At 39.5% G+C, this 72,089-nt stretch overlaps 1 long non-coding RNA gene across 1 annotated transcript; it reads right to left on the bottom strand.

The window, feature by feature from the left end:
* Nucleotides 1-39,923: 39,923 nt before the first annotated feature.
* On the bottom strand, nucleotides 39,924-45,164 carry LOC118501144. The gene is made up of 3 exons (XR_004903748.1): nucleotides 45,031-45,164; nucleotides 40,389-40,630; nucleotides 39,924-39,950 (listed from the first exon to the last, which is right to left on the bottom strand). It is a non-coding gene; the product is annotated as an uncharacterized LOC118501144 (long non-coding RNA).
* Nucleotides 45,165-72,089: the final 26,925 nt, after the last annotated feature.

The raw sequence follows: 72,089 nt of genomic DNA, 5'->3' as shown, positions 1-72,089 counted from the left end.
TAAGAGTTCGTATATATTTAGTGCCTCTGTGTATTTATTATCTCATAAGTCTTCTGCATGTCAATTGTATAGCAATTTAGTATCCAGGCACCTCATGCCTATTAGGTTTCTTTTTCTCCTTCTATCTCTTCCTATCTCTGTTTATTTAGCACATGGATATAACTTACTAACCAGTTATCTGTGATTAACATAACTTAAAATATTTCTATTATCAAATATGAGAAAGTCTCACAAAAATACATCTTCAATAATAGAAATAAATACTCTCTAAAAGCAAATGCATTTTTTACAGTTTCAACTTGATTGCCTATTTACCTAGAAGATAAATTCTAAACCACAAATTAATGAAATAGCTTTGACTGTGAAGTTTAAGCTTTCCTTTTTTGCTTTTCTTTTTCCTTTTTCTGCCACCATTGGGAATGAGCAGTTGAGAGCAAGAAGAAAAGATTCACAGACAAAGAAAAGCTATCTTATTTTCCACGTCTGAGCTGTAGTTCACAGAATGTCATGGAACACTTTGCAGAGCAGAACGGCATTTGGTGAATTCATTACCGCGCTCCACAGCCTCCTCGTCCACCCCTTTCCTTTCCTGGGGACCATTGTTTCTGCTCACTTGGGCTTCCATTTGTGCTCAGTTCATTGCCTCTGCCCACTTTCCCCATGGTGGTGGTGACTGTCAGTCCCAACTCCAGGACATCGGCAGTTCTGGCTTTGCCTCTGACTCTCCCCAAGTTGGATGGCAGACTGAGGCTGTCTGACTCACACACACAGGCAGCTGCTACCCATGCTGTTTGCATATTGGGATGCCTGCTTCCAGAAGAGGGAAATAGAAACATCTTGTAAAGGGAGAAGTGAGGAGCTCCTGGGCTGTTTTCTGTTATTGTTTTGGAGGTGATGAGCCAAGAACTGCTGAGAGCCTGTCTGTTCTGAAAGGCATTCCAGCTGGCTTCCTATGGAGAAGCGGTGCCAGGTCTGAAGAGAAATAGCACAAAAAGCAGGGAACGAGAGTCTTGAGGCTTCCGTGACAAACATTACCTACACAACTGAGACACAGGTCAAACTGGAGCACCTGTGAATGGGAGCACGATGTCATCAAATTTCAGGTAACATCATTTCTCATCTTCAGGGCACATCAGTGACTCCTCGCTTAAGTGAGGAAGTCTAGACCCCTTATGAAAACATCACTGGGCCTCTGTACTCTGACCCCACACTGGCTTTGCAGAGACTCTGTCTGGCATAACCCTTCCAACAACCCCACAGGACTCTGCCCACCCCTCAAATACCTCAAACAGTTGTCCCCTCTGAGATTCTGGTCTTGCTGTTTCCTCCGCCTAGGATGCCCATTCACCTCTCCTCTGTCTCTTTTCTGGAGAATTCTTTGCTCTCTACAGCTGCTTGCTTAAGCCAGTATCACAGCTCTTGGCAGGGGCTGCCTTAGTAAGCTGAAAAGCGTTTCTCTAATGTAAATTGTCTCTGAAGGCAGGAACTGTATCTCAACTCATCTCTGACCCTCAGAAACTACACCAAGTTCCCTGCACATGGTAATTGAATTAATTAATTCCCTTGATTTATTAATTAATACAGAGCTGTTCCTGCAAGAGGTTGTATCTCATAACCCTGGCAATGGCCACTGCATCCCGAGACACATTTCTCACTGACAGATTCTGATTTATGAGGCCTGAACTGATGACCAATTTTGCTTCCTTGAGTAGAAAGTAAAAATGCTGAACTCTTGACAGTTCCTTGGATGCTGATGTGGTAGTAGAACATTATGTCAAAGACCAAGAAATTGAATCGCACAATTAAAGATGTTGATAATTAGCGTTTGTGAACACAATTTAAGATTAAATGGTTATTAAAGGGATACTCATGAAGCTTAAGGTTTCCCTTTTCTGGCTAATACTCTTTTTTTCATGTTGGAAATCAATTAAGTGTGAGGAGCAAAGTGGGAAAATTATACATTTTCATGGCGTCTTTCTTTTAATGAAGACAAAGTGAGAATGGAAGAGAAAAAGGCAAAGCTCATTTGACTCATGACTTGGTTGTTCTTGCAAAGAGGTAGTTACTTGCAATCAAATAGACAATTGATTTTTTTAAATTCGAGGACTGGAGAGAAATTGCCTCAGTCCAGTGAATAATGGGATTTCAAAATGAAAACAAGGGAGTTCTTCACTGATATATTTTCCTGTGAAACTTGACTTTAGGAAGAGGCTCCTTTTATATTATAGAAAAACTTTGATGGTAAAGGAGTTCAAAGCTCAGGGTGGGAGATATTGTGTCAACCAGGAGGAGTTTGGTGATTTCAATTTGGTGAATTATTTTAGGATCCTGAACCTTTGCCTGCCCCTGTCCCTTCAAATGACGATGTCCAGAAAAGGTGCAGTCTCAGCACTGCCGGACAGTTGGCCATTGCCTCTGCAGCCCTGCCCGTGAGGCTTCATCGGGCACCAAATAGAAAACAAACTCTTCTAAAGGTGGGCCACCTCTGTGAAATTTACATTTCATTGTGAATTTCTAAAGTTAAACCCCAAGTAAAATGGTGATTTTAATAGTTGGTGAGGATTTGGTGAGGACTAAAGCATACATTATATTGGTTGGCCAAAAAGACCTTTTATTTTCCATAAAATAAAAGATACATTTTTCATTTTCACCAATAACTTTATTGACTAGGATATTCTGAGTATGTTGACTACCTCCCATGTGGTATAACATTCATTGTTTTAAATTAATGCCTCAACTTGATTGCTATCAATTTCAACAGGCCTACCTGACTGTGGGGCATAGTCCAGCGAGAAATCTCCAGCGTGAAACTATGCAAACCACTTTTGACACATTCAATCCATCACAGCTCCTTCTCTACACACTGCACAAATCTTTTTTTTTTTTTTTTTCATTTCAGTTGCATTTTTACCTTTCTTGCAATAATAAAGCATAATATGCAGAGAATGTCATTTATTTTCTTCCATCTTCAGTATTGAAATGGCTACACAAAAATTCACTATGTTTTCCCTGGCTGGTGTGGCTCAGGGGATTGAGTGCTAGCCTGAGAACCAAAGAGTTGTTGGTTCAATTCCCAGTCAGGGAACATGACTGGATTGCAGGCAAGGTCCCTGGTTGGGGGTGCAAGAGACGCAACAACACATTGATGTTTCTCTCCCTCTCTTTCTCCCTCCCTTCCTCTCTCTAAAAATAAATAAATACAATATTTTTAAAAAACTTCACCAATTTTAGCCCTGGCTGGCATAGCTCAGTGGATTGAGTTCGGGCTGCAAACCAAAGTGTCGCAGGTTCAATTCCCAGCCAGGGTACATGCCTGGGTTGCAGGCCACGACCCCCAGCAACTGCACATTGATGTTTCTCTCTCTCTCTATCTCCCTCCCTTCCCCTCTAAAAATAAATAAATAAAATTAAAAAAAAACTTCACCAATTTTCATGTTCTTTTAAATGTACACTGACATGACAGCTGTCACAATACAATTTAACAGAATTATTTTGAATGAACTTAACAAAAACTATACACTACTAGAACCATCTGATGGAAAAAAAACAAATGAACTTTTCCACCAACCTAATTATACTTGTGACATGGACACCAGCCCCCAGTGTCCTTGGCATTATGGATGAGAAGAGATCAATTCACATGGACTATCGAGTCCAGTGGAGGAAAAGGAACCAAACAGCTACTCTCTCGAGGGGAGAGCACCCCTACCCTTGCCTTGACAAGCTTTTATTGGCTTTCTAATAGCATACATCAAAGAAGGTTTTCATTCATTATATTTAGGTTTGCTTTAGGTAATTACTTTTTACAGATAGCAACGGAAAGGATGTTACAGATTACTTCTTACAGATTAACAAGGAAAAAATATTGCAAATGCAAGGGAACCATAACAGTAACAGGTCTGGTTACACTTCAGTCCTTGGGAGAATTAGCACAGACTTCAGGAAGTTACTTTAAAGATATAAAGCAAGCGTTCACTGCCTGAACTCAGGGTGAGGGAGTTTTAGAAACAGCATGTCACAAAGCAGCCTAGGTATAATGCAGGCTTGATTTCCCACAGGAGAACTTCTTCACAGGTGTGTCCTGCGTACCAACTCACTCCCCACTGGTTTTCCATGTGGGTGCTGAGCTATATTTCCATGTCTCTCGAAGCAGTTCCCTACATACTTGTCTATGTATCTATGTATCTATGATAGGTCATAGATTCATCTAGTGATCTAGTGAACAGGTAAATCTGTGTGTGTGTGTGTGTGTGTGTGTGTGTGTGCATGCATGTATTGGAGTTTCAAACTGGTTTAGCCCTTTGTTGCATAAATGAGAGACAATATGTCATATTGTTTAAAAACACAGACTCTGCAATCTCTCAGGCTGATGTTTGCATACTGGTTCTGTCTTTTAGTATCTAAGGGGAATTTTACCTATTGCACAGACTGAACATTATCTTCAATAGCATGATATTTTGGTAGACTGCCTGGTTCATCATAAACTTCAATACATGCTTCTTGTTGTTGCTATAGCAAAAAATGCCTTCATCTCTTTGGCTTTCTTCAAAGGTCATGCTTCACATAGCAGGACTGAATGATTAGTATTTCTGCTGTTTTAGTCACAATGTCTCCAACTGGACACAATGTTGGAGTGAGAACTGGCCTCTAGCTCCAGTCCTTTGCTGTCTGATGACTCCCTCTGCCTTCCTCAGTGGATGCTAGGGGCTGCCAATCCACAGGGCTGTCCCCTGCAAAATATTCTGGGTGTGTTTTCTGAGAAAATCAGAAATTGTTTCCAAGAGTGTGTAGTCTTTAAAAGCAATCTTGGTTTTTGTGATGACTGATTGCTTGCTCCTTGATTGCATAAGCAATAAGTACTCATTACACATCACTGGAAAATACAATAGAAGACACAAGAAGCTGAATGGAAGATCTGCTGGACCTTGCTTTTTAGTAGGTCACAGACTTGGCCATCTCAGGGGCAGAGGATGCCGGGCCTGCAGAGACTGACAAGAGTAAAGCAGGTGCCATGGCAGTGAGGGCACCTCACAGTCTGGGTTGCTGGGTACGGTGCTGCAGCTCTGCCACTTCCACTTCTGAGAGCTGTGCATGAGCTGCTGTAGTAGGGAGGTGGTACCTCCCTGTGGAAGATGCCTCAGGTTCCTACTTTGCAGACCAGAACAGTGGAGAGTACTGGAAACTGCAGGATGCAGTGGTTTTGTCTTAAGCCTGTGGAGACCTGTACCCTGAACCTGAACACAGATGGAATCCCTGCTCCAGGGTCAGGCCTGGGCTTAGGCAACAACCTAGCTGCTTGTATGGGGTGTGCTCAGTGCCCAGAGAGATGGCTAAGAGCCAGTCTTCTTTGCGAAAATTTCTGGCTCATAAGCCAGACACTGAAGACTGGTTAGAATGAGATGGTCTGGCTTCACTGCCAGCAAGGTGTAACCTCAGAGCCCTGAAACAGAAGTAGTCAGATGATTTAAATCTGGGATAATATGTTTTCTAATGACCAAGAGAAATCGAGTTTTCTTTTTTGGTTTTGAGCAGTGGGGACAGCTTTCCCAGGGGCAGGGTCATGCTTAGGGTCTGCCCCAATGTTTAGGGTAGAGATATTTCTGTGCTACCATTATACCAGCCCGCGGGTGTATTGCAGCTGTCACGGAGCTATCATCTGAAAGACCCTGACATGCACTGGCCAGGTAGCTCAGTTGGTTGGATTGTCATCCCAGTGTGCCACAGTTGCGGGTGCCCTGGTCAGGGCACACACAAGAGTCAACCAATGTGTGCATGGATAAGTGGAGCAACGAATCAATGTTTTTTCTCTCTCTGTCTCTGGAAATCAATAAATACAACAATAGAAAGGGACCCAAAGATTTCTCAGTACCTAAACTGTGTCAGGAGCTGAGCTTGCTGACAGTGACTGAAAAAGACTCTGACTGGGAAGACCGAGATGCTGAGCACGAAGACAGATGGTGTCAGGGCATCATGTGCAAAAGGGCCAAGTGCAACAGAAGAATAACCTACGTGCCTGAAAGAACATGACTTCTCAACACCACTGCCCATAAATACAGAAAGCTCCTTCCCTGTTGGGGAGGAGACACCATTAAAGCATGAGCTCATCCTTCTGCATTCCTTCATCAAAGGGTTAATCTTCTGCTTTGCTTTACTGAACTCACTCTCATTCTATTGGCATCAATATCACTGAGCAGAGGATCTTGGTTTAGGTCCCTGACCTGAGAGGGTCAGTAACACAGCTACACCAGCACCACCACCACCACCACCGCCACCACCACCACCACCACCAACAACAACAACAAATGCCTCTGTCTCCCACTGCCTTCCATTTGCTTTCCTTCTCCATTTTGCATTAGCTTGGTCTCTCACCCTCACGACTTTGCTTTTCTCTTTCAGCCACATTGCTATCCCTCAGAGCTGGCCTTCAAAAGTGGCTCTTAACACTTGGCTGCTTAGGACAGTACCTGCCTGGTTCTGCTATGTCATGAGATCTACCCTTAGGTGTCTATGCTGCCACAATGTCACTCTCAGGGGACCAGGCAGGATGGGCAAATGGATGGGCATAAATTCAGTGCCAGTGGGATGAAGAGAAAGCAGGATTAGGGGAGCATGTGCATTTAAGATTGGTATGGGACAGGATGATGACATGGATGCTCGAGCTGAGGGCAGCTAAGGAGGCTGGGGATCACTCACAGTTTTGCATGTTTGTTTCAGAGTCTACCACGGACCTGGTCCTGGGTTAGGCTCTGGTGAAGAGAGGACAGAAAAAGGGGAGCAGCCAGTCTATTTTATTTGAACTCGACTTTATTTGAAGAAGAAATGACAACCAGCTGAAATACAGCATCGAGTGTGCTATGGTCTGAATGCTTGTGTTCCCCACCCCCAAATTCACATATTGAAATCTGAACGCTCAACATGATGGTACTTGCAGGTGGGGACTTTGAGGTGCTCATTGCATGAGGGTGAAACTCGCGGATGGTATCAGTGCCTTACAAAAAGAGGCTTGAGAGAGATCCTTAGCCATTTCCACCCCATGAAGACATAGCGAGAAAGCACCACCTATGGACCAGGAAGAGGTCTCCTTCACCAGAAAATGGCATGCTGGCACCTTGATCTTGAAGTTCTGGCTCCCATAACTACAAGAAAATAATCTTTGTTATTATGAACTACTCAGTCTGTGCTATTTTGTTACAGCAGCACAAACAGACTCAGGATGTAACCATATGCAGAGTATGTTGGCACCAATTTTATTTGCTTTTGAGAAAAGAATAGCACAAGAAGAACAGGACTTGAGTTGGTTTAGTAGCTCTGGCCCCAGAATCAGGTGCTAGAAGTTCTGTGTAACCTTGGGCAAGACACCCTCTCTCTAGTTTTATTTTCTTATTGTTACAACAGAGATTAAACTGGATGGTATTGAAACTTGCTTTCTGTGTGGAAAGGCTGTGGATTTTGTTGCACTTAATCTTCCTAACAATCTCCATGAAGGTGCTCTTGTCACATTTTACAGACATGAAAATTGACCACAGGAAGTTTCAATGACCACCACCGGTGGTTGGGTCAAAACCTGCATCTAGGTCTGTCTGGTCCAAAACACAGGCTTTCTTCTACAATTCATCCCAGGGGATTTCTGTCAACACCAAATGAAATGAGTGAGTGGTCTCTGCCCTCAAGATGCTCACAGACTACCAGAGAGACAAATAACTACAGAAAATGCATGTCTTGTAAACAGCTACTCAGATAGTTATGAACCCACAGAGGAGAAGAGTATGTATGTGTGGTGGAACAGAGGTTACAGGAGAGTAAGTGATGATCAGGGGAAGTCAGAGGGAAGAGATAACTTTTGAACCTGGCTTTGAGGGGACATACCCAGCCAGCCTAATCTGTGTAAGAAGAGATGCAGAAGTACAGATATGCACATGTAGTTTTGGCAGAGAAGCAGAGAGCGGCTGTACCACAGGCAGCCGGGGAGAGGGCCCGGGGACGAGGTTCCATGGGTTAGGTCCTGTGGGTTGGGTGTGGACTACTCAGCTTTCAATGGTGGCATTTCTGCTCCTGAATCCCCACCCTGTTCTTCAGCTGCACAGAACTCAAAGTCTAGCCCCTCCTGCCCTGACCACCTGCAACCTAGCTACCCAGCACAGGTGGGAAAAGTAGGTGGGCCAAGAGGCAGGAGTCTACCTGGCAGCAGTTTTGGCTCAGCCCTTTTTCCAATGTTGGCTTCCTACTTTATGGCTTTCCATCCACCCCCATGAAATGAGTGACCTGCCAGCTCTGGTGATGGCCTGTGCCCTGGAGGGGTGGGAGCTGTGGGGGCTGGTGCTCCACTGGAAAAAATCCTGAGAAGTAACAAATAAGAAATTACCAGTATGAATCCCAGGGCAGCCAGGAGCCCCCATTCCTGTCTACTCATGGTGGGTCACATGTTGGCTTTCTGATCGCAGGAAAAGCCCTTGGCCTCCACTGTTTCCCCGCAGGGTCAACACCTGCAGGGCCTCCTTCAGATGGACATTTTGAAGAAAAAATTGGATGATATGTAGATTTGAGAATATTGGATTTAGATGTGGTGTTAAAAATTTCTTCCTCTTTTCACAATTTATCTGGGGGATAGACAATGCAATTTAAATGATTTTTATGAATGGGAATGCAAAATATCTGAAAACATTGCTCATTTTTGACAGAAACCTGCATTTCTCATAAGTAAGCACAAGAGGGCAGAATAAACCCAGCTAAGGATCTGTGAGGCCCTAGGGATTTCCCTTCTGGTTATAATGCCTGTTTAGATTTCCCTGCACTCTGCTTCTCCGACTTCTCACTGGAGTTAGCATGGGGCAGCTTCTCGGGGGTGTGTTAGCTTGACTCTTGGCCCAGTTCTGACCTCGTGCAATAATTCTAATAAGTGAGCTTTTGCCTGGTTTAACAACCTCTTCTTTCTCTCTTGCTCTGTAATCAAAATCTCTATCTTCATTCTTTTACCTGAATCTCAATCCAGATAACTGACACATTTTAAGATTTGGCTGACAAATTTCTGGTGATCTGTTGGGGCAGACGCAGGGTGCGAGATAGAAGCACCACACTACCGAGGGGTGTCTGGTTTGGCAACCGGAGCTGATGCTGTGGAGTATAGTGCAGGACTTCCTCCCACATGGAGGGGCCAAGGCACTGCAGCTGGTGGTCCTGGCCACCCTGAATGGTCAGAGCAAGGTGAAGCAGTATTCACGGTGGAGCTGGCTCTGGGGTGAACAGAGTGTGTTGGTAAAATACTAATTCTATTTGCTGATGGGATTAGGAATATATGTGGTAATATCAGTGATTAACAGCACCCCTGCCTCCAGTGGGGCAGAGAGCCCACCAGGAGAAGGGCAACATCCCATTCTTGGTATGACTCTGAGTCTATACAGGTTGTCAGAGCAGGAAGTGGAGAGGCAGGGGGAAGCTCTCAGAACAGGAGACCCACAAGTCTGTTGGGTTCAGTTAATTTGAAGCCTTAGCTGCAAACGCTGACCTGAGCTAAGAGATGTCTGGTGCAGGGCCTGGCAAACTCTGGAAAGACTGGAAACCCAACCTCCCTCATCGTGTTACATATTTCCTATGGCTGCTCTCCGTGCTCCTAAATCAGAAGCTAGTAGTTGCAACAGAAATGTATGCCCTGCAAAGTCTAAAATATTAATATCAGGCTTTTTACAGAAAAACATTGCCAATCCTAGTGTAACCCTCATGCAGACACCAGCCCTCAGGGTCCGTGGCATTATGGATGAGACACGAGACAAATTCACACAGACTACCAATTCTTGTGGAGGAAAAGGGATGGCTCGGTTACTCTCTCAAAGGAAGAGAGCCCTGACCCTTGCCTTGACAGGCTTTTATTGGGTTTGTTTTGCACAGGAATACAGGTAAAGCTCATTAATCATTATCAGACAGTAAGAATCAAACATACAAAGAACTTTGAGGGCCTATTTTGAGTCAGGGTCAGATAGCTAAAGAGCCATAAAACTTTGAGGAACAAACTCACTTCTTGCTTGGACCCTTATCATTTAATTGAGAGCATTCTAAACAAAGCAGGTTTCATAAGATTTTACATATTCTTTCTTAGGTCTGAGTGCTCTAGGGAATCTGTCCTTTCCAGCCCAGGGTGGCACCCACCACTGGCATTTTTTCAGGCTTAAGTCAGGCAGGGGAAGTAAGACAGCCAAGAGATTAGGAGACTTCTTGCAGACAGAATGAGAACTCAGGCTATGTCAAAGCTGAGGGGTGAGGGCCCATCACCCCCTTTTGTTGTAGCCCCCCCAAGTCCTTCCCTGGGGCCTCCACATGATCATGCCTGTCTTAGGTCTTTCCCCCCTTGGGGAATCTTACTCGTCATTGGCTAACCGATCAAGTATTGGGGGCCACACAGGGGGAAGTAAAAGGAGCAAGAAACAGCGCCCCTGACGGGGAATAAGCTTTGTCTCCTTAGTGGCTTATGGTCTGAAGGTCGCTCACTCGGCCTTAGCCATGAGGGAGGTTACATCTTCTGAAACCAGGCATGGGAGTTCCCAACAACCCCTCCATTTTAGGATAAGGAAACTGATTCTCAGAGAGGGTCAGGGCCCGAACCAGAAGTAAGCAGAGATGAGACTAAAGTAATAGTCACCCGGTAGTTTCCATGTTCTTGTTCCCGCACTGCCTCACTTTTGCCTGCTGAGTATATTTTCTCTCTCACATATATTTGAAGGCTATGTATCATGATTGTCCAAGAGGAAGTTGTCTCTCACTCAGAAGACCTTTGGGACTTTGGCGAGCGAGCGAGGTGTGTATGCATGTGTGTGTGTGTGGGGGGGGGGGGGGGTGTCTGCACATGTGCATGTGCATGCCTGTATGTACTCTTCTTCCCTCTGCAGACCCCTTCCTGCATCCTAGACAGTGTTGCTCCTCCTAATGCAAAGGTGGCTCTGTCTGGCAAGTATTATCCTCAGGCACCTCAAGGCTGGAAAATAAGAGGTAATTTCCTCTTGAACTAGAGCATGTGAAACTGCCTTCTCCTAGGGAGAAGTTGGAGGTGAAGGTGCAGCGGGGAGAGAAGGGACTTTGCACACGGTTTCCCAGGAAGTCCCATCACTCAGATTTACCAGGACACCAGCCTCAGCTCCCACCCCTTGTCTGCTGTCTCTTTCATTATCTGAGAAAAGAGCAGCAGGCCAAAGACCTGCAATTCAGACATCTGCTCACTTCACTTGAGACAGGATTCCGGTAATACTTGGAATACACAGCTGAAGATAACAACATAATTGCTGTCCAAAAGAAGGACTAGGAGGCCAGGGGTGAAGGAGATGGTTTTATTGACTTTATAGACTTGTCTCCTTGGGCCTTTCATGTATGTAATAATAAATCTTTGTCCTACATTTACTAGTGGTTTCATTGATTTACCAGAGACAGTTCAGTGAGAATTAGGGTTTGCGTCTGGCTCAGTGTGAGGTGGCTATCAGGTGAAGTACTCCTATGTTTCCTCTGCGAGGCTGTGGCAGGTGTCTGGAGTGACTCCCTGACACTGTGTCCTCAGAGTTTGGATAGCCACTTGAGGAGATTCTTAACTGGGGCTCTTACACCCGCCTTGGATGTGCAAGTGAATTCACATGCCTGCTTTGTAGAGCCTTCCCAAATTTCAGGCATTGTGATTCTTCTGTTTCTTAGAAAGATAATGTAGCTCTCCCCTCGGTGCCCAAATTAATGTAGCACATAGATGTAAGACCCCGATGTTTGCAAAGCACTAAACTTTGAACCTCAGCAGTTCCTGGACAAGGAGGCAGCACTCCCTTCAATCAGCTCAGAACCGACATTCACCGAGTGCCTTCGTGTGGTGGGCAGAGGCAATTCACCTGGTCAGTGGGCTCAGATACAACACATCAAAGCTACTTGTTTCTTTTACCTCTTTATTGAAGGGCCTTTTTGGAGTCTCTATTAATGTATTTAAAGGAGAGTTGAATTTGTCTCTATTCCAACTCCGTACGATTTGTAGCTGAAGACTAAGGGATGGAGAGAAGAGAGAAATTAATTTATAAAAACATTTTCAACTATGAATAACTATAATTAAAAGAACTTATATTAAAAAAGTTTTAATACTGAGGGAGAAATGCACACTCTTGTCCACTGGCGTGCAAGTGGCACAGAACTGCTAGATGCTGAGGGAAGTCCTGCGGTTGGGATTGTTTGACCCTAACCTTTTACATCCTCCATGTCTGGGTTCAGCTTTGCTCTTCTATTACTGTTATCATTGGCATTATTATTGACTATCTTCGAGGCTCCACTGATCAAACCCTACCAATATCCAGCTTTTACATCTCATGGAATAGAAAAGAATATGGGATCAGAAGCCAAACAAACCTGGTTTCAAACTGGGAGTGGAGTGGGAAGAGATGGGGATGGAACTTTAGGGGACAGCATAGGGTGTGATGTTTGGGACGATGCGATGTTATGCTGGGCTGGGTCAGAGGAGATGGTGAGCAGGAAATGGAGTGGGTACCACAGTGCCCGAGCAGGAGAAGAGGGTGCTTCCTGCAGGGAGAAAGGAGCCCCTGGGACAGGCTGTGGCTGATCTCTGCAGTGATCTAGAGTCCCCTCTTCTGGAGGCCCTGATCTGCACAGTCTTTAAAAATTAAAAATATATATTTATAAACATTTTAATTTATTGATTTGAAAGAAAAAGAGGAAACTCGGCAGGGAGGAAGAGGCAGAGGTGTTGGGGATTGCCCTGCCTGGTCTCAGGAAGCTGTAACCCTCCGTGACTTAGGCTTGAGTGAGAGACCTCTGGACCAGGAGCCACTAAAAAGACAAAATTTATTTCCCTGGCGTGAACGCTGCCTGTTCTGTGCCTGACCTCCTAAGCTTGATCAGTTAGCCAATGATGGGTAAGATTTCCCATGGAGGGAAACGCCTAAGACAGACATGATCACAAGGAGACCTCTGGGAATAGACTTGAGGCTGTGGAAATGAAGGGGGTGATGGACATCAACCTCTGCCCCCCTAGCCTTTGTCAAAGCCTGAGTCCTCATTCTTAGATGTGAGAAATCCAGTGTCCTGGCTATGCCTTTGTCTTCTCTGTTAACTCAGGCCTGCAGAAAGAGCAGGGGCGGTGCAGCCCAGACCGAGAATGGCGGACCCTGGGGTAATCAGGCCTAGGACATAAGAATATGGAAGATTCTGTGAGATCTGTTTGCTGGAGGATGTTATCAGATTAGAATTTGAAGGCACAGACAGGAAACCAAAACTAGCCCTTTAAGCAATATGTTAAAATTCCAATGTCTGCCCAGAATCACAGCAGGGGTTCTTTCTGCACCTTTGTAAGTCACCTACTTCTTTTGATCTTTTCTGCCAGTCTGTGAATCCACAAACTAAGTTTGTATTCTCAATAAAAATCGCCTGGGAATGGAGAGGAGGTGCTCACCACTAAGAGAGAGTGGCCCTGGATGCTCACCACTAGAGAGAGTGGCCATTCTGTTTTTACTTCCCCACAGAAACTGCTTGTCTCTGTGTATCTCTTTCTCATGTTTTGATGAGCCACCTGCAGCATTCTGAGCTCACTGCTGGCCGGTGAGCACGAGTCACAGAGGGAGAAGGTAAGGGAGGCAAGGGGTGGAGGGGGGAGAGAGGGGAGAAAGAGGAAGAATGGAGCTTATTGTTTTTTTCCAGCCATCCATGTATCCATTGGTTGCTTCTTGTATGTGTCTGACCTGGGACTGAACCTGCAACTTCGGTGTATCCAGTTGACACTCTAATGGAGCCCTGGTCCACACCGTCTTTTGAGGACTAAAGCTGGGTGATTAGAGTGGAAGGAGAGTAGAAAGAGAGCAGGCTTCTTCTAAGGATCCTCCCAGGGGCCAGGAGGCAGGGCTGCCTTGGGGAAGGTTAGGCTGGAGTGTGGGTTATGTGGAAGTCTCTGTGGGGTTGGGTGGGACACAGAGCACCTGTGCAGCCACTGACCTTACTTCAGTGGCCAGGGGAGTAGCCCACAGGGCTTTGTTGGGGATCCTTTAGAGGTAGCTTTGCTGAAGGGAAGGCTTGGACCTATGAAGAAGCACATGCGCATAGTCTCCCTTAAGAGTCAGCCAAGTAGGACCTCCTCTTAGATTGAATCACAATCTTGGTTTCTCTTCCATAAAAGGGGAAAAGGGGAGCATTACCATTCTGGTAATGGCCTCATAGGTTCTGCTAAAGGGTGTATTTAAAACAGGTAAAATCATGACTACAGGCATAAAATGAAATGTGTCAAATATTGTATTTAACTCCTAAGTGAGGGAACCAAGCAGATATTACAAGAGGCTTAAATAATCCAAAAGGGCTGTTTATGAAATGAATTTTCAAATGGTTACAAAACCAGTGTATTTACAAATGATTTAGGGGAGATGTTTGTCCCAACAGATTTTTTTGTTTTTTTCTTGGTGGCATGTCTATAGACGAGAATTGTCTACAGTGCATTACTATCAGCTACAGCTGTAAAATAGCTCCAAAGACAATGGAGGGGTGGGCCCCTCTTAGAATAGGATTGATAATGAAAACCAGAGGGTGTGTTCCAGTTTTCCTTGAAGCTCCTAAATCTTCCCTGGAACGTGCTCTGAATATTAAGAGTTCTTACAGGTGGGTACGTAGGATTTTGTAAGCAAAGGGAGACTTCGACCAAGAGCTGGTGTCCTTGGAGAGAATGGGAAGTGGGTGCTGGGTGCTGCCTGGTGCTGGAGGGAGAGATACCATTCACTGCGTGAGACACTGAAGTAAGCTATGCAAATGACTCCCATTTAATCTTCCTAATCACCTTGTTAGTCATTACTATATCACTTTAAAGGTGAGAAAACTGATTTCCCAGGATGGGTAAGTGGGTGGAGGTGCAGCATCTGACATCTTAGGGCTGGGCCCAAACACCACAGAGGGCACAGCAAGGGCGCTGCGTGGTGCCCATCTTACTTAGGGCGCCAAGGCTCCCTGGGTGCCTAGGAGACACTCTGAGAAGCGCTGAGAAGGAGGAGTACTGGGGGGGCACTAGGAGCCTTGGCTGGCCCGCAGGGCTACTTACGGCAGCCACTTGCTGTAACATTGACAAGGGATGCGAACCACAACACTCTCTCTTTAGGGGTAAAGACTGGGAACTCTCAGACCACGATGACAGGGCCTAAATCTCTAGGAAAAGCAGGTTAGAGCGTTCTTAACCGATTTCGAGAATGAAGACCTAGGGGCCCAAGAAGCAGGAGGAGGCAGGGTTCCTGGAGCATCGCAGACAGGGGGAGCAGGAGGCAGTATCAATATCAAAGGGCGTCCGAGATCTGGCCGGTGTGGAAATCCAGGCAGTGGTCAGAGAGACAGATGAGCCAGAGCTTGGCACCTCCGACTTTCCCACCGAGCTCCGGCCCCGCGGGAAGTTTGTGTAGGAAAGGACGCCTGGGCCCAGGCTGCTTCTGCTGCGGGTGGAGCAGGGAGCTGGACGAGCGCTAGGGTGAGGTCCGCGCCGTCCTGTAGGAAGGCTTGGAGGACTTAGAAAGCTCAGGAAGCGTGGGTGGGGTGTCGGGCAGACCCTGGGGGGCTGACTAAAGCCCGCGGAATGGGGGTTTTCAAGGTGCGGAGAAGGGCATGAAGGGGCTGAGAACGGTGGGGCTCAGGATCCCGGGACGTTTAGAGTCCCCTGGCGGGGCCCCACACGGGGCCAAAAGCAGGTTTTTGACAGTCGTCAAGGGAATTTTCTTGGCGATTTGGGCGCGTAGTGGCAGAGACGGGGACTATAGGATCGGAAGCTGAAAGAGTTGGGAAACCAGCGCGCAAGGGACTTGGGTCCACCAAGGTCGGCGGTCTACGAAGCCGGAAACAAAGGTTCCTTGTTGGGGGACTGGGGAGAAAAAATACAGGGTGAAGGTTAGAGAAGCATCAGGGTAGCCCCTTGGGGCGGGGAGAGATGAAAGTTTAGGGAATTGAGAATTTGGTAGGGTGTCTATAGCTTTCGAAATCAAGGTCATTTTAGGACGCTCAGAGCTGCAGAGACTGGACCGCCGACTTATAAGGCCCCCTCTGGTGGCCGTTTGGAAGAGCGCAGAAACATTTCCGACATTCACATGTGAAATGCAAAAAGCTTTTGTAAAACAAGGAACAGAAAAAAGGAAAGAGAGATATGGGGTGAGGGAGATGGAGACTAAGTTGGGAGACAAAAAAGAAACTCTAGGAAGTAAAGGAGAGAGAATACTTGCAGGGGTAGCCGTTCTGAAGGGGATCTCAGAGGCACCAGTCTCCCTTTCTCCAACATTGACTGTCAGGGCCAAAGGTCGACCTTCACCCAGCTCCTCACAGCGCCACCTCCCTCCTTCCTCTAGGATTGCAGGGACATGCTCTGATGTGTTGTTCACAGTTGTTAACTACTGCACACTACACAGAACAGACTATTGGATGAAAATGAATTAGAATTTTAAGAAAAAAAAGGAGACTTTATTCATTCTGATGAATATCCAAATGCTTATAAAGCAAAAACCACCCCATCCCCAAAACCCCAGTGGACACTCCACTTTGTCATATCTGTAAAACAAGTCAGTGGGCACTTTACTCTGACCCAAGTGCCATTTTAATTAATTTGTGAGTGTTTGCCAATGGGCTTCTTTGAAACAGCTTTTGGCCAAATAACATATAGTATATGGGAGACAGTTTTCAGTCCAGGGCTCAGTCTAGAGGTAACTTACATCCTCTGTACACAATTTGAGAAAGAAGTTTCTCCCCGGGCCATGGCTTGCAGAAAAAAATGCAGTGGGAGGGGAGAAGACAACTCTGAGAGGAGAGCTAGCCCTGAATGGGGATGCCCTGGGAGGAGGAGCAAGGCCAGTGAAATTGCTCCCTTCTGGTGTTGATTCAGTAATTTGCTTTTCACTGCTCACTTTGTGTTTCAGTGGTGAGGAGCTCTGAACTGTTCCCTGTAGCTATCTGAGGCACATGTGAAAAAAACTTTAGGCCATAGCATTACTGCCTACTCCTACTGCTTCCCCTTGGTATTTCAGGGACATGGTGTAGGCTTTAACACTCAATATCACAAAAGAGAAAACCAAGAATTGCAGATTAAATGCCTTAGTTAAGATAAGAATTGCCTGTGATGCTCTGTGGACTAGGCCCCCAATTTGCCTGCATTTTATTTCATTGCACTTTTTACTGCCCTCCCTGCAGAATATGGAAACATAGAGAGTCACTTTAAAGTAGTGAGGCAGTATTATGCTGGGCCACCTAATGTCTCTCCATCTCTCAATCTGTGTGTGTGTGTGTGTGTGTGTGTGTGTGTGTGTTCTGTAAATTGGAATAAGCAGCCATTTTTCCTGGGTGCTGTTAACGTCAGTTTAACACCTGGCCATTGTTGTTTTAACTTGTTAACTGGGATCACATCATTTATTTATCCTTCAGCTTTAAAACATGGAGACTCTGTGTTTGTCATGAATTAGGGGCTGGGGTCATAAAACTAGTCAGGGAGATGTATGTATACACTAATTGCAGTAAGGTGTGATAACATAAATCAATGCAGGATGTACAAATAAAGCCAGGCGTCCAGGATGGGTAAGCTTAATTTGTCTTGGAGTTGTGACTTGATCCTAGAGTTGCAGTGATACTCTTAATTGGATTTTGATGGGTGAATACAACAGATAGAGTGAAGGTAAAGGGTGATTCTGTGTGTTTCCCAGGAAAGGGAACAGCATAGAAGAGTAAAACTATGTAGTTGGTACAAATAATGGGATATGTTTCATTAGAGCTAGAACTTTGAGAGTGAAGAGAAGGCAGGAACCAAAATAGGGAGAGAATGTTGAAAAGATATATGTGGCTTTGCATGTCAGGCCCAATAATTGGATTTTAGGGGTTTTTTTTAAGGAGGACATAATTAGCTATGCTTTATTTTTTATTTCCTTTGTGAAATCTTAGGGCACTATGAAGAATAGATTTAGGGATGAGGTGGAGCAGAGACTGGCAGTATGGAGCCCACTTGGGCTGCTGTTTCAATGTTAGGATAAAGTGACTGAAAGCTCTAACTAGCATGGTGGGAGGCAGTGGCAGTGTGACTCAGTGACTAAGAGAATGGTTTCAGTGTCAGATAAGCCCCAGGTTGGAATTCTAGTTCTGTGTGACTTGGGGAAACTTAACTTGTCTTGAATTTTCTGTTTTCAAATTATTATTGGAGAATTCAAATAAATTAAGTGTATGATGTGGTCAGCACAGTTCTTGGCACACTCTAAGAACCTCCTCTGCCAGGGCATATGGTTGTGAGAGGGCTTTCAGAGTAAGAGTTGGACACAGTGTCTATTCCTGGCACCATCGCTTATTTCTTATTTCACTTATTGGTTTCTTGGCCATAGGGAGGCTGATTCAAGGGACATGTTAGATGAAGCCTGTCTAGAAAAAGGGAGTGGAGGGGAAGAGAAAAAGAGAGAGAAAGAGAAGAGAGAGAGAGAAGGAAGTAGGAGAATTCTTGGGTTACTGTCTTAAGATGGACAATAATTAAAATAATTTATGGTGGTTTCATACCAGATAGAGGATTCAAGGGCAAGAGCCACCCTCAGGGGGTAGGAGAACAACAGTTTGATTTTTAGCTTTGAGATTTAGTTGCCTGCAAAATATCCACATGGATTTGTTTCAAAGGTAGGAGCTGGGACTTATTTTTTTGCATATTTTTGGACTTAGCAGCCTAAAAATGGTAATTGAGACATGGGTCAGTATTCATGTCAAAAAAAGAAGAGGCTGAGGAGACAGGTCATTGAGGCCACCAATATAGTTAAGGAGTGAGTAGTGTAAAAAGGGAAAGAGGATCTGTTGGTAAAGAGGTTTGGTAAATGGGAAGGAGTAACGAGAGAGGATCATGGAAATGAAAGGAACTACTTCTAGGAGGGAGCACTCAACTATGCCTGACTCTGCTGACCATAGTGAAAAGTTAGAACAGGACAATGAACACCAGGTTCAAAGGGCAGAGCACTTTCAGTAAATTTAGGAGTAAATTTGAGGTAAATAAATATAAGCATTGAAAATTGTCATTGTTCACACACATGCATTCCAGTCCACTCTCCTTGGCTGCCTGGTTATATCCATGTCGTGCAAAACCGTTTTGAGGACAGACCATATATGTGTACATGTGTGTATATGTATATGTCTATGACTTCCTTACTCATTTATTCATTTATCCACCCATGAACACTTAGGTTTTTCCATGCCATGGCTATTGTGAATAATGTTGCAGTGGACATGAAGGAGCAGTTATCTCTTACAGGTACATATTTCACTTCATCCCCTAGAAATAGGATTGCTGAATCATATGGTAGTTCTCTTTTTTTAATTTTTTGATGAAACTTCATACTATTTTCCATAATTGCTGTACCAATTAACATTCCCATCAATAGTGCATAAGGGTTCCCCTTTCTTTTTATCCTTGCCAACTCTTGTCTTTTTGTTCATAGCTATTCTAACAGTGTTAGGTGGCTTGTCAATTTTTTTTATTTGCATTCCCTGATGATTACTGATGTTGAATATCTTCATTTTCATATGCCTGTTAGTCATTTGTGTCTCTTTTGAAAAATATTCAGGTTCTTTGCTCAATTTTTCATCAAGTTATTTATTTTTGCCATTGATTTGTTTGAGTTCCTTACATATATTAATATTTTAGATATTAACCCCATATTGGGTCCATGGTTTGCAAAATTTTCTTCCATTTCGTTGGTTGCCTTTTCTCTCCATTGACTGTTGCTTTTGCTGTGCAGAAGCTTTATGTTTGATGCAATCCTACTTGTCTATCTTTGCTTTTAGTTGCTGCACTTTTAGTTCCTGTGTTTTTAGTGTCATTTTCAAGAAATCATTGCCCACAGCAGTGCATTAGTTTTATACTTTCTGGTTTTATGATTAGGTATTTAATCCATTGTGAGTTGATTTTTATATTTGGAATGAGATAAGGGTCCAAATTCATTTTTCTGCACATAGATATCCAGTTTTCCTGGCACTGTTTATTGAAGAAACTATCCTTTCCCTTTTATTTGCTCTTGGAACCGTGGTTGGAGATCAGTTAACCATGGATGTGTGGCTTTCTTTATGAGCTCTCTATTCTGTTTCATTGGTATGTTTTGAAATCAGCAAATGCGATGCCTCTAGCTTTGTTTTTCTTCTTCAAGACTGTTTTGTCTATTTGGAGGTGTTTTATATTTCAGTGTGAATTTTAGGTTATTTTTTATTTTCATAAAAAGTGCTACTGGAATTTAATAGGGATTGTATTGAATCTGTTTATCACTTTGAAATAATATTGATATCTTAACAATATTGTCTTCCAATCCATGGACACAGGATGTCTTTCCATTTATCTGTGTCTTTTTTTTTATTCCTTCATTAGTGTTTTATAATTTTCAGTGTACAGGTCTGTCATCTTTTTGGTTAAGTTTATTCCTAACTATCGATAATTTTTATCTTTCTGTTGCTATTGAGAATAAAATTGTTTTCTTAATTTCCTTTTCCAATAGTTTGTTGTTTTATGTGTAAAAATGTAATTTTTGTGTGTGTGTTGATTTTGGATCTTGAAACTTCACTGTGAGGCAGTTACCAGCCGGTGGCAACTGTGAGCGTTGCAGAGGCTCGAGATATGAAAAACACACACATGGACTACCGAGTCCTGTGGAGGGATAGGGATGGAACAGCCACTCTCTCAAGAGGGGAGCGCTGCACCTTCCCGCCTGAGCAGGCTTTTTATTACGAATACAAATACAGTTTGTTGATTACAGTCTTGCAGGGAAGATCAAATGAGTAGGTAACTTCCAAAGAGCTGAAAGGGCTCACGCTGAGTTTGGGGTTTTATCACCTAAAAGCTACAGGACCTATAAAGCTAGTTTTGTTTCCTGCTTGTGCCTTCATATTTTAATTCAAGAGCATCCTCAGCAAGCAGGTATCACAGTATCTTGCATATTGTATGCCCCAGGTCTAATTACCCTGGGGGTCTGCTGACTCTGGTCTGGACTGCACTGCCCCTGTTATTTCCGCAGGCCTGAGTCAGGCAGAGGAAACAAAGGCAGCCTGGAGATTTGGATTTCTCACAGCCAGAATAAGGACTCAGGCTTTGTCAAAGCCGAGGGGGCAAGGGTCGATCACCCCCTCATTTCCAAAGCCCCCTGAGTCTCTTCCCTGAGGGCTTCTTCCCACATGATTGTGCCTGTCTTAGATCCATTCTCCTCTGAGAAATGTTACCCATCTATGGCTAACCGACCAAACAACGGGGGCCAGGCAAGGAGCATGCAGTGTTCCTGCCAAGGAGATAAGCTTGTCTCCTTAGTGTCTCCTGGTCTGGAGGTCTCACACTCAGCCTTAGCCACAGGGGTTATAGCTTCCTGAAACCAGGCAGGGCAGACCCCAACATTACTGACTTAATTTGTTTACTAATTCTAACAGATCTTTTTGTTGTTGCATCTTTAAGTTTTCTACTTATAATGCCTTCTGCTAGCAGATATAATTTTACTTCTTTCTGATTTAGATTCTTTTTATTTCTTTTACTTGCATGTTTGTTCTGGCTAGGACTTCTAGTATTGTGTGGTATAGAAGTGGTAACAGTGGACACTCTTGCCTTTTGCTGCATCTTAAAGGGAATGTTTTCAGTTTTTCCTTATTGATTATTATGTTAGTTGTGGGCCTTTTATACATGGCCTTCACTGTATTGAGTACATTCCTTCCATACATATTTTGTTGTGAGTTTTAATCATGAATGGATGTTGAATTTTGTCCAATATTATTTCCATGTCTATTGAGATGATCATGTAGTATTTTTCTTTCTAACATGGTCACACTGATACAAAAGCCACAGATCCACAAGAAAACTACAGACCAATATCGTTAATGAACACAGGTTAAAAAATGTGTAAAATACTAGTGAACTGAATCCTACAGCACATTAAAAGGATCATACACCATGGTCAACTAGGATTTATCCCTGGGATGCAAGGGTTTCAATATACACAATCAGTGTCACATTTCATAAAAGGGTAGGCCTTTTACATTGGAGGGCCAGTAAGGAAGAGTTGGAAAGGATTAGGAAAAAGGTACAAGTGGCTATAAGAGAGGGCCAATTCTAGAACAGAAGTTGATGGGTGATCTCAGCTAGGTATAGGTGGGTTGTAATCACTAGGACAGTTTAGATATATAGAGATGTAAATAGAAGAAGGATTGAGAAATCTTTTGATCAAGAGCACTTATTTTAATATCATTGTCAAAACTGCTGTCTTTGTAGTGACATTTTCTGATTTATATTTCTGTTCTCCACATAGTGGCTGTATGATCTTGAGTAGTTAGCTTAACCTTAAGGTGCCTCAGTTTCTTCATCTTTAAAAGAGAGATACTAACATCTTCAAACTTCTAAGGTTATTAGCAGTGTTAAGTAAATTTATATATACATATTAATTAAAATTGAGGCTGGTCATAGTAAACCTTCAATACATGTTAGCTGCCATTAGAAACACTGATGTTGAAATCTAAGGTTGGATCAATTCTAAGTCTGAGAGTTATTGTAAGAAGCAAGTTGAGACTAGAAGGAAAAGTTAAAATGCAGGGAAGATGCTTCTGAGAACAGAAGAACAAGCCCTCCAGGGATGACTGAAGAATTGTCAGATGGAGCTGGAGATTCATCTGATCCTGGTTTTGAACATTGCATGCTCCCTAGCCACCTCTGGGGATCAGGGTCTTTGGGTCTATTAGACTCTTAATGGTTAGCCCTAGCCCTTTGAAACATTGCTTAGCCAATCAGCAGCAAGTGTGTGATATTGCTTATTGTGATATTTCTGTGGCCTAGAAGCCAAGAATAATGTTGGCAGCTTTTTATTTACTTTTAAATACAATTTAGAAATATATTGGTATATTCCTTTGGATAGACTCTTAGAATTTACATTAAGATTAGAATGTTAATTAGATTTCTTGGACCATATATACATCTAGTTAGATGAAATTAAAAAGAAAAGGGCAGCTACTTTGTGGATTTGAGAATTTCTGAAATATTTGTAAATTAAATTTATGACAGCAATGTTTTGCTACTATGGGCAATGGTTATGGAAATGAAAATCACACTCACCCTGGCTGGGAGGCTCAGCTGGTTAGAACATTGTCCCCTATACTAAAGGTCAGGGGTTTGATCCCTGGTTGGGGTGTGTATAGGAGGCAACCAATCAATGTTTCTCTCTCTCTCTCTCTCTCTCTCCCTTCCTCTCTCTCTCTAAAATCAATAAAAATATATTCTTAGGTAAAGATAAAAAAAATCACCCTCTGCATTCCATGCCCATGTCACTAATAATGTGGGATCATCGGGGAGAAGCAAGAAGAAAACTATCAACATTAAAATGATTCAAAAGCAAGGGACAGTGACATTATGAACAGCTAGGCATATTGAGTAACTGCACATCAACAGAAACATTCATAGAAAATTAATAGAATGAACTAAATTATGTCACCTACATTCCATATTTTGACATGTATGATGCACACTTTTTTGCCCAAAGTTTTGAGGGAAAAATAAGGACGTACATTATACTTGGTCAGTACCCGAAATACTTTGTATCTGTTCTTGCATTTTGTAATTATTTGTCACATAAAATTTCTTGTACCATTATACATTAAAAACAAATGCTAAAATTACTGTATAATAAAAATAGTATCTATAAATAAATGAAAATTTAATTTAAAAATTAAAATGAAAGATTTTTTTTCTGAAAGTTTGGGCCAAAAATGTGGGTGCGCATTATACATGGGAACACATTAGGGTGACTCAGCACTACAACACCGCCTCTTTATTTCATAGACATTTTAGATACTACTTGAGGAATTCCCATATACCCCCTTGCTGATAATAGAAAAAAATAAAGAGTAATAACCAAGTTAACATTGAAAACTAAAATCTTAAAAGAGGTGTTTACTGTTATGTAGCTTGTTAGATTCTTTAAAGCTGGGTTGTCAAAATATTATGGGTAGAAAAATCAGTTTTGTGGTTTGCAAACAGAATTTAAAAACATTCAATAAGACAGAAAATTGAAGTAGTAAAAGCAAATGTTCTATGATACTTTTGTTTCCTTGTGTGTATGTTTATATAGGGTTGTGATGTAAAATTAACGTATGGTGGCTTTCAACTGTTTGAGAAATAACAATTTAGAATGAATTAGGGACAGGATGCTTAGAAAGAGTAGAAACATATAAAGTACAGTTGACCTCTCAACAACAGAGATTTGAATTGCATGGGTCCACTTATATATGGATTTTTTTCACACAAATGCTGTAAATGTATTTTCTCTTCCTTATGATTTTATAAACAATATTTTATCTTGGTTCATTGTAGGAATATAATATATAATACATGTAACATACAAAATATGTGTTAATTGACTGTGTTATTGATAAGGCTTCTGGTCAACATCAGGGAGTCAGAAGTTATATGTGAATTTTCTTTTCTGTTTTTTTAAAGATTTTATTTATTTTTAGAGAGGGGAACGGAGAGAGAGAGGGAGAGAAACATCAACATGTGGTTGCCTCTCATATGCGTCCCTCACTGGGGACCTGGCCAGAAGCCCAGGCATGTGCCCTGACTGGGAATCAAATCAGTGACCCTTTTGTTCACAGGTCAACACTCAATCCTCTGAGCCACACCAGCCAGGGCTGTATGTGGCTTTTCAACTACACAGGGGGTTGGTGCTCTTAAACCTCGTGTTGTTCAAGGGTCAACTGTGCAAATAAATTGAATTATTAGAAAATCTTTTCAAGAGTAAACCAATCAACCTCTGTAAAATAGATAATTATATGATGATTGAGAAGTTTCAAGAACAGACAGAGAGGAGTTGAGATATATATTTAAGGCAGGACCTTCTTTTTCAGAAGCTGGGGTGGAGTTTAGTGTTATCACTAGACTGAATGAAATGGTCAGAACTGCATGTCCTCTGACCTCAGGGGGCTGGAAGCCAAAACCAAGACTCAGAAACAGAAAACAAACTAGGGCTTAGGGCAGAGCTAAAATTTTGGTCTGAATGGTCAGAGAGACTATTGACAACAGAGGAAACTTAGAAACTGAGGCAAATTTGTATGTTGTTTCTGTTCCTTTTCATTGCCCTCTTTTAAGGTAAAAGTTTATTTTGCCTTGTTAGATGGTATCTAATGTGAGTGTGAGTGTCTAAATGAAGGAAAAATGACATGTCATATGTATCATATCACTTTGGGGGGATCTGCTGATTGTCTAACTTGTGGGAAAACAATGACAAACTGTGGGGCTTGAGTGACTCTCACTTGTCAGGATCCACGCCTTCCCCCATGTGTGCAGTAGTTTCATGGAAGTGAGGATGCCGTTGGAGGATTTTTTTTGACATCGTGTCCATGCCTCTTTTAGGCCACGACTTCCTTTGGGAAGAGCCCACAGTTGTTGGCCTTTGAGTCGGCCTCACTTTGAACATTGCCTACTTCCTCACAGTAGGAAAATGATACATATTTATGTACTTGAACAGTTGAATGAATCTGAAGACAGGAATGAAAAACAACCATAAAAATAGATACGATAACTTAACATAATCATAAGGAGCACCAAAAATTTAAAAGTTATCAAGTGCATGTATTAATTACTAACAAAGAAAACAATGAGTCTGATGTCTGATGACTTAGCTGTGTTTTCCATGCCTTCGGATGCCTGCTCTTCTCTTCCTCAACGTGGATGGTGACTTGATCACTTAGGAAACTGGTGTGTGATAAAGGGCCTACTCGACTCCTCATTCTTGGCCTGTTCCTCAGAGAGGTGGTATTATTCATTGGTTTAGAGCACAAGGTCTACTTCCAGACATAACCCACATTCAAATCCCATGGCAAGATTTCTGCAATGTATACAGCCTCTCTCTCAAGTCAAACTGGCTTGGAAATAGAAGGAATGTATTAGCTAACACAACTGAAAGTAGTTATGTTCCAGGGTTTCAGGAGAGTTTATCCAAGGCTCCAGCTCCTCTCTTCTGGGATGCTCTCAGCTCTTTCATTTCCCATGATTATTAGCTTGTTTCTCAGGTTTGTCTCCATTATGGTTCAGAATCTGCAGTGAGTCCAAATCTGACATGTGCATACCGAATTTACCAGGTGAACAGAGTGTACCCAGCAGAAGGCCGCACATTCATTTTGGTTCTATTTGTTTAGACTCCTTGAATGAGGTGATGACCTATGAAGCCCTCGCAGGACCCAGAAGAGGTGACTGGGAGGCTGGCTGAGCCAAAGGGGAGCCCCAGTCCTGGCAGTAGAAAACGGAATCAGAATCCTTGAAACAACACGGATCAGGCAGAGAAATCAGGCTGTTGCCTATTTGTTTGTTTCTTTACTTATCATTTATACGCTGGAGAAATAATGCCATTTGTCCTGTAAATTTCTTTTTTTAAATATATTATTTTATATTAGTTTCAGTTGTACTTCATAGTTGTTAGACAATTGCCCAATTTACAAAGTGATCCCTTGCTAATTCAAAACCCACCTGGCACCATACACAGTTATTACAGTGTTATTGGTTATAGTTCCTGTAAATGTCTAACATTTTGGAATTGGCTGATTGCATCCCCAAAGTGTCATTTAACACAGTCTGCCATTCCCTGTGACTTTGTCACACTGAGCTGAGGGATAAGGGGGAGGGAGGGAGCATATCATGGCTCAAGTGCCATAGTCTCACAGTTTTCATCAAGATTTACTAGATGGTATTAAATAAATATTTTTATTTTCTGTGTGTTCTTAGGACACGTTTTAGAGACTTTAAGTGTTTTTTAATTTTTTTAAGTATAAGTATTTTTTTTAATTTATTTTTAGAGAGAGGGGAAAGGAGGGGGAAAGAAGGAGAGAAACATCAATGTATGGTTGCCTCTCACATGCCCCCTACTGGGATCTGGCCCACAACCCAGGCATGTGCCCTGGCTGGGAATTGAACCAGCGACCCTTTGGTTCACAGGCTACACTCAATCCACTGAGCCACACCAGGCAGGGCTACTTTAAATGTTTTTACTTAATGTTTCCCTAGTTATGATTTTTCCCTTCGAGACAAGAATTTCTCATGCCACCTTTGTGGAAGTGAACCTTATATTATGATAAACAGATTTGGACTTGTTTCCTGTAGTCATTTTTTAATGGTGTGTAGCTATTCCATTTTTATGTGTTTTGCTTTATTTTGAGTTTTCTAAAAAATTACTTTCTCTCTTTGTTTGGAATTTATATAGTGTATTTCTACTTTAGTAGTTATCCTTGAAATTTTACCATATATGTTTAGTTTTAAAATGTGTAAAGTTAAATTAATGGTTCTCAACTGGGGGTGATTTTGTCTTCCCCCAACCTTGAGATATTTGGCGATGTCTAGAAACATTTCTGTGTAAAAACGGGGAGGGAGGTTGTGGTGCCACTTGCATTTAGTGGCTAGGGGACAAAGATGCTGTTTAATATCCTGCAAGCAAAAGACAGCCCCTCACAATAATTATCCACTTTCACCCCCATCATTTTTATCACTCTGGCCCTTGCTCACTGTTGCTACATTTTGAGATTTTTGCCTACCTTTTGTGAAAGTAGCTTTGCCTCCAATACTGTATCCTTTCTAGTGCTGAGTAGTGCTCCTGTGAGGGGTGACTTGGAAACACTAGTCAGCCACAGCACCGGGGTGCAAGCCTCCTTGGATCCCTTTCAAAAGGCCACACAGAAGAATGCTCCATAAAAGCCAGTCCATTGCTTCTCAGCCTTGAAGATCAAGTGACAGGATAAGTGAGGGGTGAGTACAGTATGTTGTCTCTTTGGAAACTGTACTTGAAGCTTCTTTTGGCTAATGGTCAGCACCAGGAAACTTCGGAGGATTTCAAGGTAATAGATACTGATGTTTCCTGGTAGAAGTCAGGTTGGTGAAATGTGCCTGTTTTACTCTGTTGCCTCCGTGATTTTCTTGCCTTTGCAGCTAAGTTTCGAGCTGAGATTCTCTGAGATAAAACTTCCTTCACTTCTTCTAGACGCTGATGGATCAACTTTGTAAAATGCCAGTGTGTGTAATAGCAAGAACAGGTGCTTGATCCTTCCCTATCAGGGGCTCCTCCTGCTGTGGGGTGCGCCGTCACAGCTGTCACTGGGGGCTGTTCACAGCTGTCAGGTGTAATAGCTTAGTTTTGACTTCCTTTGTTTACGGAACCTATTGCTGTCAGAGTGGGAATAAGTAATTTGAACACTTTAGTTACAGCCAGCAGAAATGGAATCAATACATGCCAAGATTAACTTCAGTGATTAATCCCAGAATCAATGAACCAAATGATTATCATTTCTGTCAGCTGAAGATTCTGGATGCAAACTCGTGATGAACAAGGTGGGTTAATTTTCCTCGCTGGCTCCTGCAGCAGGCACGTGGGAACCACTGTCTTCTGCTTCCCTCGCCTTGCAGTCGCTTCAGTGATAGCTTCATGCTGCAGCAGGTTTTTGTGTCACAGAAGCCAGATTTGGCAATGATAAAAGGCCAAGTCAGCATAGTCTGAGCTGCTGAATCTCCAAGGATAATGCCAAGCTCGTGAAACTTCTAACTTTTAAATCACAGTGATTATTCTGACTGTGTTATGGGTAGGTGGGTGCCATTCACTCTTTTTCAAAAGGGAGCAGAAGAGTTTGGAGGAAGGGCTGGGAACAGGGTTGCCTACCTGAAGGCTCCACATCTCAGTCTGCTAGGGGCTGAGAGCCGATCCAGTGGTGGTGCTTCCCAGTAGGGACTCAGGCCTGGGAACCTGCCCCTCCTAGTGGGACTGAAGCATGACTGTGTGCCAGGCACAGTGCTCAGTGTGCTGTGTATCTTACTCCATTTGAGGAGCACAGCAACTCTCTGGGGTGGGTGCTGTGAATACCCTCACTTTCCAGATAAGGAGACTAGGCCTCAGCCACTTAAGTCACTTTTCCAAGGACACATGCCTGTTTAACCCAGGTCTCTTTGGTTCTAGGTTCTCAGGGCTCAGCTGTGATTATCCAGGTGTGGATATAAAGAGAGATTGTTCTTATCATGTGTTGAAAGTATCCCCTAAGATACATTAAAGCTCTAACCCCTAGTACCCCAGAGTGTGAACTTATTTGGAAATAAGGTAATTGTAGATGTTATTAGTTACAACAAAGTCACACCAGAATAAGGCAGGTCCACAATGGATATGAATAGTGTCCTCACAAGAAGGTATGATGTGAAAACAGACACAGGAAGAATGCTCTACAAAGGTGGAGGATTGGGGTGATGCATCTATAAGTGAAGAGATGCCAGAAATTGCCACAAACCACTGAGTTTCAGAGAGAGTGTGGCTCTATCCACACCTTCAATTTAGGCTCTGAGCCTTCAGAACCATGAGATAATACATTTTTGTTGTTTTAAAACACCCAGTTTCTGGTACTTAGTGACAGCAGCCCTAGGGAACGCTCAGGTTAAGTGCATATGTATGTATGTATGTATGCATGTATGCATTATTGGAATATCCATTAAAGCAAACAAGCATGCCAGCAAGCCAGACATAACTCTTAAAGCCTGTTCTGTATAGAGTACAAGGTCAAGAGTAATGGGAAAGTCAGATATCTCAAATCTGAGCTATGTGCTTGGCTAACATAGTGCTTCTGATTTATGTCCTATTTCCTATTTGCCAGGCAGTTCCTGGGTTGAGGAGTCCAGGTCACACAATAAGTTCCACCTCTGGAGTCATACCTGCTTTTGTGTGAGGCCCTACTCTCTCTGAACTTTGTCACCTTGGGAAAATGACTTAGCCTATCCATTGTCTCAGTTCCTTATCTGTATGAAGGGATGCTGATAATAAAGAGGTTGGTGTGAGGATCAGTTCTGCTGTTTCATGCCAGGTGTTTTGCACAGTGCTTGACATACAAGTGTTCCATAAACAGAATGTGTAATTACTTTATCTTTGTGCCTTTAGTAAGAACAGTTAGATGGCAGAAGTATAAGCCTGGTGCAGCTCTCCAAAGTCTGGGGTATGTCCCTTCCACTGCACTGCCTCCCAAAGTGGAGAGCATGCAGCCCAGTCTGGTAAATAAGAGGATGCTGGTCCCTACCTATTAGGAGATCAGTGTGTGTTCAAGACCAGGTGTACTGGTGGGTCCCGTGAGTGGTTTGACCACCCACAGAGAGTATTCTCATCTTGTTGGGACATCCAGAGGAGGCTCTGCAGTGGAGGAAGGGGGATCTCAGCACCACTGGTCTCCTTTCCATCCATGTCAGGAGCATATCTCCATCTGCATTAAAAAGGTTTTAATAACTTTGGAGAATACTGTCTTTTGAAAGAGATGGGAAGGGCACACCAGGGGGAGAGGAGGTGGAGATGGGTGTTTCTTGCTTCATTAAGCTTATGAAATGGGGTAATCTGAGACTGAACACCAATATTTTTAAAAACCTTATTGGCTAGAAATGCCAAGAAGTTTTTTTCTACTTCTTGCTATTCTAGAGATGGAGCAACAAACAAAGCCAAATGAAACATTTCAATGGACCTTTCAGTTATGAAAGTGTAAAGCCAAAATCTAGATTCAAAATGGAGAAACACAACACAACATGGAACTAAATAATTTGTCTGCATAAAAATCTAAACATTATTTCTATCATGGACCGAAGTTCAAGGTGAAAGGAAAGACGGCCACTTCAACATCCATCAGATGTTGTGCATCCCTGTAGACACACGTGTGGGCCACACACAGACTTGAACGAAGGTGGGGAGGGAAACCAACCAGGCTCCAGACCCGAAGGCACTGTCAGTGGTGGAGAAACGCAAGAGCCATTTCAAATAAATTGCTCCCGAACTCTTAGCCTCAAACCACTTTCCTGATAGAAGTGCAGAGCCTGTTTCATTTATATCTGTATTAACTTTTAACCTCTGCACCATTCCGATAAGGGAAGGTTACTCACAGAGCCTAATAATGTAAATTAATAAGGGCAAATCTGCATTACTGATAGTACCAACTGCCAGAAGTGTTAACAAGAATGCAGTTTTATTGTCTCTTGTTGTATAAGTAAACAGTGAATTAATAAGTTCCAAGTAAAGTTCTTTCAGCATCACATGACACAATGTGCTTAAAATATTCCTACATGTTAAAAAATGCCTAGTATACATACATGAGATAATAAAGTTATTGTTGAAGGAATCCTCAAATATCCCTGGCTACTAATTTTAGTCAATATCTCTTTTAGGTGTGTGACCTTGAATATCGATAGAGGAATTATTTTGAACTTTTATTCCATAAGGCTCTCAAGATTTCATTATACATTCAGAATGGATACATTTGAAACTATCGATATTTTATGATATATGTAGGTAGGCTGCCTTAGTGAGTCCATTGCTTTGGCCTTGGAAAGTGTTCTTGGTGTAAAAAAGCAGAGAGCCAGCAGGTGGCAGTGTTTCCCCACCTGTGAGGGATGTGCTCCTGATTCAGGAGAAGTCCCATTTGGGGTTGAAAAGTTACAGCAAAATGTTTCTTTGCGTCGTGAAAGGTGGAAATAATCCACCATCCATGTTCTTTTCTGGACACAGCTGCAGAGGGCTGGTGAAGAACCTACTCCCAGAGTCCTTTTCTTTTGAGGTTGGGGGCGGCCTTGCCAGCTCACCTGTCCTCTGGTAAGGTGTGGTGCCCTTGCTGCCTCAAGGGGACAATTTGGAAAACCCTGCGGGATACTACTGGTCCGAAGCCTGAGTCAGAGCCATGTCAGTCTAAAGTACTCCAGAAAAACGGCATTTTCCAGACACTCTCCCGGCAATGAAAAAGGTGATGAAGGAGCATAAGTCAGTGCTGCTCATCTTTCTTCAATGTTCTGTATGAGAAAACAGTCCCTGGATGATGGCAACAATACAAAGTCTTGAATTACTGAGCTGGAAAGAACCTTAGAGTTCACGGCCATCCTCCTCATTTCACAGAGAAACCAACTGAAGCAAACCAAAATTATTCACTCCAGACCACACAGCTGGTTATGTGGTAAAGTTGAGAATGGATCTCAGGCCTTTCTCCTACTCAGTTCCTCTTTTCCCCCTACATTTACAATGCCTTGATGTTAGGTAAAGAAAAATTTTGAACAGGCAAAAGCAAGTAATGTTTTTTTGACTGGCTTTTCTTTCCCAGGCACTGTGTTTGTTCCTTTTGTACGCATGTCATCTTTCAATCCCCCAAACAAACTACTAGTTGATGTTACCTTCAGTTGGTAAATTCATCACCCGAAGCTCAGAGAGGTTAAATGACCTGCCCAAGTTCATGCAGCTAGTAAGTAGGGGTTGAGATTTATGTGCAATACCTACAAAGAGAAGCCAGGGTTGGTTTTTAGGAGTCCTTAAGTACTTGGCAGGGAAGAAGCCACAAGAAGAATTAGTAGAGATCCATAGTCTAGTAGACTCAGCTTTCGTCTTTGCAAGTAGCAATCTACCTTTCATGGGATGCTTCCCAGGGTCCTGTTTTCTATATTCAGATCCTGCTACAAAACTTCCTTTGGACACTAAGTACTTAATCTGAACAAATATATTCTTTATAGTGGGTGGGCTCACCAGCCACTTATCAATTATTGCTTTTAAGAAGCAGTTATCAAAGAGAGAGAGAGAGAAGCAGTTATCTCTTCATGTGTAAAAAAATATTTTCTTCCAGTTTGACAGTAGGTGCTCACTAAGTATTTTGATGGACTAATGAGTTAAATATGTTTTCTAGCACAGCATAGTATATTTATTAAAGCAATAGTATGGACTTGAGTAACGAGTTAAATATTTAAGTAGATAGTAGGAGCTTATAAAAATAGGACACATCCCTCAAGGGAATATTAACACTACGCTCTTAGTTTCAACACTATCCAGTCCTTTCTGTTCGGAATCTCTCTAAGAACAGGGATCACTGCCACCAGCCCTCTGGAAGCAGAGAACTAGTGACCCCGTGTGCTTGGTCAGGTAGCCTGGACTTTTGGGGTCACATGGCACTGTTGGAGAGACAGAGTGACTATTAGTTATCTAGGCTTCAGTGCTATCATTTACGCAGTGTGTTTTGTGCATGAGGGGAATCCTGGTACGGCTTAGGTTGTGTAGGCTGCCATATGCCTGGATGAGAGGGTTCAGCTACCTATAGTGGACTACTGCTAACTTCTCCCAAAAAGGAATTCTGTGTTGAATAGTAGCCATCACTGAGCTCAGCTAATGCATCTTTTTTCTGAGGGAGTATTCGTGTTAGGTAAAAAATAAAATAAAATAAAATAGGCCATTTGGGCTCATTTTTTTTGTGCTGAGTGACACTAAAAGGTTTTTCAGTTCCTAACCTGTGTTGATAGTGGAATCTAGGGGATCTTCTTGCCAATGTCACATTTGGGTGCTGCATCACATTTCTGAGCATCTTGCCATACACCTGCCTCAGTAATGGTTAATATCTCTGTCTCTCCTTTTCTGTCTCTGTCTCTCTCTTTCAATTGTGAGATGGAGTCACAGAGCTTTGTAGCTTGGTATTTTATTTCCCGAAACACCAAAATCAGAAAGGATGAAAGGGAAAAGACCATAGATTAAGAGTCAGATTCAAGTGAACTTGATACTTGCCTCTGTCATACATTAGGCGTTCGAGCTCGTGTATCATTCCAGATCTTGTTTTTATGCCCGTGAGCAAAGTGAGGATAATAACACGAACTTCAGAGAGAATGGAACGAAATAATATTTGGAAAGTATCTAGAACACTATATGCCATTAACAGCAGCTGAATAAAAAACAATGAGTTATATCAACCAGTGGGGCAAGGACCACTTAAAAATGCTTGTGACATTGAAGAGAGAAGCAAAGCTGTAACTGTGCAAACTGGGGCCTGGCCACTTGGCACCTTTACATATAACCCAATAATCTGTGTTGAAGAAAACAGGTTTTTATTTAACAGGGTTCCTACCTTGGGGGAACCCTGTTAATAAAGACCCAGTGCTTTCCTTACTGCCCAAAAGGCTACAAGCCAAAACCATGCCCAGAAGCTCCCCATATCCTTGTCTGTCCATCAGCCAGTCCTGCAAACAGATCTCCATCCTCTCTGGAATGTGCACCTGTAGGCTTCAGAGTTGCCATCCTCTTGCAGCTGCTATCTCCTTTAGGACCTGGGGTGTGTTGTTCTCAGCTTCCATGTAGTGGTTCAGAAAACCATGTGCAGTGTTACACTGTCCCAGCCTGGGACCCTACCTCCAGGAATGGCTCCCATCCTCTGCAAGGTCTAAGCCCATGGTAGGCCCTGCATTTCCTGGTCCCACGAGCATTCCTGTTCATTCAGGTAGCAGGGCCAGAAGCCCATATGTCCAAATGCCAAAAGCCCAGAGAGAAAGAGCTTGCATCAATCTGTAAAGTCCATACCAAGAGTCTCCATACCAAGACAGTGACTTCTCAGTAAGTTCTTCAGAGAAGCAGAAGTCTGCAGCTCAGCTTTCCTGGTCACAGTTCAGCTCCAGGCATCTCTCATGTGTCTCTGTTTGGCCAGACAAGCCCCTGCACCACCACCAGCTCTGTCTCTGTCTTCTCCAGGCAGACTCCCTCCTCTTCTCATGGCTTCCCCCCTGACCTTCAGCCTACTCTAATTTAAATGCTAGACTCAGAACTTCCAATGTGACTGCATATCTGGCTCTTCCTATGGTATGTTAGGGTCTGCCATTTTTGTCACCTCCCCAGTGTCTTTGACCCTCTTTTGGCTGCCATCTTTAGTTAGGGCAAGAGTCCCCAGTGATGCATGGGCATCTGCCTCCTGGCTATAACAGAAGTCACTGCACATTCTCACAGTCATGTCATACACAGTTCTGCACATTCTGAGATCTTTCTTCCAGGAAGGAGCAGCTGTTAAGCTTGCCTTTGTTATGAATGTGTCTTAAATTCTGTACTTTCTGTTCTGTGAACACCCTTCCTGCCCTCAATCCTGCCTGAAGACAGGATTGTGAGGGTTGTCCCTCTATTATCAGGAGACCCATGCTCTGTACCCAGTGACAAAGACTTGGTTTTAAATGTGAGCCACTCGCTCCTTTGCTTATCATTTACTCACTTGCTAACTCTCAACAATATTTTACTAGATCTGAACTAGGTAGAGTTATTTCTTTTACTTTTAAAATAAACTTTATTGAGACATAATTTCACACATTAAAATAAACCTATTTGAAAATTAAGATAAGAGCAGAGATTAAATTACATAAAGACTAGAAAAACAATAGGGAAAATCAATAAGACCAATAGTTGGCTCTTTGAAAAGATGAGTAAAATTAGCAGAATTGTAGCTAGATTAACTAAGAAAAAAAAGAAGACTCAACTAAAATCAGAAATGACAGAAAAACCTGGCTGGTGTGGCTCAGTGGATTGAGCACTGGCCTGAGAACCAAAGGGTCACTAGTTCGATCCTCAGGCAAGGCACATGCCTGGGTTACAGGCCAGGTCTCCAGTAGGGGGTGTGCAAGAGGCAACCATGCACTGATGTTTCTCTCCCTTTCTTTCTCCCTCCCTTTCCCTCTCTCTCTAAAAATAAATAAAATATTAAAAAAAAGAAATGAAAGAAAAATGTTACTATTAAATTTATAGACATAAAAAGCCTTGTAAGAGAGTATTGTGAACAATTGTACATCCACAAATTGGATAACCTAGATGAATGGACAATTTACTTTTATCTTAATTTATTTTTTTAATTATAGTTTACATTCAATATTATTTTATACTAGTTTCAGGTATATAGTATAGTGGTTAGACAATTATATACTTTACTTAGTGTTCTCCATGATATTTCCAGTACCTATCTGGCACCAAACATTGTTGTTACAATATTATTGACTGTATTCCTATGACTATTTAGTAACTACCAATCTGCATTTCTCAATCCCTTCACTTTCTACACCCAATCCTCCAACCACCTCTCCCCTTTGGCAACCATTAGCCTGTTCTCTGCAGCTATGAGTCTGTTTTTGCTTTGTTTGTTCATTCTTATTGTTCTTTAGATTCCACAGATAATTAAAATTATATGGCATTTGTCTTTCTCTAACTGACTTATTTCACTTAGCATACTACCTTCTTATATCCATGCTGTCACAAATGGTAAGATTTTGCTTTTTTTGTGTGGCTAATATTTTGTTGTATATATGTACCACATTTTTTATGCGCTTGTCTATTGATGGGCCTTTGGCTTGCTTCCATAGCTTGGCTGTTGTAAATATTGCTGCAATAAAATAAAGGTTCATATATTCTTTTGAATTAGTGTTTTGGGTTTCTTCAGATGTATAACCAGAAGTGTAATTTCTGGGTCATAAGGCAGTTATTTTTTGAGGTATCACCATACTGTTTTCCACAGTGGTTTCACCAATCTGCAATTCTTTGAACAGCCCTTGAGGGTTCCATTTTCTTCACATCTTCTCCCCAACATTTGTTGTTTGTTGATTTATTGATGATACTCATTTTGACAGATGTGAGGTGATGTCTCACTGTGGCTTTAATCTGCTTTTCTCTGATGATTAGTGACATGAAGCATCTTCTCACATCTATTGGCCATCTGTATGTCCTCTTTGGAGAAGTGTCTATTTAGGTCCTTTATCTGGTTTTTAATTGGATTGTTTGTTTTTTAGGTGTTGAGTTGTATGAGTTCTTTATAAATTTTGGATATTAACCCCTTATCAGATGTATCATTAGCAAATATGTTTTTTCATTCAGTGGGTTGTCTTTTCATTTTGCTGATGGTTTTCTCTGAGGTGTAAAAACGTTTTGGTTTGATGAAGTTCCATTAGTTTATTCTGTCTTTTGTTTCCCGTATCCAAGGAGATATATAAGAAAATATGTTACTTAAAATGGAAGTAGAGAAATTCTTGAGAAATGCAATCTATTGAGACTGAATATGAAGAAACAGAAAAGTCTGAATCAACCTAAAACTAGTAAGGAGAATTGAATCAGTCATTCAGAACCTCCTAGCAAAAGAAAGCCCAGGACAAAATGACTTCACTGACCAATTGTACCAAATATTAAAAAAAAATCAATCCCTCTTAAACTTTTCCAACAATTGAAGAGGAAGGAACACTTCTGAAATTATTCCATAAAGCTTTCAGCACCCTAATACCAAAGCTGAACTAAGACATTATAATTAAAGTAAATTACAGGCCAATACCTTTTATAAATAGTGATGCAAAAGAATCTCCAAGAAAATACCAGCAAATTGAATTCAATACCATATTAAAAGGATTATATACTTTAACCAAATAGAATTTATTCCTGGGGTTCAAAAATGGTTCAACCAATAAAAATCAATATTATATACTATGTTAACAAAAAGAAAAAAGAGAAAACTCTGTAGGATCATCTAAATTGATACAGATAAGCCATTTGACAAAATTCAGTGCTCTTTCATGATAAACTAATGGTCAAACTAGGAATAGAATGGAAGTATCTCAACATATTAAAAACTATAATAAAAAACTATATATAGAAACCAATAGTCAACATTATACTTAATAATGAAAGACTGAAATCTTTTCCCCTAAGAAACAATGCAAGGATGTCGGACTTAGACATTCTATTCAACATAGTACTAGAAGTCCTAACCAGAGCAATTAGGCAAGAAAAAAAAATAAATAAAAGACATCAAAATTAGAAAGAGGGAGGTAAAATTATTTCTGTTTACAAATGATATGATATTATGTGTAGAAAACTATAAAGATTGCACATAAAAGCTGTTAAAACTAATAAATGAGTTCAGCAATGTTACTTATTACAAGGATATAGTATTCAAGACAGTTAGGTTCTGGCATAAAGACGGACATATTGACCAAAGAAATAAAATAGAAAGCACATAAATGAACCCTTGAATATAAGGTCAACTGATTTTTAAAAAGTGTACTAAGACAATATAATGAAGAAAGAACAATATTTTCAACTAATGATGTTGGGTAAATTCAGTATCCACATGCAGAAAAAGGAAGCTGGACCCTTACCTTACATCTTAAACAAAAATTAACATAAAATGGATCAAGGCCTCACCATAAGACCTAAAATTATAAAATTCTTTTGGCTTGGCTGGTGTGGGTCAGTGGATTGAGTCCAGCCTATAGACAAAAAAGTCACTGGTTTGATTCCCAGTCAAGGCACAGGCCTAGGTTGCAGGCCAGGTCCCCAGTAGAGGGTGCATAAGAGGCAACCACACATTGATGTTTCTCTCCCTCTCCTTCTTCCACTCTTCTCCTCTCTCTAAAAATAAATAAATAAATCTTTTTAAAAATAAAGAAAATTCTTAGAAGAAAACAGGAGAAAAACTTTATGTCATTGCATTTAATAACAATTTATTAGATATAATATCAAAAAAACAGTAAACTAAAAAGACAGACAAATTTGACTTCATCAAAATTAAATACTTTTATGCAACACAGGACACAATCATCAGAATGCAAAAGCAATAAGTGGAATAAAGAAAAATATTTTCAAATCATACTTATAAAGGATTAATGTTAAGAATGTATGAAGAACTTTTCTAATTCAATAACAGCAACAAATAGAAAACAACCCAACTAAAAAATAAGCAAAGTGCTTGAACAGACATTTCTCCAAAGAAGATATACAAAATGGCCAATAAGCATGAAAAATGCTAATCGTTAGTGAAATACAAATTAAAACCATAATAAGATATTACCTCATACCCATGAGAACAGAAGTTATCAAGAAACAAGACAAAACAAAAACAGAAAAATCAAATGTTGTCAAAGATGTGGAAAAATAAGAACACTTATCCATTGCCAGTGGTGAAGCCACTGTGGAAAATGGTGTGGCAATTACTTAAAAACTTAAAAAATAGAATTACCATATAATTTAATAATTCCACTTCTGAGTGTTCACTCACAAGAAATGAACTTTGGGATTCAAACAAGTGTTTGCACACCCATTTCCACAGCAGTTTTATTTACAATGACCAAAGGTAGAAGCAGCCCATGTTTTCCTCTACAGATGAACCGGTAAGCAAAATTTACTGTGTATATATTCTAATATCTACTGTATGTATAGCTTTTAGTATGCTTTAATGTATAACATATATATATTAGGCTATTATGCAACTTAAAAATAAGAAAATTCTGAATCATGCTACAAAATGGAAGGAACTTGAAGACATGCTAAGTAAAATAAGTCAATCACAAAAGAACAAATATTGTATGATTACACTTATATGAGATATCTAAGGTCTCAAAATCATAAGGACAGAAAGCAGAATGGTGCTTTCCAGGGACTGAGAGCAGTAGGGAAAGGGAAGATATTCTTCAATGGTGTGGGGATAAAAATATTAATACTTTTCCTCCCACCTTCTAAGTTCTTCTGGCTGGGCCAATAGCCAAATTATCATAGGCAGATTAACAGGAGAAAATCAAAGTTTAATACATGCATGGGGGATTCACAGAAAGATGATAAGTTTATGAAAATTACAAAGACAATGAGACAACACTGGGTGTATAAGACGTTCTGAACAATGTAGAAAAGGGTGGGAATGGGTGTTTATTATATTTCAGAAGTGAGAATGGGCAGTTTACAGGTAGTCAAGGAAGAGCTGAACACACATGGCAAGAAAATCCTTGCTAGGTGATGACCAGAAACAGTGGACCCAGAGGGTGTCTGGCTAACAGGCACCTGTGTAAAGCCCTGTTATTTATCACATTGAATTTAATTGAGGATAAGGGAACTTTATAAGAGCTCCTTCTTGAGGCAGATTTCTCTGTCTGAATTCTTGTGAGGGAAAGAGGGGAAGGTCAAAGTTTTTTTTTGAATTTTTTGTTTCTTAACAAATAGCTTAAAATCAATGTCCTTCAAAGCAGCCTCAGAGTGGCAGCATTTGTGGTTCCTTCAATGATAAACAGCCTTAGTTGTGGAAGGTGAAGGGTATTACAGATGGTGGTGATAGTTGTACAACAGTGTGAATGCTCTTCAACACCACAAAACTGTACACTTACAAATAATTAAAATGGTAAGCTCTATGTCATGTATTTTTAAAATCTTCACCCAAGGATATGTTGATTGCTTTCTAGAGAGAGGAAGAGAGAGAGAGAGAGAGAAATATGATCAGTTGTCTCTTGAATGTGCCCTGACTAGGGATGAACCTAGATAGGTATGTGCCCTGACTGGGAACTGAACCCACAGCCTTTTTGGCGTATGGGACAATGCTCCAACCAACTAAGCCACCTGACTAGGTCTATGTTATATATATTTTAACCACAATTTAAAGTGTCTGTTTGCAAGCATAAACAACTACTTAAGCATAACTTTGACTAATAAACAACTGGTCTAAATTTTTAAAAGTACGCCTTTTCTATGTGACCTGTTTGATTAGTTTGACAAATACATACATCTGTATAACCATCACCCACCCATGTAACCACTACTCCAGTCAAGAAAGAGAACATTTCTGTTACCCTAAATATTTCCGCTTTGCTTTTTTGTAGTCAATTTAATCCTTACCATGAGCCTCCAGTACTGATCTTCTTACTGGTCTTCTTTTAAGTCACTGTAGGTTAATTTTGCATGTTCCAGAAACTCCCATAAGTGGAATCATAGCATAGGTATTCAGTTGCATCTGTCTTCTCTCATTTGGCTTAATATTTTGACTATCATTTATGTTCTGCATATTGTAATTCATTCTATTTTTATTGCTGAATAATGTTCCAATATGGGAATACAGCTCCATTTATATGTCTGTTCACCTGTTGATAAAGTTTTTTTATTATCTCCAGTTTTTTACTATTATGAATAAAGTGTTCAAGTATTTGTGTTGATCTATATTTTCATTACTCTTGGGTAAATGCCTTGAAAAGAGCTTGCTGAATCATATGTTAAGTGTATATTTAACTTTACAAGAAACTGCTAAACTATTTTTCAAAGTGTTTGTAGTAATTTACATGTCCATCTTTTATGAGAAGGTACAACATATGAGAGTTCTGATTGCACCACATCTTTGCCAACACTTGATGTTAATAACGTTTTAAAAACAAATCCATTTTGGTGAGGTTGTAGAGGTCTCTCAGTGTGCTGATCAGCATGTAGAGCAATAGGAACTTCCACTCACTGCTTGTGGAAATGCAGACTGGTACAGATGCTCTCTAAGACAGTTGGCAGTTTCTTACAAAACTAAGCACACTCTTAGCATTGGATCCAGAAATTGCACTTCCTGGTATTTACTCCAAGGATTGTAAAATGTATGTCCACAGAAACCTGCATGTGGATGTTTATAGCAGCTTAATTCATAATTGCCAAAACTTGAAAGCAACCAAGATGTCCTTCAGTAGGCAAGATCCGTTGTTTGGAATCATGCTGTCCTTGCCCACCTGCCTAAGAGAGCTTACTGCCAAAGCCCAGACAGCAGACCAGATCCCACTGTATAGGAATCTTATCCCAAAGCATACCTGGGTTCACATGTCCTTTTAGAAGTCTAGGTTAAATTTCTGGTGATACCTTCTATGTTTCAGTCCCATGTTCTTATCATTACATCTTAAGGAAAAAAAATAAGCCAATGCCATCTGGATATTTCTATTGCTGCTAGTTGTTATTTTTCTATAGACAAAAAAAAAAAGACTAAGGTGTTCTTTAATTCATAAAGACTCTCACTAAGTAATAACAAAATATTTAAACCTGTAAAAAGAGAATCAGCAATAGCAATATGGGAAAAAAAAAAGGTCACCATTTTAATTTTGAGGTCTTAGCAATTGAAATGGAAATTACCAGTGTTCATGAGGCTTTCCTACATGACTGGTTAGTTTGTTTTCTCTACCAGACAGTACTTCCCAAAGATAAACAAGATGGCAAAAACATCCATGAAAAATTCACAAAGGAATACATAGTTGATACATAGTTACTTCTATAACAAACAAACCAAAGCAGAAACTTGCATCATCATACACAGCTGAACTAAAATGCCTTAAGAAAGCAATCTGAATAACCTTGTCGCATCCATCCTCCACACCTTTCCTTTGGCAAGCGCTCCATGTCCCTGTGAAGCCTCATTTCCCCATCTATTGCCAAAGGCTACCATTTCATATCACACATCAAAGCGTGAGAAATGTCAAGGTAATGAAAACTGACACTGTGGCAAAGAGAAGGTGAGTCTCAGCCATTGTGGGAAAAATGAGGTCAAGGTCATTCTCAGCAGAGCCGTGCATCATCCTGGCTTTTCCACAGCTGTGCTCACACCTAAAGCTGGACTCCACCACACAAAATGCCTCTTAAATAGCAGCCACAGGACACCATTTGGGATTCAAAATGAATTCAATAGTAAGATAGGCAAAACAGTTTCTATAATCTAAACCAAAATCACTCTTGACCTTGAAAGGTTTATTATGCATCTGAAATATCCCTGGCTTAATAAACTAACTACTGAGACTTCATCCACAAACCTAGCCAAATGCATTGAAATCCTTCTCAAAAAATGTACATTAAATTATTAATTTGGGTTACTAGCCACCCCTTGTAGAAACAGAGCCATATAATTAAAGACTCTGGAAGTCTGAAGGCTTTGGTTCTTGTATAGATCAAACTTGGGTCTTGGGCCAAGTCATGGAATCTCTTTCTTCAGTTTTCAATTTCAAAGAGTGAACTCTATTTCAGACCTTGAACTTATTTCTAGCTCTTCTGCCAGGGATTCTCTTTTGCAAAGAAAAATGTTGACACCAGCTCCAAAAGGACACCAGGACTAGTGATGTTTGAGGCAATCAGAAATGTTCATTTGGAATTGACTGGTTTCAACAGTGAATTCACCAGCTCTCAAAGCCACTGATTAGATATTTATGTTTTCTCAGAGGCAAAATAACTCTGAACAAAGGACAAGTTTAGGGTAAGAAGGCTACATTCCTATCTAGAGTGAGAAGTAGTTCCTGATTGAAAATTTAGAGGTTGTATCTGGATAAGATAGCATGAAATAACAGTAGTGATGATAGAAAACTAACCTGCCAAGGACGGTGTACTTTTTAAAATTGGGTCTCATACCATCTTTTTTAATTAGTCTTTTCTTGCAGTGTTATTTGGTGCTTTATTGGGATGGTAAATAGCAACAAACTTCTTGTTCTGAGGTAAGTTGAAATCCACATCTCTACATCCTTGGTACCAGGTGTAGAACAAGACTCTGAAAAGTGCCCTATCCCTTGTCATCTATTGCAACTCACCATCCCTCAGTCTCCTGCCCACGCATGGTCTATGTCTTCAGACTGCCATGTGGACAAGCTCATCACATCCCTTCCAATTCTGAATTAGTCCCTCTCACCAAACACCAGGTTCTTTGTTCTTAAATTAAGACTCATTTTTTAGAGCAGTTTTGGGTTCACAACAAAATTCAGAGCAAGGAACAGAGATTTCCCATAAACTCTCTGCCACCAGACGTGCTTAGCTTTACCCACTATCAACATCCCCCACCAGAGCGGTACATTTGATGAAACTGTGGAACCTACATTAATGCATCATTATCACCCAAAGTCTAGAGTTGACATTGTGGTTCACTCTTGGAGTTGTGCACTTTATGGGTTTGGAGAAATAGATTATAAGTATGCATATCCTTAAGGTTTCTTATGGAGTATTTCACCACCCTAAACACCCTCTATGCTCTTCTGCATATTCATCTTCCCCCAACAACCTCCAGCAACTGCTGATCTTCTACTGTTTCCATACTTTTACCTTTTCCAAAATGTTATATAGTTAGACTTATACCCTACATAGATTTTCATACTGGCTTTTTTATTTAACAATATGTATTTAAGGTTCTTCCACATCCTTTCATGGCTTGATCATTTCTTTTCAGCACTGAATAATATTCTACTATCTGGATGTGTCACAGTCTATTTATTCTGCTCAGCCAGGGGCTGGAAGAACAGTGTGTGCATGAGCATGTCCACGTGCTTGTGGGGGTGTGTGTGTGTTTGCATAAAGTGTGGCTTCTGTCCTTGTATTAGTTTTCTATCACTGTATAACAAATTACTTCTGCCAGGCCAGCAGGAGATTATCTCTGATGCTTCATTCCTTTTTCAAGGCCTCATCTGTCTAACCAGTTCAGGTCCACCCAGGATAACCTCCTTCTCAATGATCTCAAATCTAATTGATTAAGGCTATCATTACATCTGCGAAGTCTTTTCACCTTTGCCATATTCTACTGGCCACAAACAAATTACAGGTTCTAACCAGCAATCAAGGGTGTGACACTATGGGGCAAAGATCTTGGGAGTAATCACACGATGCTGCTTCTCCCAGTCCCCAGCCACTCTACCTAATCTATTGTCATAAGGACCATTGGTGGCCTCCTAATTGCCATGGCCAGCAGCCCCTTCTCAGCCCTCACTGTCGCTGGCACCGAGTGCTGCTAGCCACTTTCTTCATCCTTCTCAGGGTTTTCTGATGTTGCTCTCTCTCTCTGTTTCCCTACCGGAGGGGCAGTGTAGGATCAAAGAAAGCATATCATATTTGTGGTCAAAGAGAACCAAGTCTCAGTCCCAGCTCTGTCTGTTATCAGGAATAATCCACCAGTATCAATAGCTTGCACCTGCTTCTTGAATGAGGCCGGCAGGAATTGGAAAATGCAGAGGAACTTCTCTGCTTCCCTATTTCACTCCCCTTTGTTATTCAGTGCCTTCCATTAGCAGAACTGAAATAGAATCCAGTGGTTTCCAGCAAGAGAATATGAGAAATACAGACTGCAAGCGCCAGCCCCAGCATCCCAGAGCAGCATGAGTGGTTGTGAACTGGAGTGACAATAGGTAAATAATGAGCACAGGCATTTACCTGTTGTAAGTAATAGTGACAGTTGAGCAAATACATCTGTGACCTTGTTAACTCCAATCTGGGATAACAAACATTCCCTGTGGGTACAACTCAACTTTGTGTCACAACTATAGAATGCTCTTTTGCCTTAAAGTTCCTCCCTCATGCCTTAGACCTGTTTGACCAGCTAACAGTAGCTTTCCACTTCACCTCTCCATGATTTCAACATGGAGACTAAGGTTTCCTGGGTCTCCCCTTAGAGAGTTTTTAGAATCATTTAAATCCCTCACTGAACACGGTTTCTGAGCTCCACTGTTCGGGACTACTCAGTGCCACTGTGATCACCTTCCCTCCCACCCACCCTCACCTGGTAATTTGAATCTCAGCAGTCTGGCATGCCACAGGCATTTCAAGAGGGATGGCAGGAGCAGCAGAATTGGTTTGGACACAGTGGCCCTAGGAGAGACCGCTCATGACCCTGCCCCATCCCGGGTGGCCTAATGCTAGTCTGACCCACTTTAAACCACCAACGCTGGAAGAGACTGGCCTCCTGTGGGTTAATCTGCTCATACATTAATCTGCTCCTTTTCGTTGTGCCTCTTATCTCTCTGGGTTATTGTAAAGGTGCAGAGATTAATTAACCTTGAAAGCTTCATTACATAATTTTAGTCATCAGCAAACCTTGGGAAAACCTAAAAAGTGAAGGTACTAAATCATTTTAATTGGAAATTTAACTGAGTGTCTTTGTAAAATATTTTATTGCTCATCTTCTGAACAGATAGCTGCCTCAATGTGTCCTCAGATGCTGGAGTTCGTGGCTGGGTGCTCCTTAGGAGATCTTGTTCTTGCCTTAATGTGAGAAGGTGGGATGCGTCTGAAGCAACAGGTGTCCTTCACAACAGGCAGGCCCTGCGTTAAGGAACATTAGTGTTACCGGAGGAAACATGCTCTTCTGCAGGGTCGTGGAAAATGGATTTCAGAGATACTCACACTGGAGCTGTTTTAAGCGATAGTGGCAAGATTTATTAAAGCAGAGAAAAGTAGTGCACTTTCACAGAGGAGGAGTGGGCAAGATCGAGGCCAGCAGCTGCCCTGAGGTCTTTCTGGAGCTTCCTTACATTCCCTTGGGTTTAGAAAAGAGGAGGCTTTCTAGCTGTCCCAGATTTTTTCCTGACTTTTCCCAGGCTGTGCTTGTGCCCTCCCCCTATCCAGTCTCTTTCCTGGATTTTCCAGGGCCAGTGCCCTTCCCCTGTCTGATCTTTCCCCCAGATTTTCCCAGGCTTTGTCCTCCCCCTTTTATGGTCACCATTTGGGTTCCAGCTGCACATACCCTTAGTCTGGAAAAGCTGTCCTTATGGCATAGGTGGATGTTTTGCTCTGTTTGGTGGAAGGATGTCTGTTACTTCCTGCATGGGATGGCTGTAAAGCTGTTTTTTTCCTATTAATCAGGCTTATTCAGATATCTGGTTCCATTCTCCCCTTTTGTTAATATCTAATTGCCTACTCTAACACCAGCACCTGAAAGCCAGAATGTGCAAATTATGTTACAAAAAGAATCTAGTTTTAAAGATTGAGATTCTAAAATAATGCATATATTTTTGTTTTTTATTGGATAATCTGCTTGGTGAGGATATATTTTTCTCTGTTACTCCAGGGACAATGCACACTGGGCTCCAGGAAATCCTGCCACACCTGGGGCAAGCAGAACAGCACGTGCAGTCGGAGACTGTCTCTCAGCTGCATGGGCGCATTGCCCTCTGGTCAGCGCAAGTGACCTTCTCCTCCCCACCTTGCTCTGCACTTTATCAAAGGTAATGTAGGGAAGGGATCACCTCTGAGGCTCCATTGCATGTTCAGAGGGAGATACTGCTGGTGCCTTGACAGAGAAAAGTGAAAATGAAAGAAAAGTAAAATATTTTATAAACAGAATTTAAAAAGTAAACTAGCCTTAACACAAACTCAATGGTTGTTTTTCATTTGATGTTTACCCTTTCCCAGAAATGTATTGGATCTAGGTAACCAAATCCTTCTGACTCCCTTGAGGGGTGAGGAATAAGCCTCTGTGAGCTGGGCTGGGCCTCTTAGAAGCAGCCTGAGCCCCACCCCTCCCTCCACCAACCATCATCACTCCAGATTCATGAGGTTTCATATAAATGGCTAACAATTAGAAGGGAGGGGCAGTTAAAGAATCCACATTGTCCTCTGTGTATTGTTCTGAATTGTTCTGTGTGCATCTGGTTCTTCCTGTTGCCTGCTGCCAAGGTTTCTCCTCTAGACTCTGTGCAGAGGCTATGAGGGCAGGGTACACATAACTACAACAAAAGCCCAAGTTCTGTCTTTAGCTCGTGTGTGTTGCTTCTCATTTCTGAGTGATCCTGGGCTTGCTTTTCCTCCCATTTCAGTCTCTGAGACTGTGTGTGGATACACATGCATCTGAGCCTCAGTTTGTCTCTATCTATCTGAGTGATAGTCATATGGACTGATTCACATTATTTTTTAAATAATAGGCATTCATAATCAGATATAGACTTTGGAGTTGCACTTTATGGTTTGTTGTGTTTTATGTACTAAGAAAACCATTTGAAATGTATTTTTTGAGGAAAAGTAATATTACCTTTAAAAAGGAACTACACTTATATTAATGTCGACAGTATTTCCCTCTCTGTACAACTTTTTCTATCATATCCTTAAAAATGACATTATTGTTAATGCCAATTATGCAAAAAAAATTCCTATCCTTTTTGAAAGTTGAATGACTCATAAAAATATTTAAGATACCAATGCCCAGAGAAAACCACTCACCATGAATTATGAGCTTCTATGTTTCTAGCCATTCTTTCTCACTTTCGTCACCACTATTACTTCCTTACCCTTTTCTCCTTTGGATTGTCCTTGAATCCAGGAGGGAGTGTGGGTTTGTATCTAGTTTAGGTGTTTGTTGGTAATCTATATCATCTTCTACCAAAATGTCCTTGTTCCCATCTGGTCTTCAGATGTCAGTTTTTGGTGACACAGACCGCTGCTGTCTTCTCTCGAATCCTAATCCTAAAGCAGCTTTTGTTCTGCCAAGGTCTGTGTCCACCTACACACATGAGAGGTGCCTTGCTTTCCCTCATGAGGTTTGGGGACAGATAGAGGTGTCCAATATGAGACTCTCTCAGCCCAGTTATTCAGTGGAAACATTTCTCCCAATTCAGCCCCCTTAACAGCATCTATGTCTTACATCAACCATCATCCTTCAATATCTCCTCCTTCAAATTACACCGAACGCTTCTCATAGATTTCTATTTAGAGGAAACCCTGTCTCCTCATATTTTCTTAGTGTAAAGTGATTTCCTCCAAATTTTACTTTATCATAAAAATTTTCAAATATATAGAAAAATTGAAAGAGTTGTACAATCAGCACATATACACCTACAACATAGATTCCACAGTTGTTAATATTTTACTATATATGTTTTATATTATGTCTATCAGGATATTTATTCAACTACTTATCCATTGATCAGTTCATCTGTTTTGGGTACATTTAAAGATTTAATGTGAATTGCAGGCATCACTGACCTTGTGGTAGCCAACCCCTGAGATGATCCTTATCTCCTGATATTCTCACCTCTGTACGGTTCCCACTTATATTTTATTAGGTGTGGTCAAATGTGACTGATAGAAAAGAATATAGCAGAAGTGATGGTATGTGACCTTGAAGGCTAGATTATGAAATGCACCAAGCCCTACATCCTTCAGTCTTCCCTAGATGATTCATTCTAGGGGAAGCCAGCTAGCATGTCATGAGTAGTGCTGTAGAGAGTCTTACTTGATATGGAACTGAGGCCTCCAGCCAACAGTCATGTGAATAAGCTTGTCAGAGGATTCTCCAATGTCAGTCAAGCCTTCAGGTGACTATAGGTTCTCCCACTATTTTGATTGCAACTTCCTGAAAGAATCTGCCCCAGAACCACCCAACTAAGATACTCTCAAACTCTTCACCTATAAAAACTATAATATAATAAATATTTGTTTTTTTATGGCACTACATTTTTGGGTGATTTGTTACAGAGGAATAGATAGCTATTACAATGTATCACTTCATCCTTAAACACTGAAGCATGCATAAAACTAACTAGAAAATTAAGTAGAATTCAATATTTGTTTCCTGTTTCTCTTCTCCTTCTCATCCTCCTTCTTTTTGTTAGAACAACTGATCAAAATAAAATTCTGGTTTATTATTGGTCAACATTGTTTCACACATGCATCAAACAGGCCAAATAAATAAATAAACAGCAACTTTATAGACAAAAAAAAAAGGAAAAAAATGAAACCATTTATCTTTGGCCTTTTAACCATCTCATACAAACCAACTACTTATAGTACAGCTAAGTATTTTACATATACAAAAGAAGTTACTGGAATGCTTGGACTATGATTATTTTTGCTATTGTTTCTGCTCTTTTGACTAGGAATGTTTTCTCCTTTGAGTTATAATGAACATGGTCATACCACAAGCATAATCAGAAGTAGGAAAGACAATGCTTCAAAGGCTTGCTTGATCTTGACAACCCAAGATCATTAAAAATGGCTACCCCTAAAAATATATACAGCAATATAAAATGAAAATAAGCCCTGACTGGAGAGGCTCAGTTGGTTGGGCTTTGCATGGCAAAGGGTTGCCCCTTGGTTCCCTGTCAGGGCACATGCCTGGGTTGCAGGCGGGTCCCAGTTGAGGGAATGAGAGAGGCAACTGATCCATGTCTTTCCCCCACATCAGCATTTCTCTCTCCATCCCTTCTGCTCTCTCTAAAAAATAAATAAAATTTTAAAAAATGAACTATAGATAAAAATACAAACATATTTTTCTATGTACTTTTAAGAAAAAAATCAGGGCCTTGGGAGTTTTGGGCTTTTCTCCCTGTCCAGTTGCAAGTTCATGTTGTGGTTTTGGTTGGGTGGTGGAGAGCTTGTGTCATCTGTGTGCGGGGCTCCCTGCGGTGTGCTGGCTGGTGGGACTGTACTGGAAGGTGACCATATTTAGATTCTTAGCGGGAAGTGGAAGATGAAAGGTCACAGCAGCCTTTTTAAATTTTTTAATTTAACTTTTTTTTTTGCTGTCTAATCATCCTCATTGATCTTCTGTTTCCTGGTGTCAACATCATCACCCTCAATCATTTTCAGCTGCCCGTATGCCCATGGCTGCCTCAGCCACCTCATCTTCACCTCCATCCTCTTCCTCTCATCATACCCACATCCTTCTTCTTCTTCCTCTTCTTCGTCTATCCCATTGTCAGCTGCTTCCCATTATTCTCATTAGTGTTCCCATTTATAGGTGCGTCTCCTCCATTCTCTGCCTCCTCCACAACTTCTCCTTGAAGTCCTTGGTGGTGATCTTGGAGCTGGTGTCCATGGCCACGTCTCACCTGGTGGGGCACACCAGTGACACAATGCAGTGGATTTTTTTTAAGTGAGAATTTGCAGACTCTGGCGAAAAAGCTGCAGGAGCCTGCGGTAGAAGAGGTAGCTACTGGAGAGCAGGACACGAGAACAATGCAAAGACGACTTTTCAGATCAGCTTGTGGGGTTGTTTCCTGTGTTTTTGAAGCTAAATTTACAGATAATGAAATGCACAAATCTTAAATCAGCCATTCATTGAATTTTTATTAAGGCCCTATCATCAGCCCAAAATGTTCCCTCATATCTTTTCTTAGTCAATTTCTGCCAAGTCTCACACATAAACTTTACTCTCATTTTTCATCACAGATTAGTTTTGCTGATGGAGAAATTAATACAAATTGTGCCATAGAGCATAGGTTGTTATTGTACGGTTTCAATGTACTGTTTGATAGACTCGTTCACTAGTGATTTTTTCTAGAAGTTTGTTCCTATTTTTGTTGAGTAATTTCCCAATATATAACTACACTGCAATTTGAAAAAAATTATTAACCTATTGACAGATATTTGGGTTGTTTTCAGTTTGGGGCCATTATGAAGAAATCACAATAAACAATCTTGTGCAAACTTTTTGCAGAAATATAATCTCATTTCTCTGCCAGAATGTTTGACAAAGTGGCTGTACTATTCTACACTCTTCTTAATATTGCATGAGTGTTCTGGTTGTGCCACACTCTTATCAACACTTGGTTTTGTCAGTCTTTTTAGTTTTAGCCATTTTGATAAGTGTGTAATGTATCTCCTTTAGTTGTTTTCTTCTGTTTCCTATATCAAATTTATTCGGAGGTATTATTTCCCTTCTGACTATAGGATAATATTTCCTTTCTCTGATTCATACTGGTTTTTTTCAATAGCCATATGTAGGTTGTGCTGTGTTTTGATTTATTTTTAAACTTTCATATTCTTATTCTGAATTCAGAAGTAATGTATTCAATTCTTACTTTTGTTTACTTTTAGTTTGAGAAGTTTTTTTTTACTTGGTTTCAAACAAAATCCCAGAATGTGAGCATATTTTTTACAAACAAATTCTTCTAGATCACCTCCTTTTCCTTGGACAGAAAACAAAATTGCTGAATTTTCCAGGTAAACACAAGACATCTTCAAGCATACATGGATACATGTGGGATCTGCCTTAGAGATCTATACCCTGAGGCAGGTATGCACAGCTTTTAGTTCAAGTTCTAGTGTTGGAAAAAAAAACACATTTGGCATGCTCATACCTGATGAGAGGATAAATCCATTACTTTTCTCCCTTTCCTTCACTCTTATTAAAGTGAGCTTTGGAAATCTCCTGTGCCCAATACACACAACCACCACAATGCTTCCTGTTTCTGTACTTTTCTGCTGGACCTGTTGAGACATTCAAATGACAATGTTTTTCTGTATTTCCTCCCCCTTTCTGGATTGTTTTTTTGTGAGCATTTCCTTTTACATATATATCTTACATGCAGTGCACATTTCTCCCAGCTTTTCATCTCTCTCTCTCTCTCCCTCTCTCCCTCTCCTGAGCCTTCCCAGGTATAGTGATGAGCATCTGAATGCCTCATGTCCTTTAATTCCTCTGTAGCACCTCTAGGTTGTGCGGATTTGGGTGGTAAGACCTATATCTTATCTTATTTTCATTATTCAGATTTCCTAACACATAGAAGACTTTTGAAATATGTCATATTTAGTTGGACTAAATGGAATCATATCTAAGTTTTATGGGCAAATGTGAAATATTTTTGCAAAACCACATGGCCAGAGATTCTTCATCCATTACCCTCCCCAGGCTAACCAGCATTTGCAAGTAATAAGTGCAGGGCTGGAGGGAATTCACAGCTCTGCTGATCGCAGCTTACATGAAACTTGCAGTCCAGTCTCCTGAAAGTGATACTATGAGATATATTATTCAAAATACTCTACTTGGCTGTTATATAAAAGCTATTGAACTATAGTTCATAGGAAGAATGTGGAGAGATGCAATGTATGTGAGAGTGAGGCGAGGAGTGCAGGTGGAGAGGAGGCTCAGAAATTACTGAGGGGAGCAACTGAAAGCAGGGAAACATTAGGAACAAGATTCTGCAGGAAGGAACCTAAGCTCAGTTCTAGCAACTGTTGATTTGCTCTCCCTTTTTTTTTAACCATTATTCCTTGTTAGTTTTACCTGGGAAACTTTTAATAAAATGCTGATGCCTGGACCCAGGGATATAGAACTTTATAGTGCATCTTTGTGTAAATAGAAAAGGCAGTGTCTCTGAGTAGATGCATCCCTGGTCCCTGGTGGCTTGGCCATCAGGCACACATTTATGTGGATTAGGAATAAAGGATCCCCTCCTCTGGGCAAAGTTACCCTATTTCTAAAGCCCAGGCTGAACTTCCAACTGCACTGGCCTCCATGCCTGAGCACCCTTGCACATGAGCAGCCTGTGCAACTGTCTGTGAAGGTGTGGCAGGTCCCTTTGTGACGAGTCGTGGTGATATTCTGGAGAGAAATCTGGGAAACTGTACTATAAAAGAAGGAAATGAGGGTAAAAACAACCTCTGAAATAGATATCAGGCATAGGAGATTGCAGTATTTCATTCATCCTCCATTTATTCATTAATGGCTATTAACTGAGCACTTAAAGGTTATTTTTTGAGTATTTAACCTATGTACTTTTGAGAACCATCTGGAGTTGATATGCTTTTCTGCAGTGATGAAACTTCTTTAAAGATTTATCACATATAAAAGCATCTCTAGTCATTTTATAGTGCAGAGATGGTGCCTCACCCTGTCTGAGAAATAAAGTAACTTCTTACACACTGAACACCACAACACTATGCTCAAGTGAAACTACCCAACTGTTGGCTCTTCAGGGTGTTTCCTTTCAAGGTCATCCTGAAGCAGTCACTTTGAAGGGACTGACATAACGAGGAACCTTTGTCCAGAGAAAATAATTCTATCCCCAGAGTCTGTCCAGCTGCAAAAAGTTAGTCCTGAAATTGCCTGACTATCAGCAGAAGGATTAAACTTCACAGTGACAGACTCAGAGAGAGAGAAAGAGGAATTATTTTGCCCTCAGAGTTCTTTAGAGAGCTTTTCCGTTCCTGAATGGGAGCCAGCATTGAGGGGGGTGGCTACTTAGCACTACCTCAGAGGAGGACCTAGATTGGAATAAGAAAAAGATAATAGATTAATGAATAACATTAATTATTTTATGAATTATTTTATAATGATAAAAGTAACATAGTTTCCTGAAAAGTCAGCAGTACTTGCACAATCCGGAGAGAGCCACTGGGTATATTTTCTTATTAAATTGGTGTATTTTATAATACATGAATTTTTAATTCTCTTTTTTATTTAAACTATATTATACATGTGCTCTACTTCTTAAATGGCTTTAAGAATAATATTTTAATTTGCTTATTGATATGACATTTTTAAGGATTTTAATAAATGTATTGCCAAGCTACTACCACAAATTTAAAAAATGTCACCCTTATCAGCATCATAGGAATGGCTTTTTCCACTACCTTCACCACTCTGGGAATATTTTTTAAGCTTTACAAATTTTGAGAAAATATTGTACTTTCTAATCCATAATTTTAATTTTGCATTACTAATGCAATACATATTAATTATATGTTTGTCAATCATTTTTATTTCTATGCATTGTGGAAAATGCACATTGTTCACTTTTTATATTGAGTTTTGATAACTTTATTGTTGATTTATAAGGTTGTCTTTTATTATAGAAATTTATTTTTTCATATATTGTAATTTTTCCAGTTTGTCTTTTAATTTTTTATGTATTTTTATAGGAGGAAGAAATATTATTTAATGTTTTCAAATATCAATATATTGACATTCTCTTATTTGCAAATCTTGAATTTACAGTTTCAGATTTATTCTCCAATTGCTAACATTCTAGTTTCTCACTAACCAGTTTCTTTATATTTTATTTTTAAATTTAACTACATAATTTATTCTGGAATTTATTTGGATTAGTCATATGAGGTAGATCAATGGTAGTTTATTACTGTTAACTATTCATTTCAGTGCCATTCATGAAATAAACTCTCCTTCACTTACTTATGACATATCATCCTCCCACTGTATTCAACTCTTGCCTTATTAGGGACTGTCTCTGGGCTTTCTGTTCTATGTCACTGATCTTTAATTTTGTGGGGCAACCTCTCCTACTTCTCTTTTTACATTCAATTTTTTTTGTATTTTATTCATTTTTTCAAAATAAATTTTTGGATAATTTTGTTAAACTTCCTCCAACACCATCTTGTAACTTAGTGATGTTTTGATTTAAGGAGGACTTAATGTTCTTCTAATATTTTTTCACTGTTCTAGAACATTAAACTGTAAAATTTTTAAATTGACTTAATGATATTAACATGAACAATAGTAGCAGGAGGTTATAGTCAAATTGCACTTCTAAACAGAGATCTACACATTTTTTAAGAAAAAAATGAAAATTGGTTTTACAGGACTTCAACTCCTGGAGAAGATGCAGTAACAAGGGTAGAATTTTTTTTTTCTTGTATGACATGAGTAGAAAAGTGGACAAAGTACATAACAATATGTTCAGAAAGGTAGAGGCAATATCAAACATATATAGTAGAGAAATGGAAGATATGAAAGAGGCCAAAACTGGCTTTCCAAAGATGAAAATTCTGTCTGTGATGAACAACAGATTATATACTTCAGAAGAATTGATTAGTGAACTTCAAGACATGCAAAAGAAAATATCCAAAATAAAACACACAGAAAAATACTGAAAAATAAAGTGAACAGAGCATCAGTTAGCTCCAAGACAACTTCAGACAACCTAATAAACATGTAACTGAAATCTCTAAATGGGGGCAAGAAAAAGAAGGCAGAAGAAGTATTTCAATACAATTTCAAATTTGACAAAATAATTCAAAATATGTAACCCAAGAAGCTTAATGAATCCCAAGTATAAAAATATGAACAAAGCTACACCGCATCACAGCATAAGAAACTGTTTAAAACAAGAGATAAAGATGCCAGGCAGGTGTAGCTCAGGTGGTTGGAGCACCCTTCTGTACACTGAAGGGTCACCAGTTTGATTCCAGTCCAAGCATGTGCCTAGGTTGTGGGTTCGTCCCCCATTGTGGTACGTGCAAGAGGCAACTGATCAATGTTTCTCTCACATCAGTGTCACTCTCTCTTTCCCTTGCTCTCTCTCTGGAATAACTGTGGGAGTGGGGGTGGGGTGGGGGGTGGGATAGGTGGAAGAGGGCAAAGGGGAAATACTTGGGATTACTGTAATAGAATGACAATAAAAATGATTTTAAAAATAAAGAAATGAATGACTGATATTTGCAACCATATAGATCAATCTCAGAAACATTAAAAGAATCTCAGAAACATTAAAAAAAACAAAATAAGGGATAAAGAGAAAAATCTTTAAAGCAGGCAAAGGAAAACAATAGAGTACACTTTATATCTATGAAAGTTTTTCTCCTTCCAAAGAATCTAATGATGAATTATACTTGAAATGTATTAAAAATTTAATCATGACAAATGAAAATAATCATTTGATGAATCACCAAAAATACATTGTAAATCAAGAGAGAAATAGACCCTAGGTGTGTAAAACCACTGTGTGTATGAGAACCGATAAAGTAAAGTAACAGAGAATGCATATGATGTCTGCTCTCCCCTGCCTGATATATATGCTTATTGAGAATGGTAAAATTACCTTGAGGAGTTTTTTTGTTATGTTTTGTTTTTCTTTTTTTTTTTTTTATTTATCACAACTTCTTTTGGGAGGTGAATCTGAAAAATAGATTGAATTTTACTGTTGTCTCTATTAGGGCTTCAAGGTAGAAAATGATGCCATGTGATAATTAATTAATTTATTTTTTCAACAATGGATATTTTAATCTATACCTCCATAATTGTATTGATTGGAATGTCCAGAATAAACCTGACAGTAAAAATAGATACGTGGTGAAGAATGTGGCTTTGTGCCCTGGCTGGCATAGCTCAGTGGATTGAGCGCGGGCTGGGAACCAAAGTGTCCCAGGTTCGATTCCCAGCCAGGGTACATTCCTGGGTTGCAGGCCATGACCCCCGGCAACCGCACATTGATGTTTCTCTCTCTCTCTATCTCCATCCCTTCCCTCTCTAAAAAATAAATAAATAAAATGTTTAAAAAAAAAAAAAAAGAATGTGGCTTTGTCTAAAGAGATCTGACTTTTGTCTTTGATTTCTGGGAGGTAGCTTTTAAATGCTTAGAGCTTCCTGAGTGATAGGTCCCTTGGTCTACTCCTATGACATCAGTTGGATCTTTGAGGTGGGGAGATAAAGACTGAGTTTTACAACATGGTCAATTAATCAATTGATCATGCCCAGATAATGAAGCCCCAATAAAACTGTGGACACCGAGTTTAGACGAGCTTCCTGGATTGGGAATTCTCCCGGAGTATCACCACACACAGAGGTGGAACCGGTAATCACCCTGAGCATAACAAAACCTTCCCACATACAACTCTCCAGAGTCTACCCTATGAGACTATTTAACTTTTATTTCTTCACTGATATTAATGTATTTACTATCCCTGAAATAGACCATAATCATATATATAATACTTTCCAGTGAGTTTTGTGAATCTTTCTAGTAAATTGTAGTTATGGAGCCTTCTGAACTAGTGCCAGAAGTGAGGGTGATTATATGTGGACTTCTGAAAACTCTGGAGCCGGACCCAGACTCCCTGCAGGTGGTGTTAGATGTCTTGGGCCGACTTGGCAAATCTTCGGCATTCTGTCTGTAACATTGTGGTTTAGCTAAAATTCTGGGTAATAAAGGTCACCTGTTTTATTACAGAGTGTATTAGAATTTTTTATTGCTAAATATAATCATTAAGGTTTCAAATACACATGATCTTTATTTTGTCCGGATATTCATTCTTATTTTTAAAAAAGTTTTTATTTATTTATTTTTAGAGAGAAGGGAAGGGAAGGAGAGAGAAGGAGAAACGTATCTGTGAGAGAAACATTGATCAGTTGTATCTCGCACACCCCCAGCAGGGGGCCTGGCCTGCAACCCAGGCATGTGCTCTGACTGGGACTTGGACCAGTGACCTTTTCAGTTTGCTGGAGGATGGATGGCCAATGCACTGAGCCACGCCAGCCAGGGCTTTGATATTATTCTTTTATTCCTAGTTTATTATTTTAAAGAATCAGGAATGGATGTTAAATTTTATCAAATGCTTTTCAAAAATTATTTTCTGTCTATCTAATAGTAAGTAATAGCTAATTATTGATGACTTTCCAGGCTAGGTACTTGAAATACATTATCTCATTTAATCCTCACAACAAACCTATGAGACAAACCACATTTTCTCTCCATTGGTCTGTGAGAGAACAGAGGCACAGAATGACTAGGTAATTTTCCCAAGGTCACACAGTCAGTAATTGGTGAAGCTGGAGGTGGAAGCCCAATCTGTTTAAATCTAGATTTGGAGATCTGAAATCACACTATGTGAATTACATCAATATATTTTTTGTGCTAAAATATTCTTTTAAAAAATCAATCATATGGATTTAATACTGTGTATTTTTCTTTTAATATTCTTCTAGATTTGATTTACTGCTATGTTAAGTAGAATTCCTACTTTGGGATGTGAGGTTTGTATACAATTTTCTTTTATTGTGTTTTATAACAGGTTTATTATTAAGCTAGCTTGAGTTAGTGAATTGAAAAGCTTTATTTCTTTTTGTGTTCAGGATAAATTTATGTATGATGGGAATTCATTGGTCCATGACTATTTAAGTATAATTTCTCATTTAATTATATGTGCTTCTGGCCCTTTCTAGTAGTGAATTTTCTTTTATATATTTTAAAAATAATTTTTTCAGTATCTTTTCAGGTAAATGATTATTTCAGACTATCTAACTCTTTTGAGTCTATTTTTAACACCTTATATGCATATATGCATGTATATATAAATGTGCATATATATGAAATAAAATCTTTACATTATTCTTTCAAATTTTTGTTGAATTTCATGTAGGATGTCTTTATTACATTTTTATCTCTTTTTCTGCCATTGTTTTTTATTGTAGTAAAAATAGATTGTATTAAGTTTTCCATCTTAACCATTTTTAAGTATACTGCTCAGTAGTGTTAAGTATATTTAAATTATCACGCAATGGATATCTAGAACTTTTTATCTTGCAACAGTAAAATTCTACACCAACTGAACACTGCTATCCCCTTCTCTCAGCCCTTTCTACTTTCTGTTTTTATAATTTTGACTTTAAATACAAGGGTGGGTGTTGGGAACTGCCCTCCCTGGTATCAGAAGCTGTAACCCCTGCCAAGGCTAAGGCTGAGGGAATTACATTGGACCATAAGCCACCAAGGAGACAAAAGCTTATCTCCCTGGCAGGAGCGCTGCTTCAGCTACTTCATCCATAACTGGCCCCCAGTGCTTGGTCGGTTAGCCAATGATGGGTAAGATTTCCCAAGGGGGAACGACCTAAGACAGGCACAATCTCATGGGGGGCCCTCAAGGAAGGACTTTGGGGGCTACAGCAAAAGGGGGTGATGGGCCCTCCCCCCTCAGCTTTGACATAGCCTGAGTCCTCATTGTCTATGAGAAAATCTCCTTATCTCTTGGTTGCCTTAGTTCCCTTTCTTCACCTAAGCCTGAAACAATGACAGGGTGGTGCCGCCTTGTGCTGGAAAGGGCGGGTTCCCAGGTGATCAGACCTAAGAAAGAATATGTAAAATCCTGTGAAACCTGCTTTGTTAAGAATGCTCTCAATGAAATTCTAAGGGTCCAAGGAAGAAGTAAGTTTGTTCCTTAAAGTTTTTTACAGATCTTTAGCTATCTGACCTGGACTCAAAATAGGCCCTCAGAGTTCCTTGTTCTTTATTGTTTGATCCTTACTTCCTGGCAGTGAGTAATGAGCTTTACCTGAATTCTTATGCAAACAAACCCAATAAAGGCCTGCTGGGGCGGGAGAACAAGGCACTCTCCCTTAGGGGTGCTCTCCCCTAGGGAGGGTGGCCATGGCGCTCCCCAGTAGAGAGAGTGGCCGTTCTATCTCTATTTCCCCACAGGACCTGGTTGTCTCTGTGTATGTTTTTCTCATGTTTTGACAAACCATCCACAGCAGTCACTGTCAGTCGGTGGCCACGTCAGCTTCGGTGGCCACATCGGGTGGGCAAAAGTAGGTTTACAGTTACAAGTACACAGAGTTTATTCTTGTGTTATTATTGTATTTTTCATACAAACAATTATAAACCTACTTTTGTCCATCCTTGTATTTTATAAGTAAAATCATACAGTATTTGTTCTTTTGTAACTGGCTTATTTCACTTAGCATAATATTCAAAAGATTCATCCATGTTACATTATTATCATAATATTCTTCATTTCAATGCTGTATAATATTTCATTGTATGTTTATATCACATTTCTAATTCCATTCATCTAGCAATCAACATTTGGGCTGCTTATACCTATTGGCTATTGTGTGTAGTGTGATGAACATGAGTGTATAAATATCTCTTTGATATCCTGCTGCAAATTATTTTGGATAAATGCCTGAAATGGATTGGTGAATCATATGGCACTCCTATTTTTAATTTCTTGAGAAACTGCCATGTTGTTTTTATAATTACTTCACCATTTTACATTGCCATCAGCAGTTTTTTAGAAACCCAACTCCCCAACATCCTTGCCAAGACTCTTAAAAAAAAAGACTCATTATTTTCTGTTCTTTTGATAGTGGCCGTTCTGATGGATGGGAGGCAATAAATCATTGTGGCTTTTAATTACATTCCCCTAATCATTAGTGATGTCAAACATTTTCCATGTGCTTATTGGCCATTTGTATATGTTATTTGGAAAAGTGTCTACTTAAGTCCTTTGGCTCTGTTTTGATCTGGTTATTGTTGAGTTATAGAAAGTCCTTATGTGTTCTGCATAAAAATCCTTTATCTTCTATAAGATTTGCTGTTATTTTCTCCTATTCTGTATGCTGCCTTTCTCTCTGTTGATTGCTTCCTTTAGATATTTAGAATTTTTTGTTTGATAAAATTTTTAATATAGTTTTTATTTTACTGTGTCTGCTGTTAGTGTTATATTTTAGAAACCATTGTTAAACCTAATATCCTGAAGCTTTTTCCCTATGTTTTCTTCTATGAGTTTTAAATCCATTTTTAGTTAAATTTTGTATATAGGGTAATGTAAGGGTCCAGTGTCTTTATTTGGCATGCAGATATCCAATTTTTTCAACACCAGATATTAAAGAGACTGTCCTTCCCTCGTTGTGTAGTCCTGGCACCTCTGTTGAACACCATTGTACCGTAAATATGAGGCTTTGTCTCTGAGCTCTGTTTCATTAGTATATATGCCATTTTTCATGCCAGTACCACACCACCATTTTAATTACTGTTGCTCTGTATCATGTTTTGAAATCAGAAAGTGTGGTGCCTCTGATCTTGTTCTTTTTAAAGATTATTTTGGCTACTTGGGATCCCTTGAATTTTTCAAGGGTATTTTTTTCCTATTTTGTAAAAAGTATGACATTAAAATTTTGATAGGTTTTACACTGAATCTATGGATCATTTTGTGTAGTGTGGACATTTTCACAGTATTATGTCTTACTTACAAACATGGAATATCTTTCCACTTATCTGTATCTTCTTTCATTTCTTTTAGCAATGTTTTGTAGTTTTCAGTGTACAAGTCTTTCACCTCCTTGGCTAAATTATTTCTAAGCATTTTATTGTTTTGATACCATAGTAAGTAGGATTGTTTTCTTAATTTTCTTCTCAGTTATCATCATTGTTAGTGTATAGAAACAGAACTGATCTTATGCATTGATTTTGCATCCTGCAACTTGGCTGAAACCTTTTTAGTTCTACTAGGGGTGTGTGTGTGTGTGTGAGTGTGTGTGTGTGTGTGTGTGTGTGATCTTTAGGGCTTTCCACATATACAGTTATATTATCTGTGACTAGAACTCACTCTACTTGGCCTTAATTGGGTAACTTTTATTTCTTGTCTAACTGTTCTGGTTAGGACTAATTATTGTAGCTAGGACTTCCAGTACTATCTTGAATAGAAGTAATCAGAGTGTGTGTTCTTGTCTTGTTCCTTATCTTAAAAGAAAAACTTCTGCTTTTCATTGTGAGTATGATGTGAATTTTGTGATTGTCAAATAAGGCCTTTATTTTATGGAAGCATATTTCTTGTATCCCCAATTTGTTGAGAATTTTCATGACATTATTTAAATTTTGCCAAATGCTTTTTCTGAATCGAGATGATCACATGGTTTTTTATCTTCGTTCTGATAATGTAATATATTACATTGATAAATTTTCATATTTTGAATTGCCCTTGCATTCCAAGCCCAAATCCCACCTATTTATGGTTGTATGATCATTTCAATGTGCTGTTGAATTTGGTATGGCAGTATTTCATTTAGGATTTTGCATCAAAATTCATCAGGGATATTGGTCTATAAGTTTTATTTTCCTTGTGTATTTTTCTGTTTTTTTAATATATTTTATTGATTATGCTATTACAGTTGTCCCATTACCCCCCTTCATTCCCTCCCACCCTGCATACCCTCTCCCACCCACATTCTCCCGCTTTAGTTCATGTCCATGTTTCATAAGTTCTTTAGCTTCTACATTTCCCATACTAGTCTTGCCCTACCCATCTATTTTCTACCTACCATCTATGCTACTTATTCTCCATACCTTTTCCCCCTCTCTCCTCCTCCCACTCCCCTGTTGCTAACCCTCCATGTGATCTCCATTTCTGTGGTTCTGTTCCTGTTCTCGTTGTTTGCTGGTTTTTATATTAAGGTAATTCTGGCCTCAAATGAGTTTGGGTGTGTTTCTTTTTCTCCAATTTTTGGAAGAGTTTGAAGGGATTGTTATTAATTATTATCTAAATGTTTGCTAAAATTTTCCAGAGAAGCCATTTGGTCCTTGGCTTTACTTTTCTTTTGTAGGGCATCCCCCCGCCACCCCACCCTGATTCAATATGCACTCTAGTTATAAGTCTGTTCAGATTTTTATTCCTTTGTTATTCAGTCTTGATAAGTTTGTGTTTCTAAGAATTTATCTGTTTCTTCCAAATTACCCAATTTATTGCCATATTTTTGGTCATAGGAGTCTCATAATTGTTTTTATTTCTGTTACATTTATTATGTCCCATTTTACTTTTGTATTTACTTATGTGAGTCCTCTCTATTTTTTAAGTTAGTCTAGCTGAGGATTTCCTTTTTTTTCATTTATTATTGTTCAGTTACAGTTGTCCCACCTTTTCCCCCATTGCTCACCCCTACTGAGGATTTTTCAATTCTGTTGATCTTTGTTAAAAAATTCTCTTAGTTTTAAATTTTTTCTATTGTTTTTATATTCTCTGTTTAATTTATCTCTGCTGTAATTATTTTATACCTCTTTCTGCTAACTCTGGGTTTAGTTTATTTTCATTTTATAGTGTTTTGAAGTATATGGTTCATTTGTTGATTAGAGAGCTTTGTTTTTTAAAATCCAAGTGTTTACTGCTATAAACTTCCTCTTAGTATTCATTTCAAAGCATCCCACAAGTTTTGGTATGTTATGCTTTTGTTTGCATTTTTCCAAGTGTTTTCTAAATGTTCTTGTGATTTATTTTATCAGTTGGTTGTTCAAGAATACATTAATTTCAGGCCCTGGCTGGCATAGCTCAGTGGATTGAGTGCGGGCTGCGAACCAAAGTGTCCCAGGTTCGATTCCCAGCCAGGGTACATGCCTGGTTTGCAGGCCATGACCCCCAGCAACTGTACATTGATGTTTCTCTCTCTCTCTATCTCCCTCCCTTCCCTCTTTAAAAATAAATAAATAAAATCTTTTAAAATTTTTTTTAAAAAAATACATTAATTTCCACATATTGGTGGAATTTCCTGTATTCTTTCTGTTATAGATTTCTAACTTTATCTTGTGGTCAGAGAAGATTGTTTGCATGGATTTAGTGTTTTTAAATGTAATAATGTTTATTTTGTGGCCTAACATGTGGTCTGTTTTGGATAATGTTCCAGGTGTACTTGACAAGAATTTGTATTCTGCTGTTGTTGGGTGTTCTGCATACTTCGTAGGTCCAGGTGGTCAAAGGGTTGTTCAGGTCTTCTGTCTGGATTTTCTACCCATAACTGAAGGCAGAGTGTTGAAATTGCCTTTTATTATTATGTTGTTGTCTACTTCCCCCTTCAGTTCTGTAAATGTTTGCTTCATATATCTGGGAGCTATAATGATAGACCCATACATATTGGTAATTATTTTATCTTCCTGGTGAATTGGCATTTTTATCATTATATAGAGTCCTTTTTTTCTTTATTTTTATTACTGACACTATTACAGATGTCCCCATTCTACTCCCTCCCTTTGCCCACCTCCACCAAGCCCCTGTCCCCACTTCCCTTCCCTCTGGTTATCACCATGCTGTCATCTGTGCCCACGGGTTTACGTATATGTTCTTTGGCTAATCCCTTCATCCAGTTCTCCCCTCCCATCTCCCTTCTGACAGCTGTCCATGAATCTATGCCACTGTTTCTATTCTATTCATTAGATTCCACATATAAGTGAGATCATATGGTATTTGTCTTTCATTGAGTGGCTTATTTCACTTAGCATAATAATCTCCAGGTCCATCCATGCTGTCACAAGACGTAAAAGTTCTTTTTTTCCATTTTTATGGCTGCATAGTATTCCACTGTGTAAATGTATTGTATCACAGCTTTTTTAACCCACTTATCTGCTGATGGGTACTTGGGCTGTTTCCAGAACTTGGTTATTATAAATAATGCTGCTATGAACATAGGGGTGCATATATTCTTTCTGATTAGTGTTTCAGGATTCTTAGGATATATTCCCAGAAGTGGGATTGCTGGATCAAAAGGGATTTCAATTTTTAATTTTTTGAGGAAACACCATACTGTTTTCTACAGTGGCTGCACCAGTCTGCATTCCCACCAACAGTGCACTAAGGGTTCCCATTTCTCCACATCCTCATCAGCACTGTTGTTTATTGATTTATTGATGATAGCATTCTGGAAGGTGTGAAGTGATACCTCATTATGATTTTAATTTGTATCTCTCTGATAATTACTGACTATACTGTCCTTCTTTGTCTCTGTGGCAGTTTTTGTCTGAATGTCTACTTTGATATAACTGTAGCCACTACTGCTCTCTTTAGGCTCCTATTTGCATGGGATATTTTTCTACCCTTTCATTATTAGCCCATGTGTGCTCTTAGATCTAAAGTAAATCTCCTACAGACAGCATACAATTGGACCTTGTTTTTTTTTAACCCATTCAGTCAATGTGTCTTGTAATTGGGGCACTTAATCTATTTACATCAGTAATTACTGAAAGGAAGAACTTCCTATTGACCTCTTGTTAATTGATTTCTGTATGCCTGGTAGCGTTTTTGTCATTCCTCTTTTCCCTTTATGTTTCATTGTGATGTGTTTTGATTCCTTTCTCTCTTCCCTTTTTGTATATTCTATAGATATTTTCTTTGTGGTTACCCTTGCTATTCTTTAAGACAATGTAAAGTTATAACAATTTATTACAAATTAATAACTTCATTCCCATGTAAAAAAAACATACTTCTTTATATCTGTCACACCCCACTTTATGTTACTGATTGTACAAATTGTCACTTTTTGATTGCAAATACATTAGCATAGATTTAAAATTTTCTTTTATGCTGCTGGTTTTTCAATTTTATACCAGATTTAAAAATTTTTACACATCTGTATTACAATACTACAGGTTTCTATGTTTGTCCATATATTTACCTTTATCAGGAAATATATATTTTCATATGGATTTATGTTGCTCTTTATCTTCCTTTCTTTTTAAGTTGAAGAACTCCCTTCAGTATTTTTTATAGGGTAGATATTGTGACAATGAACCACCTGGACTTTTATTTGGGAAAGTGTTCATTTTTCTTTACTTTTGGACAGTTTTGCCAGGTATAATATTTTTGGTTAGCAGTTTTTCTTTTAGAACTTCTAAATATATCATACAATTCCCTTCTGGCCTATAAGGTTTATGTTGATAAGTATGCCAAAATTCTAATAGGCACTCCTTTGTATATGACAAATTACTTTTTTCTGCTTCTTTCAAAATTTCCTCTTTGTGACTGTTGGCAGTTTGATTATAATGCATTTCTGTGAAGGTCTTTTCAGATTTATCCTAATTGGAGTTTTTTTAAGCTTATTGAATTTGTAGGTCCTTGTGTCTCTACAGACACAAGGGAAATGTTCAAACATTATTTATTCAGACAGATTCTCTGCCCCTTTCTCTGTTTTTTCTTTTCCTGGGTTTCCCAAGATGCAATGTTGTTCTGCTTAATGTTATCCTGAAAGTCCCTTAAGTTCTCATAATTTCCTTCATTTTTTCTTTTTCCTTCTTTGCATCAGTTGTTTAGAAAGTACCGTTTAAAGTTCACTGATTCTTTCTTCTTCCTGGATAGTCCAGGCCAGGGGTGTCAAACTCATTTTCACAAAGGGCCACATTAGCCTTTCAGTTGCCTTCAAAGGGCTGAATGTAATTTTAGGACTATATAAATGTAACTGCTTCTTAACTAGGGGCAAGGAGCTTGGCACTGCCACCAGGTAGAAAGAAGGTGCCAGGTCTTATAAAACAAAGTGGAGGGCTGGATTCAGCCTGCAGGCCTTGTGTTTGCCACCTATGGTCCAGGCAGTAAAGTTATATTCTTCCATTGTAGAATTTCCATTTGGTTCATCTTCACAGATCTATCTCATTGTTCATGTTCTCATATTGTTTAAGTGTTGTTTCTGTGATGTAGTTTAGTCATGTATCTGTTTTCTTTTAATTCAATGAGTAGCCATTTATTTATTTATATACTTCTCACCTGAACATTTTTTCATTGCTGAGAGACAGAAAGAGAGAGAGATCAATGTGAGAGAGAATAATTGATTTGTTGCCTCTCATATATGCTCTGACAAGGGATCAAACCTACAACCTAGGCATGTGCCTTGACCAGGAATAAAACCCTCACCTTTTACTTCATAGGACGACATTCCAACCAACTGAGCCAGCCTAGTAAGGGATTCAGTGAGTATTCTTAAGATGATAATTTTGAATATTTTGTCTGGCAATTCATACATCTTTTTTTCTTTAGAGTCAGTTTCTGGAGATTTAATTTTTTTTTCTTTAAATTTTCTGTGCTTCCCTGTTTCTTTATGTCTTGTTATTTTTATTAAGATTTAGATATTTAAAGAATCTGCCACCTCTCCCACACTTTGTAATTTGGTTTCATGGGGGGGGGGTGTCTTTTTTAATTCAGTCCTACTAGAAAAAAGTCCTCTCAAGCCTTATTCTGGGGAGCTGTGGGCTCTGGGTGTCTGTTGTAATGTCCTCATTGATGAGGTTGGCTGGTTTCTATCCTGGCTCTCCCCTTGGTGACTCTACCACATTGCAGCCCCTCTGGTGGTGTAATAATGCACAGTACTGAAGCTTCACCTCTTGTCTTTCCATGGTACTGCATAATCTGGTGCACTTTAATTGCCCTGTTCTGAGTCTCCCAAGACACCTCCCACTTCCTACCAGTGCATGTACATAGGGAGGGTGGAAACTGGTCCCTCAGGAAGGCTTCCCAACAAGTCTAAATGTTGGACAAACATTCTACTTCTTTTGCATCCTGAGAAGATGTGAGTTAGAAATTTTTTCCCGCTTGCCCCCCACCCAATTATGTTGCATCATGCAGGGAAGGGGGTGTGCTTCTGGTTAGAGATAGTGACCATTTTTTCCAAATATGTTTTTATGCTGTGAAATTTATGCTTAGTGGAGTGTACAGAATCTTTAATCCTGTATCTGGATTTCTTACAGAGGTATTTGGTTCATGTATCATTGTTAAGTAAGTGTCTGCATAGGGGAATGAGGATTTAGGGACTTGTGTTCCACTACCTTGCTGGTGTGAACTCTTCTTTGTGTCATCTTAAGGTTTTTTTTTTTCTTTAGACAAACTTTCAGTTTTAGGTTCATAGAAAAGTTGAGCAGAAGGTATAGATTTTCCACATACTTCCTGTCCCCACATGCATAGCTTCCTCCATTATCAACAGTCCCTATCAGAGTGGTATATTTATTACGACTGATAAACTTACACTGACACTTTTGTTATCATTGATGACAATTATTTACATTGGGGTTTATTCTTTGTGTTATACATTTTGTGGGTTTATAATGATGTGAATCCTCCTTATAGAAACATAAAAAGCAATTTCTCTTCCCTAAAAATCCCCTATGCTCCACCTCCTACCCCCCAACTCTTGGCAAGCATTAGTGTTTGTACTGTGCATAGATAGTTTTGCCTTTTCCAGAATTTCACATGCCAGACTCATATAGTATGTAGTCTTTTCAGATTGGCTTTTATCACTTAGTAATATGCATGTAAGTTTCTTTCATGTCTTCTCATAGCTTGATAGCTCTTTCTTTTCTTTTTTTAGTGCTTAATAATTTACCATAGTCTAGATGTACCACATTTTCTTTATCCATTCATCCTCTGAAAGATATCATGGATACTTCCAAATTTTTGCAATTATAGATAACATTGCTATGAACATTTTTGTGAGGTTTCACGTAGACATAACTTTTCAACTCTTTTGAGTAAATTCCAAGGAGCACGATTGGTTGCCTGATCATATAGCAAGAGTATACTTAACTTTGTAAGAAACTGCCACATTTGTCTTCCATAGTGGTTGTGCCATTTTACATTCCCATCAGCAAGAAATGGTCATTTTTGTTGCTCTATCTCCTCAATAGCATTTGCTGTAGTCAGTGTTCCAGATTTTGGTTAATCTAATAAATGTGTAGTGGTATATTATTCTTGTTATAATTTTAATTTCCCTAATGTCATATAATGTGGAATATCTCATCAGTGCCTATTTGTCATAACTATATCTTCTTTGGTGAGTTATCTGTTCAGGTCTTTGGCCCATTTTAGAAACAGATTGTATGTCTTTTTTATTTTTGGGTTTTAAGTGTTTTTTACATGTTTTTTATAGTAGTCCTTTGTCATATAGTAAGTCTAGCTTTTTCTTCTCATTCTTTTGACCTTGCTTTTTGAAGAGCAGACACTTTTAATATTAATAGGTTAGCTTATAAATTATTTTTTTCATTGATCATTTCTTTGGTATTGTATTTAAAAAGTCATTACCATAGAAAAAGTCAGTTGCATCCTATATTATCTTCTAGGAGTTTTGTTGTTTTGTGTTTTACATTCTGAGTTAGTTTGTAAAAGATGTAAGGTCTGTATCTACATTTTTTTTTTATTTGAATTTCCAGCTATTTGTTGAAAACTGTCTCTGCTCCATTGCATTTCTTTTGCTCCTTTGTCAAAGTTCAGTTGGCTGTATTTATGTGGGCTCATTTCTAAGTTCTCTAAATTAATCTATTTTTGTATTATTTTACCAGTACCACCACACTCTCTTGATTACAGTGTATAACTGTGAGTAGTGTCAGCCCTCCAACTTTGTTTTTCCCAGTTAATATTGTGTTGGCTAGGTCTGTTACCTATCCCAGTATACTTTAGTATCAAAATGAGTTGCTAGGATTTTGATTGCAATTGCATTTAATCTATAGGTCAATTTGGTGAGAACTAACATCTCAACAATATTGATACATTTTATACATGATAATGGAATAATTCTCTATTTATTTAGTTATTTGATTTTTTACCATAGCTTTTGTTTCCTTCAAATATATCTTGAACATATTTTTTAAAGCTATACCTAAATTTTTCATTTTTAGGGTGCTAATATAAAGAATAGCACATTTTAATATCAAATTTCACTTGTTCATTGCTTTTACTTAGAAATCTATATTAATCTTGTGTCTTACAACCTTAGTATAATTGTTTACTAGGTCCAGATATTTTTTCATTAATTCTTTTGGATTTTATATGTAGAATATCACATCATTTGTGAACAAAGACAATTTCATTTCTTTCTTCCCAATTTGTATAACTTTTATTTTCTTTCTTAGCTTATTGCAATAAGTGGAAATTCTAGTCCACTGTTGAAAGGAGTAATAAGAGAAGACATTTTTACTTTCTTCCTGATCTTATTTGGAAAGCTTCTAGTTGCTCAGCATTAAGAATAATGTTAGCTGTAGGATTTTAACCCTGTTGATTGATGGACACATTAATTAATTTTCAAATTTTGAACCAGTCTTGAATACTGTAAACAAATCCCACTTGGTTATGTTGTATGATTCTTCTTCATCTTCTTTTTATTTATTTTTTTTACATCATTGGATTTGATAATACCAGAGGGATCCAAAAACCCCAGAATTTATTTAGTAAAAAATTATATATTTATTCTTACGCGTTTAAATTTTAGTCACCTTCAAGGTACTCTCCATTTGATGCAATACACCTATGGACACATTTTTTCCACTGCTCCAAACAGTTTTTGAACCTGTCAATTTTGATGCCTTTGAGTACTTCTGCTGTTTTTGTTTCACCTCTTCCACATCAGCAAAACATTTCCCTTTGAGGGCTTTTTTCATCTGGGGAAACAAAAACAAGTTGCTCGGGGCAAAATTGGGTGAATAGGGAGGGTGGGGCATGCAGATCATGGTGTTGTTGGTCAAAAACTTCAGAACACTTCAGTGTGGTGTGGGCGGGTGTGCTTGTATATCACCCATGATGAAATGGGCAAACACATTGAAGGAGTCTTCAAAAAAATCACTGATGCCAAACAGTCTCTCACAACAACACCAGCTGGTACACTGATGCAGGTGGGTTCCTAGAACATTCACCTAGTGGGGGAAGCCCGTGCTAAAAGGGGCCCACCCTCCAGAAGATAATTCCAGTTTTGGGGGATCCCACCTTATATTTATTGATGAATTTTGCATCAGTGTTTATGAGAGATAATGATCTGTAGTTGCCTTTCTTGAAATATATTTGTCTGATATTGGGACTAGAATGATGTTGGCCTCAAAAAACAACTTTAAAAATATTCCTGTACTTATATCTTTTGAAAATAAATTGAAAAATATTTTATAGAATTGATATAATTTCTCCTAAATATTTGGTTGAATTCATGATGGAACTCACCTGGGTGTGCTACTTTCTGTTTTGCTATGTTATTAATTATTGACTGAGTTTCTCTAACAGGTATAAACCTATTCAGATTATCTATTTATTCTTTCATGAGTTTTGCCAATTGTGTCTTTTATGAAATCAGTCAATTTCATCAAATTTGTGACTTTAGAGTGTTCATAGCATTCCTTTATTGGTTTTTAAATGTCCCTGAGGTCTGTAGTGATATTCCCCATTTTATTTCTCACATTAGTAGTTTTTGTACTCTGTTTTTCTTAGCCTGGCTCAAGGGTTATCAAATTTATATCTTTTATTTCTTTTAAGTTGATTTTATTTATTTATTTTTGGAGAGAGGGGAAGGGAGGAAGAAAGAGAGGGAGAAAAACATCAATGTGTGGTTGCCTCTTACATGCCCCAAACTGGGGGCCTGGCCCAAAATCCAGGCAGGTGCCCTGACTGGGAATTGAACCAGTGACCCTTTGGTTCATACACTGACACTCAGTCCACTGAGCCACACCAGCCAGGCATCAAGTTTATATCTTTTCAATGAAAGAAAAGAAAGATTTTGGTTTAATTGATATTTCTCTGTTTTTTGTTTTCAATTTCATTGATTTCTGCTCTGATTTTTATTAATTCTTTTTTATTTACTTTAGATTTAATTTGTTATTCTTTTTCTAGTTTCCTCATCTAGTTTTTCTCATCTTTCCTCAAGAGCAAAATTAGATAACTGATTTTAGATTCTTTTTTTTTGACATATGCATTCAATACTGTAAAATTTCCTCCAAGTACTGCTTTTGCTGGATCCTACAAATTTTGATTATGTGTTTTCATTTTCATTCAGTTTATTTCATGTCAGTTGGTTCCCCCTGAGATTTGTTTTAACCCACATGTTATTTTAAAGTGTATTTTTAATCTCCATGTATTTTGGGATTTTCCAGTTATTTTTTTGTTATTGAGTTTTACTTTAATTCCATTGTGGTCTGAGAGTAGACAATGTATTATTATTATTATTACTATTAATTATTATTATTTTATTTCTACTTTCTAAATTGTTAGGATCTATTTTATTTTATGTTGTCTATCTTGGTGAATGTTTTATATGAGCTTGAGAAGAATATTCTAATGTTGCATTGAATAGTCTAGATGTCAATTGTATATAATAAATACATTGTTATATTAAAATACTTCTGATCTTTTTTCATTCTGCTTCTTCTGGTACTTTATTACATATGGGTCATACATTTCCCTCTGGATTTTTTTAAATTTCAGTTTTATTCTTTTTCTTTTTCTCTTTTGAAGGGTTCTGTTGAGATATACCCAAGTGCAAAGGTTCTTTCCTCAGCTGTGTTCAGTTTACTAATAAGCCCATCAAATGTATTCTTTATTTCTGTTACAGTGTTTTTGATTTCTGGTATTTCTTTTTAGTTTTTTTCTTAGGGTTTTCATTGCTTTGCTTACATTGTTATCTCTTCTTGCTTGGTGAGTACTTTATTCGTTGCTCTGTCTCTTCAAACTGTCTTTTTTGCCTTTTATATGTCTTTTAGCATTTTACTGATAGCCAGACTTGTACTAGGCAAAATGAACGGTTATAAATAGACTTTCAGTAATGTGGTAGTAAGCTGTGGGTGGGGGGAAGCATTCTATTGTCCTATGATTAAGTTTGAATCCCTTATTGATTCTGTGCCTCTGGACTGTGAGCTTCTCATGTGCTTTTTCTCCTCCCCTTGGGTGCAACAGGGTGGCTGGACTGGATGCAGTTAGGTATTGCCCTTACCCCAGGTCAGTAGGTTCTGATACAAAACCAGTCGGTTAGGCTCTGGTTAATTAGTTTCTCCTGAAGGCAGGTCTTGTTAGGAAGAACCCAGTTCTCTAATATACAGGCACACCTTGGTCTATTAAGTT

The sequence above is a fragment of the Phyllostomus discolor genome, chromosome 6, assembly GCF_004126475.2.
Source record: "Phyllostomus discolor isolate MPI-MPIP mPhyDis1 chromosome 6, mPhyDis1.pri.v3, whole genome shotgun sequence".
Taxonomy (NCBI): Eukaryota; Metazoa; Chordata; class Mammalia; order Chiroptera; family Phyllostomidae; genus Phyllostomus; species Phyllostomus discolor.
Note: the sequence above shows the minus strand (reverse complement) of the source record. Positions and strands in the feature narration are given on the sequence as shown.